This window comes from Mustelus asterias, chromosome 4 (assembly GCF_964213995.1).
Source record: "Mustelus asterias chromosome 4, sMusAst1.hap1.1, whole genome shotgun sequence".
Taxonomy (NCBI): Eukaryota; Metazoa; Chordata; class Chondrichthyes; order Carcharhiniformes; family Triakidae; genus Mustelus; species Mustelus asterias.
Window position 1 is genome coordinate 25,489,508 of NC_135804.1, and position 72,089 is coordinate 25,561,596.

A 72,089-nucleotide genomic window follows, 5' to 3' on the forward strand; every position below is an offset into this window, starting at 1 on the left:
TCTTTCCTGAATCCTGTCTTGTCATTGTTTGAAATCCGACCCACTTCGGTGGTGTCATCAGAAAACTTGAAAATGGAGTTGGAGCAGAATTTGCCCACACAGTCATAAGTGTATAAGGAATATCGTAAGGGGCTGAGGACACAGCCTTGTGGGGCATCGGTGTTGAGGATTGTTAGCGGGAGAGAGTCTCAATGAAATCACTCAATACTCAGGGTTGGTCCTTGCATCAAATGGTTTATTTCGCCGACGGGGAGATGGCATCTGGTAAAGCCCAGTGCCTCTCTCCGACTAACAAAGGAAAAACATGCATTCTTATACATTTTTCAGACATCCACACAGCTCATCACGGCTGGACTTTATCCAATAATATCGATTACAGATTACATACATTAGTCACATAACCAATGAAAAAGGCATTACGTAAGGTGGGCTTGTGCGTGATCAGCTTGTGGTCTCATGGACACAACTCATTAATATTATCTTCCTATCTCCCATCTGGAGTCCTTGAGTTTACAATACTCCTTGTCCAGTGGGCCTCCTTATCATTTTCTATGAATGCCCTCCCTAATCTTATGTGTCTGGCTTCCATAGGCTTGGACCAGCCATCAGTATCTGTGATAACTGTTTCTGCTGTTGAACACAAGCTTGTGATTAAGCCAGCTAATTGTGTTCAGGAATGTGGCTAACCCAGCTAGTATCCATTTTGTATCATTTTAATATTCTGAACTTCCGTTAACATGTTGGAGCTGATATGCATGCCTTTTCTGATCGTATAGCAATAAATTCATACACATTCATAATATAATATCTATTCCTACAAATATAGATTGTTATACAGCACTTAAGAATATTAATTATTGTACAGGCACCTAGCCCAACGATACTATTCCCTCTAAACCTATTCTTTAAATCTCCCTTCAACAAGGATAATTGTGGAGGAGATGTCATTACCTATCCTTACTGATTGCGGTCTGTGGGTTAGGAAGTCTTGGATCCAGTCACGGAGAGAGGAGCCGGATCCCAGGCCACGGAGTTTGGAGATGAGTTTTGTTGGGATAATGGTGTTAAAGGCTGAGCTGTAGTCAATAAATAGGAGTCTGACATAGGTGTCCTTGTTATCCAGGTGTCCCAGGGTTGAGCGTAGGGCCAGGGAGATGGCGTCTGCTGTGGACCTGTTGTGGCAATAGGCGAACTGTACTGGATCCAGGCAGTCTGGCAGGCAGGAATTGATTTGTGCCATGACTAACCTTTCGAAGCACTTCTTAATGATGGATGTCAGAGCCACCGGACGATAGTCATTACGGCACAGTAATGACTGGCTTTTCTTTGGTGCAGGGATGATGGTCGTCTTCTTGAAGCAGTTGGGGAACTCAGATCGGTGTAAGGAGAGGTTAAAGATGTCTGCAAATACCCCCGCCAGCTGTCCACGCAGGATATGAGTGCTCATCCGGGTACCCCATCCAGGCCAATCGCTTTCTGTGGGTTGACTTTCAAGAAGGACGATCTGACGTCTGTGATGGTGACCTTGGATACCGGTTTGACCGAGGCTTCCAGGGCAGGTGACGTCCTCTCGTAGACCTCCTGCTGAAAATGAGCATAAAATGTGTTGAGCTCATCGGGAGTGGTGCATTGTTATCAGTGATTCTACACGTCTGCACCTTGTAGCAAGTTATGTTGTGTAAACCTTGCCATAATCGGTGGGTGTTTGTGTGGCGAGCCCGGGACTCTAGCTTGGTCTGATACTGTCCCTTGGCATCTTTGATGGTTCTCCGTAGATCATATCTGGATTTCTTGTGTAGGTGAAGATTACCCGACTTGAATGCCTCAGACCTGGTCTTCAGTAACTGTGGATGTCCCTGTCATCCATGGTTTACACTGTACAATCACGAGATAATTTTTTCAGCTCCCTTTAGAATAAATGTCTTAAATGATATAATACAATGTGCCAGGAATAAATGCAGTGCTGATAATTACAGGAAGCATTGCCTTTTTGGCAGCTGTAATGGAATGTAATCAATACAGAAAGTGTCTGGTATAACACTACAATACACAGGTTAATGCAGAACGTGATTGCATGAAATCACTAAAGAGTGTTGCCACCTGGGGGAAGTCTGAGTTTCTTTAATCGTGTTAGCATTTACATAAGAAGCTGTTGTACCATTGTGCTATCCCAATGTCAATAGTTTAATCATAGCACAAATGGGGTTGCTCAACCTTACTGTTTGCCAAGTGAACAATGTGTGTAAGTCAGTGAGACCAATTTTAAGTCACTTTCTCAGGTGAGAAGTGTAGCAGACTCAAAAAACCATGATGCTGTACTTACTGTCCGAATCCTACATACTGCCATTTTCCGACCTGACCTTGGCCTCAGAACCTTAATGATTAAGATCTTTGCCACCTTCATCCCCTGTTTGAAGAGGGTCACAATGTCCTGGGGGGTGACGGGGGGAGTGGGGGTCATGCTGTTGGACAAGTTAGCCCTCCTCCATGAAGCGGGAGGTGATGCCCATGCTCACCCTCGTTCTCCACCTGGCCTTCATCTTCTGGATCCTCAGTGTGCTCTTCCTCAACTCCCTCCTGAATGTCCTCCTCATCCAAGGAGGAATGCCGCTCCTCAAGGTCATCCTTGGGAAGGTCATCATTCCACTGTAGAGCCAGGTTGGGTAGGGCACAGCAAACTACAAACATGCGGGAGACCCTCTTGGCCCCCACCAGACCTGTCGAAGCCGCAGAACCGCATCTTCAGGACACTGGTGCAGCACTCAGTTACAGATCAGGTGGCGCTGTAAGTATCATTGTGTCCGGCCTCCACTGTGGTCTTTGGCCCCCGCACTGGGATCATCAGCCAAGACCTGAGGGGATGTCTCTCGGTCCCAATGATCCATCCCTGTAGCCTGTGGTATCCCTCAAAAATGCCACATATCTGCCGGGGATGTAACTTTTTTTAAAAATCCATTCATGGTACATGGGCGTCACTGGCTGGCCAGCATTTATTGCCCCTCCCTAGTTGCCTGAGGGCAGTTGAGAATCAATCACATTGCTGTGGCTCTGGAGTCACATGTAGGCCAGACATGGGAAGGATGGCAAATTTCCTTCCCGAGAGGACATTAGTGAACCAGATGGGTTTTTCTGACAATTGACGATGGCTTCATGGTCATCAGTAGATTCTTAGTTCCAGATGTTTTTTATTGAATTCAAATTCCACCATCTGCCGTGGTGGGATTCGAACCCTGGTCCCCAGAACATTAGCTGAGTTTTTGGATTAATAGTCTAGCGATAATACCATTATGTCATCGCCTCCCCCATATCATGCCCCCTGGAAAATGAGCACACATGTGCATGACGTGCATCTGGTGGTCAAACAGCTGCACATTGAGGGAGTGGAATCCTTTCAGGTTTATGAAGGGGTGCTACGGAGCTTGGAGACAGAGCAACATGGGTGAAGTTGATTGCCCTCTGCACCAAGGCAGATCAACTCTGTTTCGAAACCCCATGCTCTCTCATCCTGCTGAGCTTGGTCAGAATGTATGAAGTCCAGAAATTAGCATAAGGTGCATCCGTGACCACACAGGTCACGCATGGAACCCAGGAAGGTCCTCATTGCTTAGATCTCCATGGCTACAGGGAGCGGGTGTCATCCGCTGCCACGTGGCACACAAGGATATGACACAGTCTCTTTTGTGAGGCAGAGTCTTCAACAGCACATATTGTCCGACAGCTCCATGAAGGACACACGAGTCCTGTAGACCCTTGGTCTTCTTCTGTACCTTTGTGCCCCTTGCACAGCTGGTGTGGCCTCGAGCCCCTGAACTGGTCTTGGTCTTCCCAATCGAATGGCCAGCTCCATAGCCTTCATGCCAATATCGAGCGGATTCCAGAGAGGAATGAGAGCGAAATAGAGAGAGTCAGCTTGGTGTCACAGCCGGATAACATCAGCACCACCCCTGACCCATTGGCCTTCAGAACCTGGAAGCAGCCAGTCCCAGCCTGTAGCTGCTTACTCACAGCTCAGGTGTCCTCTCATCTCCATAACAGACTGGCCCTAACCTATTCCCTCGCCCACTTAGACCCGCTTTTGGCCTCCTGTCTGGTTCTCCCCTCCCTTATGCTCCGTAACACTGGGGGCCTGATAGAAGAGTTTCATGCTCACTTATCCCTAATGGCCAGGGCCATCTGGATGGTGACATTTGCCTTGGGGGTTAACAGATCCTGAGTGGCAGGCGTCGGGGTCTGGTAGAAGGGTGAACCCTGTGCCTCTAGATCCTGTTCAGTCAAGCCTTGAGCCATGAACCCTGAGTAATCAGCCGATTGCTTGACTTTAAGACTGTGGGCAGCTGACATTGTTAAAGGTTTACTCTTGATGATCAATTAGCTTAATAACATGAGTCTCAGGGATGTTGGAGGGCACAATTGCTTTATGCTTCAGGGATAAGCAAAGTGATGTTGGAGGGCACAATTGCTTTATGCTTCAGGGATAAGCAAAGTGAATAGGCATCCTTCTCATTCATGCTGCACCATTCTGAGATCTCATTGCTGTCTTGCCAGAACACTTAAGCCTCCTGAACACCTACTCCAGCGGCTGTGCCCACTGCCAAAAACAGACAGCAGGACCAATACACCAACCTCGACCCCACCCCGCCAGTGCAGCCTTACGCCCCTGACAGCTGCCCTCCCCTTTCGCTCACACTCCTGATTCCCCCCGGCTCCCAGAACCCCAAAGCACACCCCCGCAAACCTCCTGACACTCACGGCCACCCTCCAACCCCTCTCCCGAACTGTGCAGTGGACTCTCTCCCCTTGGTGTCCCTGCTGCTTAGTGGAGACAGTGGTGTTCACCACCTTCCTCCCTCTCGGAAGTCATGGTGCCTGTTTCCCATTTTTAAAAAGCAGCGGTAATTCGGGAAGGTGTAACATCCCACCTGGTGGGCGGGAAGATTCAGTGAGGGCTTAAGATGCGATGTTAACCCCACTAATGATAATGATTTAAATTCATGCAAATCAGGTTCGCGCACTTCCTGGATATGAACCTGATCATGTAATTGGGAAGGGCCTGGGAAGGTCATGATTGGAAAACTCGCTGCTGCAAATTTGCTAAAGCAGCCGCTAAATCCTGCCCTAGGTGTCTAATGATAACAGGTCTCACTGTCTGATGCAATTTAACTGAAGCACTTCATTAATTGAAGTTCAAATAAGGTAAACACCCAGGCATGTGAATAAAAACTATTTATGATTTTCTTAGCATGATAAAATTTGCAACTGTTTTTGCAACAGCTCCATTGTGTTATGTGATCATTCAAATTTACTTATTTATTGGTTAGTCACTAGGCTTACATTAACTCTACAATGAAGCTACTGTGAAAATCCCCTAGTCACCACACTCTGGTGCCTGTTGGGTACACTGAGGGAGAATTATAGCATGGCCAATGCACCTAACCAGCATGTCCTTCGGACTGTGGGAGGAAACTGGGGCACCCGGAGGAAACCCACACAGAAAGGGGGAGAACGTGCAGACTCGGTACAGACAGTGACCCAAGCCGGGAATCGATCCTGGGCGCTGTGAGGCAGCAGTGCTAACCACTGTGCCGGCTGGTTTTAAAGTTAAAGGGAGAAGCCCTACTTTTAAGTTTATTACACATGGAGAATTGGTTGATAATGTTAATGTCCTGGACCTCTTTGTCATTATCTTCATGTGTTATGTATGACCTCGTCATTAATAATATTTCCTATAATACTCCGTTAGAGACATTAAATTACAGGACTGATTTCTCATTAATAATTCATTGCTTCTTTTTAGCCAGACCAGTTGTGAAAATTTCTAGGTGTTAGGAATCATATGATCCAGCCAAGAAAAGTTCAATCAATAATAGGAAGGAATTAATATCCATAAAGTGTTCAGATTTTCAATAGGCTGCATGTTGGTTGGCATACCACTCAGGGGAATATCTGCATTTGTTCAGTGATCACTATGTGTTTAATAGGAACAATTGAAAAAGGTTTTCTCTCTGACAGAGAGATCTTCCTCTTAAGCAGGTTTTCATTGTAAATGTAGAAGGTGTACAATAGAACAGATTCAAAACTCACTTTGTATTCATTGGGGTAGATATGGCCAGGCATAAAGTGGGATGCTAGTGTGTTCTTTTAACACTGAGATTTCCTACTTCCAATCTGCAAACCTTTTAATCTGGAAGCAAGAGTGTCACCAACTGAGCCGTGATTACAAAGTCTATTAAGGAATCTTTTCTGCATCACTTGTCCTAGTGACCAGAAGTTCTGCTTCAACCATCTTTGTCACATAACAAAAAACTTAAATAGCACAAAGTGAATTAGTGTTCAAAGGATTCCAGGACTCGCAGTTTACTATTAATACGTTCTTGATTAAGTACTATAGAATATACATTCAATTATGAAATCCTCTGCTGGGACAGGAAGATTATTGTAAACAGATCACACCTTTAACGCAATATTATTACGCAGTTCTGTGTGGAATTATGTCAAGTTCCTTCCTCAAACTTAACAGGCCAGACACAATTTGGTTACTCATCTAATCGAGCTGTGTTGGAAAGATTTGTGACAGTAAGCAATAATATTAAAATATAAAGGAAGTGAAACTCAACTTCAGTGGGGGCATAAAATAGGCAGTGGCAGATAGTTTGACCGTGCCACGCCCATTGACTGCAATACAAAAAGAAATCAAATAGAATGCTTAACGAGCATGGATATGGTACCATTCAGTCTGCACCCTGGCAAATTTGAATTTCACCTCCAAATGTTTGAATAGGAAGGAAAATCTTTGTACTATTTAGGATGACAAAAAAACACATTATGGGGAGTAAACCAAATCAATCCTCACTCAGAAGGAACAAAGTGTGGCACAGTGGTCAACACTGCTGCCTCACAGCACCAGGGACAAGGGTTCGATTCCTGGCTTGGGAAGCACTGCCTGTGCGGAGTCTGCACGTCCTCCCTGTGTCTGCGTGGGTTTCCTCCAGGTGCTCCGGTTTCCTCCCACAGTCCCAAAGACGTGCTGGTTGGGTGCATTGGCCGTGCTAAATTCTCCCTCAGTGTGCCCAAACAGGTGCCAGAGTGTGGCGACTAGAGGATTTTCACAGTAACTTCATTGCAGTGTTAATATAAGCCTATTTGTGACAGTAATATATAAATGAAATAAAGCACAGTTTTTCCCTTCTGATGTAATTTGATTGGTTCGATGTTAATCCAGTGAAATTTTCCAACTGTTTGACAGTTGGATAAATAGATATTTTAATGTTTCACTGCAACATTAATTTGTACTGAGCATAAAAATGTTTGGGAGACATTTCAACTTTTTCTGATGAATATTTCTTTAGAGATCAGAACTTCAGGGCAGCAAGGCTCCAATCTGAGCCTGTTCTTGTGCTCATTGACACCCGCCCTCAAAAAGGAACCGTACTTTTCTGTGAACATTAATTAGTGCCATTGCTGTTTGAGCTGTAGATGCTCTGCTGTGGTATCAACTGGAGCATATGAGGGGCTGCCAATGGTTGTTTATTGTGGTGGCAGGTTGGAGGCTTATTGGTGGAGAAAAAGAGCATTGGAAGGTAAGGGGAGCCCAGAAACAAATTACCCTGGCTGGAGGGATTGGGAGAATGAGGGACGTTGTGGGTGGGGCTTGATGGGTGATGGAGGTGGAGATTATGACATGGGAGGGGTATAATGGCATGCGGGCATGAACGGCGAGGGGTGAAATACATTGGAGGAGAATTGCAGGAGGTGTAGCATGGGAGGGAAAATGCACTGAGGGATGGAATGGGAGATGGAAATGGTAAACATAGGAAGATGGTTAGTATGGGATAGGAATATGAAAAGGTTGAAAGAAATAGGATGAGTCTGGCATGGAAGGGATGGTATGGGAAGGATAGAATGGCACAAGATGGTGATTTAAAAAAGTACTGCTGCAATATACTAATCTCACCACAAATGTTTTGCGGGTTAATAATAATACAAGTTTTTCTCCATATTTTCTGATTGGTAATTGGGTTGATTTAATGGATGAAGCATAGTTCATGGGCTGCTGGGTTCCTGCTTTCCCTGGCCTTGATTATTGGGCTCTTGATGTTTCCTTGCCTCAGACGCTCAGCATTGGGTCCCAACCTTCACTTCTCCTCAGTTGCGGTTATGGAACTCTGAGCCATGTCTCTTGATAATCCCCAGCTTTGGTTACTGGGCTCCAGCCTGTTCCTTTAAGGTCACAATATCTAATTGCGATATTCAGGCATGCCCGGAGATCACTTCGGAACTGAAAGAATATTATTTTTATGTGATTGACAACTGGTTGTAAATCCCTGTCTATTTTCTAAGGTTCAACCTGTTTTATTTATTATGTCTTCAGTTGCCATTTTGGTTTCTCCTTTACTATCTAGGCATCCTTTACTTCAACTTATTTGCGAAGTATTTGGGAATTTAAGTGTTATATTACTTTCTGTAATTCCTTTCACTTTTAGGACTCCAACACACTGAATAACACCATGGGAAATCTAAACAAATATAAATAGGACGATGGGACTCAAAACCTCAATCCATACACACAGTACAAATACTAATTTGCCCTGGTAGAGGACATGGCTCCAGTGCACGCTAATCATATATTCTAGTCAAGCCATACATCCCCACCCCTCATCTACCTCCAGTCCTGCTTTTGTGAGCTCCAGAAGTAATTAGAGCCAAGAATAACCTCTCCATTATTTAAACTCACTGCCATATATATGTGGTGTGCTGCCAACAGGACAAAGATCTGCTGACAGCAATAAATTGTAGTCTTAAACAGCACCACATTGCAACTTCTTACAATAAGCATTTGGTTGAAACTCTAGATTGTGTGGAACCCTTCCAGAAAGGGTAGACGGTATAGGAAGCATGCACTAAGCTGAGATGAATTAGTAATGCTGCAAGGTGACAATGTTGGACAAATGGATTTGCCAATCATATAACAAGCTGGATGGACAAGCAGCGGTTTAATGGACAATGTAGTGGACAGAGAGAATGGAACAAAACTGAAGATAGTGGGACATTTGGTTAGTGTGATAGGCAGCCAATGGACAAACAAGCAGAAGAGACTGAGGCAAATGTGAGCACAGCGGACAAACTATTGGTGAGACAGTTGACAAGAAGTTGATTAGGTGCAATAGGCTGGTTAGATGGGCAGCAGTACAAGAAAACAGCAATAGGTTGAACTTGTACCAATGTGGACAGATAGATGTCCATTGACTAATTAACAATTTACATGTTAATGAACTTGTATGAGGTCACATTATAAAGCATTCTAATGAAGGTGTTAACTGTAATGGTGTACTGGCAGAGGGGTAAACTGAGCAAATGGGAACTGCAGGCTATATCAGAAGGACCGAAGGAAGAATAGCTGAGCAGCAATGTCCTGAAACAGCCAATATGAATAGTTTCAGTTTAAATTTGACCAAAAAGTCCTGATTACAAAACACAAATGTACAGGAAACATCTGAAACATTCATTAAAAATCTTGAATTACAAAATTCAACTTTTGAAAATTACACATGCTGCAGGTGCAAATTCACTTACCAAAACCCCCAGATATGTTTGTAATGACTCTGCTTATGTTTTTTTTCCATATTGTAATCTGACCCAAACAATGGTGATTTTAAAAAATTCCTACCCAAAGTAAAACATCAGATTGAAGAAGGTATTCATATACAACAGAGTATTATAATGACTAATTATGTCATAGACTTTTCCTGAACATCTTGTCTATACCGTGACCTTTCCAACTTGAATATAATAATTAAACATTCACTATGACTACTATGACACAAAGATGAGGAATACTAGGGAATATATTTTTTTCCTTTTCAGTACTGCTAGGATTTAGAAATTGAAAATGTAATCAGTGCAAAATAGTTTGCTGAGCTGTATTTTACGGGTGGAATTTTGCGAGAATGATTCGAAGTGTCCAGCTAGCGTGAAAATGGGAGAGTTCCTGATCTGTTTTTTGGGTGAGTTTTCACACCTAATCTTCCATACTTAGACATTGAAACTATGGGCTAGACTGTTTCTAGCAGCTGCAGGCAGTGGGCTGGGCTTAATTTGCCAGCCAGCCTGCAGAGGGTGCTATTGCGCATGCACAAACCTTTGATTCTGCACATGCACAATTTCAACAGCAGTGAGAGAGAGAGCTGTCAGGCCCCTGCCGTTGCAGGCAGCCTCACAAACTCTTCCTCCCCACCTTAATCGCGGGGGCCCACATGGACATCTAGCCCCTGGTCCGATCGCGATGCAGAGTGTGCAGCGCCCCCCCCTCCCTGATTGGGCCGCCCCTTCAGGTCCCACCCCCTTTGGTCCTGCCCCCTTCAGGCCCTGCCCCCTAGCATTGCCAGGCTGGCACTGCCAAGGAGCATCCCCCTTGCCCTCAGCCTTCCTGGGGGGCCTCAGTGGCCTCCGGTTCCAGTGGCGAGGCCAACACACTGTTCCCTGTTCATGGGTAGCAGGTGTTTTCCTCGCCGGAGAGAAGCTCTCCAGACGAGGCCATAAAGGCAAGTGAGCCTGGACAGTTCAGTGCTGGGTTCACTAAACAGATGGACATTAATATTACCATGTATTTAAATAAATTATTCAACGCCTTGCCCATTTCTGGCGAGAGGCTGACCTTGCCGGAAATCCAGCTCTTGTAAGATAGCGAGAGCCATGAAATTGGGTTTGATCCTGATTTCTCGGCTGTCGCACGATTTTACCGGCCTGCCCAGCCCATCAGCCCGTGGCCGATCACAAACTCCACAACGAATGGACATTTAGTCCCCGTAGCCGGGGCGAGCCGGGAAAATTCTGGCCAATATCTCAATTCTTTCTTTTCATAACACTTTAAAGAAATAAAAATCTGTCTTTTCTCTTGGTTTTCATATTTTTTTGGAAATCCATCTTTGGATATGAGTAATTCTCCAAACTGTGTTAAACATGTTAAATTGTTTATTATCATTTTATTCTGAAAGTACCATGGTTTGCACATTTTGCTTTTGGCCAAATTAATTGCTTTTGAAACATAGTTATTGATGCCATGCAGGCAAATGCATCAAGGTCCCTCAAAGAGTAATGTAATAAATGACTGATAATTAGTTTTGATGGTGATAGTTGAATGATGAAATAGGTTCAGGATATCATAAGAACTGAATAATTCATAGTGAATCATTCCAAATGAACTGCCAGCATTACATTGGAAAGATGCTTCATCTCCAATGATGCAGCATTCCCTAAATACGACATTGGCAGCCTAGATTATGTGCCCTAAATCCTGAATGGGGGTTCGAATCTATGATCTTCTAGGATTGCTTTGGCAAAACTAAACTAAGCTAGTACTATCCACATCAAACTGCCAGCTTCTTATTGAATCTGAACTCCCTCAGTTCTAAGCCTAAGAACTAAACCAATTTGGAATGAACTAATGAAAATATGGTCCCCACATCTGAACCCTGAAGGTAGCTGTCTCTTCCATTCACCAGATTAACAACTCACACAACCATTTCCTCTACATTCTTTGCTTTTGCTGTGCACAGGTTAAGTAACTCTGAAAGAAAGAATCAAAAATACAGACTAAACATATAGAAGCAAGAAAATGCATTTCACAGATGCAATAATTTATTTTTGTTGTTTCAAATTTCTTCTGGTGTGATATGATTTGTGGGGAAATACACTGCTGGAAGGATGCTAGGAGGTTAATAATATTATTTACTCACCCTTTGATTTGTTGATCCATCCTTAATATACACCACACGCTTTATATTTATCCAGGAACATGATTTGCTATGTTCAATTATGAATTATCATTCATATGTATTATATGAAGCACAATACAGATAATGTAATGGGAATATTTATCTATGCTATTTCTGATCTGAATTCATTTGATGCTGGCACTAAATAATATGTACTCTTTGTGATATTAGCATGTGTTTCTATTTTGTTCCTCTTGAAGTAAAGTGAAAGCCTTCAACCACAAACAGTAATTTTTAGACAATGAGAAATCAAAAACCTAAATAAACAATTACCAATAGTATAAATTCAAAACATTGTGGATGATGGAACTCTGAAATAAAAACATGACATGCTAGAAAAACTCAGCAAGTCTGGCGTATGTGGAGAGAGAAACAGAATTAACATTTTGAGTCCGTATGACTTTTCAGAGCTGAAGAGAGTTCCAATTATGCATAATGTTTGGCTGGATACTGTCAAAAATCAATATAATGACAGTTGACTGTTCTGCTTAACTGGTTTCTAATTATTCATAATTATTAAAATTCCTAAAATCAAGTTTCAAAGTCACGAATTTTTAGAAGGAAAATTGTTATGGCAATACCCATTCTCCAAACACCAGGTAAGCTACAAATGCCATTGAATGATTTTAAGGTATTCAATTCCTGTAACCACTAGCACTCCCACATAAACACCCTAAAACTGAGGAATTTGCTTTTATTTACTTTATGAAAAGTAAGCTTCTAAACTATTTGGTGTCACTTATCTTGAGTGACGCATATTCAGGCTAATGCTTTAGAGTGTAGTACTATAAGGCTCCACAGTGTTTGTTATTTCTGCTGCCACAGCAAAAGCAGATGAAATGAAATCGCAATGAAAATTTGCAAATAACACCCAAAATTGTCAACTGAAATGGTAAACACCACGATGTTGCATAGTCATATTTCTGAATAATATTTGAACAGTTTTAAGAAACAGATGGTATCATTTTGAGAACAAAATGGTGTCCATGTCACATACACATTTCTGATTCTAGCTACAGTGGACGCTATTTTAAAAGGGTGTTAATGTGTACATAGGGAGAGTGGGCTGGGAGTGTGCAGAGTAGGCAGATCATGATGTCAGTCAGCATGTAATAGAGATTTAATGTCAATGGTGCAGTTTCTATCCTGAACCCTCTTTTTGTTTGGCACTGCTGAACATGTGTTCAGCAGCTGGAAGCCGCCCCCCCCGCCCGCCCCTGTCCCCCCGGCAGCGGCGTAGTGGCATTGTCTCTGGACGAACAATCCTCCATGGGTGTCTCTGGTAAACACAGTAAGAAGTCTCACAACACCAGGTTAAAGTCCAACAGGTTTATTTGGTAGCAAATTTGGTAGTGGCTTTTGCTACCAAATAAACCTGTTGGACTTTATCCTGGTATTGTGAGACTTCTTACTGTGTTTACCCCAGTCCAATGCCGACATCTCCACACCATGTCTCTGGTGACCCAGGTTCAAATCCCAGCCTATGGAATTTGAATTCAGGAAAAAATGTGGAATTAAGAAAGTCCAACAATGATCATGAAACTATTGTCCATTGTTGTAAAAACCCATCGAGTTCACTAATGTCCTTTAGGGAAGGAAATCTGCCATCCTTATCTGGTCTGGCCTACATGACTCCAGATCTTCAGTAATATGGTTGACTCTTCCCTGTCCTTTTAAATGTTCTAGCAAGCCACTCAGTTGAAGGGCAATTAGGGATAGGCAACAAATGCTAAACTTGCCAGCAACACCTGCACCCCATGAAAGAACTAAAAAAAACTAGCTCTATTTAAAGGGATCAATTATTACTGTCAGGTTAGTTGCTGATTAATTTCAAATGGCCGTTGTTGAGTTAACATGTGTTAGGTGGTTTCTATTGTAGTTTAAGTTTCTGATTTAATACAATCACGCAGAATCTCACAGAAAAAAAACAGCTGACTTTTGAGAAACAAGGCCTGGATTTTCATGAATCGTGGAGATTCCATGGCAGATCCAAAATGGCGGATAGATCCTGAATGCAGAAGTTCCATCCCCATATTTGCCAGAAACCATAATTAAGGACCCCACGCACCCCGAACATTCTCTCTTCCATCAGAAAAAATATACAAAAGTCTGAAGTCACGTACCAACCGACTCGTATGGCAGATTTCTTTCCCTAAAGGGCATTAGTGAACCAGAGGATTTTTTCGACAATGGTTTCATCAGTATATTCTTAATTACAGATTTTTTTTTATTGAACTCAAATTCCACCATCTGCTGTGGCTGGATTCGAACCGAGATCCCCAGAACTACAAAAGGGTGGTGGATGATGGGTGGGAAGAGACTCCCACGTGTGGGAAATCCAAATTCAGATGGATTTGTTGAACTTGTTACAATCCCAGTTGATGTTATAACTGGATGGGAAGATTCCAAAATGGAACTCTGGGTCAAAATACAGTAAATATTATTTATTTTTATAAAACGTGGAAGAACAGAGTCACAACTCCTCTAATTAGTCTTAGCAACAGGGAAAAAAAGTTTGTAAACATGAAAAGATCATGATGTCATTGGGGTGGGTGGGGGCAATGAGTTGACACTAAGTTGGCACAGGTGTTATAGAGGGCCACAGGAGTGGGTGGAGGGTATGTGGCCTTTGTGGGTGGGGGCATGGGTTGGCATAAGCTGGCATGTACAGGTTTGTATAGAGAGTGAGGGGATCAGGGCACGTAAGAGATGAGGGCTAGAGGACCTAATGTTTAACAAACAACTGGAATGAAGTCCCAGAGAACAGAGGTAGGCCTTTTAATCAGCCTGCTTCATATCTTGGTAGCCGCAGTGGCCACCTGCTATCCATCCCACGCCCAGCCCTCCTGTCCCTGGGAAATTTCCAGCATTTTCTGTTTCAGACTCCAATATCCACAGTAATTTGCTTTTAAGCTAATATGTATTGCCCATTATAGAGGAGACTGCATTCATAGAATCCCTACAGTGCAAAACAGGCCATTTATTTCATTGAGTCTGAACCGACTCTCTGACAGACTAACTTACCCAGGCCCTCTCCCTCACCACCCCGCACACTTTGCATGGCTAATTCATCTAACCTACGCATTGTGGGACACCAAGGGGCAATTTAGCGTGCCCAATCCACCCAACCTGCACATCTTTGGATCGAGCAGCAAATTAAGCATACCAATTATTGAAAGCAGTACATGTAAGTTGTTTTTTAACCTTCAAGGAATATTTAGGGCCCTTGACAGTGGGGTGGGAGGAAGTGGACTTGTATGAGAAGATGTTGTGGGAAGTGAGGGGGTTTTGGGGAGATGAGTTTTTTTATTTGTTCATGGGACATGGGCATCGCTGGCTGGCCAGCACTTATTGCCCATCCCTAGTTGCCCTTGCAGGACATTTGGGAGTCAACGACATTGCTGTGGCTCTGGAGTCACACATAGGCCAGACCTCGTATGGCAGATTTCTTTCCCTAAAGGTCATTAGTGAACCAGAGGATTTTTCGACAATGGTTTCATCAGTATATTCTTAATTACAGATTTTTTTTATTGAACTCAAATTCCACCATCTGCTGTGGCTGCATTCGAACCGAGGTCCCCAGAACTACAAAAGGTCGTGAATGTAGCCCAATCCATCGCGCACACCAGCTTCCCATCCATTGACTCTGTCTACACTTTCAGCTGCCTTGGCAAAAAGCCAGCATAATTAAGGACCCCACGCACCCCGAACATTCTCTCTTCCATCAGAAAAAAGATACATAAGTCTGAAGTCACGTACCAACCGACTTAAGAACAGCTTCTGCCCTGCTACTGTCAGACTTTTGAATGGACTTATCTTGCATTAAGTTGATCTTTCTCTACACCCTAGCTATGCCTGTGACACTACATTCTGCAATCCCTCATTTCCTTCTCAATGAACGGTATGTTTTGTCTGTTTGGGGGGCAAGAAACAGTACTTTTCACTGTATGTTAATACATGTGACAATAATAAATCTAATCAAATCAAATCAAAATCAAACATTAGCTGGATTAAAAGTCGAGCGATAATACCACTGGGGTTATCGCTTCGCACTGTGAATTGTCGCAGAGTAAGAAGTCTAACAACACCAGGTTAAAGTCCAACAGGTTTATTTGGCAGCAAAAGTAGCAAAAGTTGGCTTTTGCTACTAAATAAACCTGTTGGACTTTAACCTGGTGTTGTTAGACTTCTTACTGTGTTTACCCCAGTCCAACGCCGGCATCTCCACATCATAATTGTCACAGAGGCAATGGTCTGGAAGATGTGTTTGGTAGCATTATGCTGGAAATGGTGGGATGTATGTGGTGAATGTGGGAGGGGAAATGAGGGGAGAAGTGTGGCAAAGGACCCATTAAACTTTAGTTCGTTACAATTCTTTGCTCTATTTTCTTTTTTTTAAACGAGAACACGCCTTCAGCCAGCCAATGCCATCGGTGCAAATCCCGGGGACAGAACAACATCTCTGTTACCTAGCAACGCCGCGCCCCTGGCCTTCCCAGCCGAGCATGCGCACTGGCTGGAGAGCGCACGTCACTTCCGATGGGCTGACGGAGTCAGGTGGACGGTGACGTCACGGACGGGTGACGTCACGGGGCTCGGTCGGGCGGTGAGGGCGGCAGGTGAGTGAGGCGGCGGCGTCGTGAGTGAGGGGCAGCTCCACCGGACAGTGCGCCCGCTGGGACTCCTGGCCCCCAGCTCCAGCCCGCTGGGTCTCCCGTCCCCCCCCCCCCGGGGAACCGCGGCCTCAGGGAGCTCCCCCCCCCCAGTGCGGATTCCTGATTATCCTCAACTCACTTCCCTGTTCCCAGACTCCTCGGGCCTAAACTCAATGCTTTAGTGGAAGCCGCGCCTGGTAAACAAAGTGTGCGGGGGTTAACCCCCCCTCCCTCCAGCCGGACTGGTTTGACCCAGCACTGGGTGATCAACTTTCACTCTGGGAGCCTGACTCTGGCCATGACCCCCTCCCTCCTCCCCTTGCTGGTGCTGAAGAAACTTTGGCAGTCTTTTCTCAAGAGTTGTTGGTCAGACCTGTTTTCTTAATTGCGGTTCCTTCGCACAGTTAACTGTTGAGAACAATACTGTTTGGGTCAGTGCTGAAACTCTTGTCATTCAGACAGTGACAGGCCTTTGGCTGAATGATACCAACTCTCATCAGAATCTTGAAGCCCCACTCCACTGACAACAGCAATTTCACTTCCGCCACAGTGTTGGAGATGCTGCCTGTTATTCAAGTGAGGTTCTGTCTGCTCCATCAGGCAGAGATGAAAGATCCCACAATGCTGTTTGGAGAGGGAGCAAATGAGTTCTTGTGTCCTGACCAGCATTTATATCTCAAACACTACCTAAGACTAGGCACTTTATTTTATTGTTCTGTGGGAGCTTGCTGTGCATGAGTTAGCTGTCCCACTCCTACATTATAACAGCACACTTGAAAAGTACTGCATTAAGTCAAAGCCAAATACTTTTCTTTTATGTTAACTGTTGAGTGACTTGCCTTCTATTTAGCTGGATAGTGAGGTTACTTAAACATTGATTTGTTTAAATTCAAATTATAATTATGGAGTGATCAGGAATGGGGACTGATACAACCCCATTTATAAAAGGAGATCCTTTCTTTCATACATAATCACTAGGCTGATGCTAGGGATGGGAAAGTACATTCATGAGGGGACACTTGAGATACCAGGGCTATTTCCATTGAAACAGAAGGCTAAGAGGTGATTTTGTAGAGTTGTGATGGTGAGTAGAGAAAGACTTCCTTCTGGTTGGGAAGGCAATAATCAAGGATTATGTACTTGGTTATCATTGAGTAGCGTTGGTGATTGAAATAGAAACTGTTAGCATTTAAGGAAAGGTTAGATAGGCAATTGAAGGAAAAATGGATAAATTGATGGGCACATGAGACTAGGACTATTCCTGAAGGATAAATGCCAACTGGATGGCCTGTTTTCCTATTGTGCCTTTAGCATAAAGAACTTTCCAGGTTCTTTACAAATAGGCATAAGGAATCTGAGTGCCAAACTAAGAATGGAATGGCTAAGAGGGGCAATTGCAGACTTCGCTGAAGAAATTGGTTTCAAGAAGGTTGCTAAAGATGGAGAGATTTAGGGAAGGAGTCCCAGGAAAGTACAAATCAGAGGAAAGCGATATTCAGCATGGGGTATGGGATTGACAAGTTACAATGATAGGGTTGGATAAGATCATGGGAAAGTTTATAAAGAAGGATGAAAATGCAGGATTCAAATGGCATAATGTTTGATAAGTTGCATTAGCAAAGAGATGAAAGGCCAAAGCCAACACAAATGTGCTTGTATAAGTTACTAGCTGGTATGACTGGCTGTCATTTAGAACTGGGATGAATATTAAAATGTAGATGTAACCTTTTCTTAGCTGCTTGCTTATAGTTTATTCTTTATAAATTTCTGCCAGGTTGATTCAATTTTAAAGATCCAGTCATGCTGCGGTCAGGATTTAGACCTGAACGGTTGCGGGTCAACCTACGACTTGTCATCAACAGGCTTAAGCTACTGGAGAAAAAGAAAAGTGGGTATTTTTTCTTTAATGAAACTATTAAAGGCTTTCTGCTTGATATTGTTGCTGGGTCATTATCTATGTAATCTTAAAAATCCATTCATAAAACATCTCCTGTTCTTAGTGGAGTTGGACCACTAATGTCTACTGTAGATTGTGGGGTATAAGTTGGCCTGGCCTATAAGATGCCCCCATTTTTCAGTACCAAAATTTATATAGGCCGATATGCGACGTATAAGTTGACCTCCTTTTTCTGCAAATAAATACTATACTCTCATTCAAGTCAGCCTCAAGTTTCCACCTCAGAAATGTATGTTGTACTTTGCTATGTCAATGCATGGATCAAGCAGGTGATGTGGGCCATGTTGCCAAAAGAATGTACAAGAGTTTACGAGACACGTTTACAGCAGACTGCATGTGGCAAACAGAATTGGGTCCTCCAGCAAAAGGAATGAAGTTTGAAGTTGGTTTCAAGCTAAAAGTCAAAGCGTTTGCTAACTTGTCAAATAACTGTGCTGCAGTGAGGGAATTCAGTGTTCGTGAAAAACTGCTACCAGATTGGAAGAAAGAATCTGCTTTGAAGAGGATGCCCAGGACCACATGTACCATGAGAACAGGGACTAGTCACTGGCCTGATGTTGAGAAGCATGTATTGGAATGGGTCCTCAAAAACTGTCAGAATGGCCACATTGTCACCAGAAATGCAATGCATATATACATTGCAATGCATATATACGCACTTGAGTGACACAAGTCAAATTCTGAGTCCAGGATTTCAGAGTAACAGCTAGTTGGCATAGCCAGTTTGTTGAACAAAATGTTTAGTGTTTCAGCAGAAGACCTAAATTTGAATAGAATTGGTTGATGGGCAAAAATCTATTAGAGTGGAAATAGGTGTGCTGCCCTTTTGTGTGGCTTCGTCACCAATCATAGGATGCACAAACTCATCAGATCATTCAAAAAAATACAGAATATTGAGTTGAGTTGACGGAAAGGAAGATGATTTGTTTTGGAGGGATAATCCTGCAACAGCACCAAATTTGATCCAGGATGGGATGCTGATGATGCCATAGCCAAAGTGACTCGGGTGAATTTGATGAACTCTTTGCACTGGGCGCTGCAGACAATGAATTTGATGCTTTTAAAAATGTTTTGATTATGGTTAAAGATATCCATGTAGAACAGTTTCTTTCAATGATATATTTTTCTTTTCGCCTTTCAAACTGGTGATTACCCATCAACGCTGGCAGTTACTGTGTTGATGTGGAGATGCCGGCGTTGGACTGGGGTAAGCACAGTAAGAAGTCTCACAACACCAGGTTAAAGTCCAACAGGTTTATTTGGTAGCAAATACCATAAGCTTTCGGAGCAATGCTCCTTCGTCAGATGGAGTGGTCTCTGTTCTCAAACAGGGCACAGACACAGAAATCAAATTACAGAATACTGATTAGAATGCAAGATTTGCATTCTAATCAGTATTCTGTAATTTGATTTCTGTGTCTGTGCCCTGTTTGAGAACAGAGACCACTCCATCTGACGAAGGAGCATTGCTCCGAAAGCTTATGGTATTTGCTACCAAATAAACCTGTTGGACTTTAACCTGGTGTTGTGAGACTTCTTACTGTAGTTACTGTGTTCACATTTTATACAAGGCACATTTGTCAACCCCGGTTTTTGGAAGGATTTTTCAAGTCTTCAAAAGTTAACTTGTAAACCGCGATTCAGAGTATTTGTTGGTGTGTGCACCTTTTTGAGTTACAGATTTCAGTACCAGTTACGTAAATGTTAAATGTTTAATATGAATGATGTGCTTTGCGAAACTCTGCACTGTTATTGTTTAATTGCTCTTACAGCTGAGCTAGCGCAGAAAGCGAGGAAGGAAATTGCAGATTATCTTTCAGCTGGGAAGGATGAAAGGGCTCGAATCCGTGTTGAGCATATCATTCGAGAGGACTACTTGGTAGAAGCTATGGAAATTCTGGAGCTGTACTGTGATTTATTGCTTGCACGCTTTGGCATGATCCAGTCAATGAAGTATGTATATATGACACAAAGTTGCGTTATAGTCCCAAATTTGCAGACTTTTGCAGTTTTTCACTAGTCTTGAATGTCATGTGGCTAACCAGCAAAATATTAGTGCTTCATTTGACTGAAAGATGAAAGGTCACATGATGCTAACTTTAAATTTGTAACAACTATTTTGCTGGAGGGGACCAAGATAAAGGAGCAAAATCAATATGTGTTGCATTGTCGCTGCTGTCATGTTCTGCCAACACTGTACAACATTATTGCATACTGCTGCCTTCCTGAAATCCTATGTTCATGCCTTAGGAAATGTGAAGGAATTCTTAATGAAATTATAAACGGCCTTTGAACATTATAATAAAAAAGGTTGTTATTAGTGAAATGATTTACGGTATTGATTAACGCTATTTCCTGTCCCAGTGTATCTAAACATTATCCCAATGTTTCTGAATGCTGGAATTATCGGATTGGGAAGAACTGGTTAACAGAAATTGTGCGTATTGTTAAGTTAGTAAACTGTATTGCATTTAATTCTATGTTTTTATTTATCACCATCCCTTATTTGCCAGGACAAGGCAGCATTGTGCGAGGGTTCATAGTTTCTTGACAAAGGCATAATCTGTTTCTGTTCATAACCAACTGGAACAGAGTGATCTGTGCTTGTCAGGTTTCTGGCAGCGAGCTATTGACTATTCCGTTTTGGGTGAGAGCAATGGGTGGATGGTGGATTTGGTGGGAGAAAGGGAAGTTGAACTAGGTTAATTCTCTATAGGAAACTCAGTTATCTGATATCTTAATCAGTTCTGTCAGTATTCCAGGGTGTTAATGATTGACCAGCCAGTCTGGCTCAGTAACGGCACCTGAAAGGATAGAAATGTTAGTTAGTCTTAGGGCAGCACAGTGGTTAGCACTGCTGCCTCACAGCGCCAGGGACTCGGGTTTGATTCCTGGCTTGGGTCACTGTCTGTGTGGAGTCTGCATGTTCCTCCCCATGTCTGCGTGGGTTTCCTCCGGGTGCTCTGGTTTCCTGCCACAGTCCAAAGATGTGCGGGTTAGGTGCATTGGCCATGCTACAATTCTCCCTCCAATGTACCTGAATAGGTGCCAGAGTGTGGCGCCTAGGGGATTTTCACAGTAACTTCATCGCAGTGTTAATGTAAGTCTACATGTGACGCTAATAAATAAACTAGTCTGGAGTTCTTCCACTTGACTGGTAATTTTACAAGCTGTACCCCAGTGAGCAGCGTGGCCCTAGCTGGTCAAGCAGTTCTGGTAACTTGACTGGTATAATCTTCACACCCTTTTGAGAATAGACTTCAAGTAATGCCTTTGTCAATCTCCACTCACCCTCTTTGGATTTAGGGAAGGAAGAGAATGTGCATTTCAGATTGAGAAAACAAACCCTACCAGCGATTTCTCAGTTTAATTTGGATGGACTTGAGTGTGCTGACTGATTTTATTTTTTAAAAAAAAGGTTGTTGAAGCACAACAAAAGCTAAATAAGTTTGAATAACTTGTTGCAAAAGGATGTGTGTTTTACTTGTAATCTACTTTCTTTCATTCCATATACACTTAGGGAACTTGATACAGGCCTCAGTGAGTCTATTTCCACTCTGATTTGGGCTGCTCCGCGTCTACAGAATGAAGTAGCTGAACTGAGAGTTGTAAGTAATCTTTTAATTGATTTATGGTCTCCATCTGCCCCTTTTCATTCAGGGAACTGGACCCAGGTCTGGAAGAGGCAGTCTCTACACTAATCTGGGCTGCCCCAAGGTTACACTCTGAAGTAACAGAGTTAAAAATAGTAAGTAGCAGTGAATGGTGGTGGAGGTAGTGAGGCTACAATATCCTGCTGCTGTTTTGCATGTATTCTGCATGTCCAACTTTGCAGTGAGATGCTAATGCCAAGTTGTAAATTAGTAAGTAGAGCATTAGAAAATTTATGACTGGATTTTAATAGTTTATGAATGGTATCAAGTATTCTACACATTATTTATTTTGTTTTACTTTTTAGCTCAAAAGTGGTACTGCTTGATTGATGTTAGCTTGTCTAGATCAACGCTAGATCAGCAGCCGCAACCTGATTAATCTTGTATTTTAATCTGAATGCAATTCTAACCTTTGCCTCAATTCCACTGACCTTGTGGAAAGTAGTAAGTTCTGTACTTTTCATTATACTTGCCATTCTGACAAAATGAGGCAGACTCAAAGAAACCTCTCCAATTTTCGTCCTTGTTGTCTTTTGATATTTGATTTTATATCTTTAAGAATGAAGATTGATTTCAGCTTTGTGTGTGGGAAGTGTAAGGCTTACAAAGGCAGGTTCTGTAACCCTGCATTCCCCCAAGGCACTTTGCTCAGTTGAAGCATAGGGCTGAACTCGGGCTGATTCTCTCATCCATGCTCCGAATGAGCAAGGTTGTTTACTAGGAGCACATGATCAATCTGTATAATACACTGAGCAAATACCTGAGTTCTGGTGGAAAAATATTGATTCGCAGAAGAATGATTTAGTAAACTTCTAGATGGTTTAAGTTGTCCCAATGGCTTTAAATTGAAGATATTAATGATTATGTTGACAGTCATTATTGCAATTAATGTAAGACTGATATGTGTGTTGCAGGTTTATACTGCCATGCATTAACATGTCTCTTGAAAGTGGAGTGTGATATTTCTAAAATATTGCCAGAAATGATAATAGTCACATGAGACATCATGTTTGATCCTAGATGTGAGAAGTGGGGGCAGAATTTGTGGAATAGGATAGATTTACAGTGAGCATTTCTACTTGTATGGATTTGTTTATCTGTTGGTTTCAAACCCTGTATGTTTTTCATGCTCGAATGATTTTATCTTGTGCGCTATGGGAAGGGAAAATTTGACAGCATAGAAGCAACAGCTAAAAGCATAATTAATTGCTTGATTAAAAATGGTGTGATTTTAATCTAGAAACTGCGCTGTTGTGGGATTTACTTGTCTTTTTAACAGCTCAATTTCATTTTTGATTGTCTTCTAACCTTTAATTGGCATTTTTTGTTTTGTTTTTATGGATTTAGAACATTGCTGCCTTTGTGCATTTCAAATTCTGTAAAACAGTTGAATGAGTCTCACTCAAGATTTTCCTGACTTGGGAATTTGGTGTGATTTGTATACTGACCAATTGCCATTGTGCTTGTCTATTTAAGGGAAGGTAAAGGAATTTCCAGGAAGCGATTTGGTTGTCATAAGGTTCAGCAATAGATCCTAGAATCAAGAAACATTGTTAAAAGTTAATCAGGTCACCTTCTCTGCTGTTTTGATCAAATTGTGTTCCTTGTGTTGTTCTGCTTGTTGTTACTTGGTTGTGAGAATGAAGACCTGGTACAAATCTGTATATCCAAAATAACTGAAGTAACTGAGAAGTAGTTCTCTCAATTTCAGATTTTATATATATATAAAAAATATACATATATGTTTCTTTGCTTTCAAATTTTTATTTAGTCTGAGAACATAAATATCAGGAAATGAAATTGACATTGCATGAACCTATCTCAGAGTTGATATCGTTGGGTTTCTATTAAAAAAAAAATCTACAGTTGGAAGAGAGACTAATTTCGCTTTCCATTGTTGCTATAAATTATTCCTATGTAAATAATTCACTTCAGTAACTTGTCCTGTTTTGATGGATTAGTCTGTAGGCCTATTGCAAATGGTTTACTTCAGTTAGAGACTGAAATGGTGGATTTATGTTACTGAGCTGCTTCAAGGTATATTAGCTGTATGGCCTGAGTGGGAATTAAATTACCTACTTCTACAACCCAGTAGCATAAATGCAAAAGTTCCTTGACACTTCCACTCTGGCCTGCTGTAGCAGATCTTTCCCGTTCTGGCAAGATTTTCTATGCGGTTCATTCTTTACCTCACTGTTCAAAATATTCCGACGATGGAATAAATGAGTAGCAACAGCAGTGTACAGAATACAATTGGGTGGTGTCCAACTGTAAAGGCCAATGGATTTTAGGAATTGGAAATAGGTAAGGTTTTCTATTATTTAAAGGTCTGATTCAGGCTTTTTAAAGTTAACTCCATCCATAGAATAGAGAGAATTGCTCCACTGGCTCTGGAACTATCATCTTTATGAGAAAACAAATCTTAACTTGCCATTCTGCCTTTTGAGTTTCATTCTTTGCACTTTGTCGTTTATCACCACTGGTGCACTGACCCCAATTTTCAAAATGTGAATTGCTTAACATTTTTACCAGAGCTATGGTGTAAAATTGTCTCGAGTTTCACAACAATATTAGGGGTTCAAAGTGAAAACAACTTTTCTTTCTAAATGGTACTGCCATTTGCTCATTAATTTGAGTTCTTCAGGAGTTTTCATTTTGGTTCTTTTCTCTTCCAAGATTTCTGAGACTCAAATCTAATAATATTCGATAAAGATCTTGTTTTCTCTCTTTGCAGGTTTCAGATCAGCTGTGTGCCAAATACAGTAAGGAGTATGGAAAACTTTGCAGAACAAACCAGATAGGAACTGTGAATGAGAGGGTAAATGCAGTCTAATTTAAAAAAACTTTGCTCCGAGGAAGATGGTCTACCTCTTTATTGCAAAATGCAAATTCTGACAAATATGAATGCACAATGAAAGTTAGTCTGGATAGGTGTATTCCTCAAAGTTAAGTTGATGCTGCATTCAGCCATTATTTAACTGCAAAGAAAAGAATAGATGACGGAGTCAATTTGTCCCATTAAACTCATCCTTCCATAGAAGCATATATGGCCAGAACCTCTGAGGAGTGGCTCTCACAGTCAGAGTGTCACTCCGCTCCTCTTTGGTTACCCAGACGCTGCACATTTCTCGTCTATCCTTCCGACTCGGGCCTGGTGTGAAATGTGCAGTGCAGCTGGTTCAGGACTCCAAGTGCAGCGCAGGTTCATCTGGGGAAGTGAAACCACGTTTCTTTTTATGGCGCTATCTGGGTAAACCAGGTAAATTTAACGGTCTCAACCACTTTGAGAAACCAGGAAGAAAGGTAAGTGTATCTGAAAAGTTGAAACTTCTTGGGCAATTCCTGTGCAGACCTTGCATGTTCACCTCTGCAGTATCCTCTAGCACAGCGAACAGGGTATGACCTGCTTGGGAACAGAGGTTCTGGGCAATGATTTTGTAATAATTGTCATGAAAACAGTAATATTCCATGGAAAAATTAAATGAGTAGAATTTTAGATACCATTATAGTCAGTTCAAGATTTTTAAATTCTGAAGATTTTAATTTAGTTGAATTCTTTTACTGAAAATGACAGTTTTTGGCTTAAATTACTATAATTTGCTCACAGCAGCTTCTGAAACTGGGGAACACTTGTACCATTTGCAGTTGACGGTGTGCATGTGTCGATAACTATTGCTACCCTGTATAGATACCTAGCAAGTTTTAATCAGTCATCGTGAGCTATCACTATCTTCCCTTACAACGTAGTTACATTTAAAAAGGCTGTACAGGTAAAATTAGCCCAGTATGAATTTGTTTGTGGAAGGTCTGATTATTTGATGGACTTCCACAAACCCTGTGATAGTTAATTAACTTCTGTTTTGCATTATTTATTTATACCTACCAATGGTAACTACTCTTGAATTTTTATGCTTTCATCCTTTTTGCATGGTTTTCTCATTAGTTACATTCCTTTTCAGCTTATGCTCAAGTTAAGTGTTGAAGCACCACCCAAAATCCTTGTGGAGAGATACTTAATCGAGATAGCAAAGAACTACAATGTTCCATATGAGCCTGATTCTGTTGTCATGGTATGTATAATTGTAGTTTATTTGACTGCTGTTTCCTTTGGCAGCAGTTGTAAGATGAGTTGTAATCTGTCCTGAAACTTCAACCTGTACTTATCCAGTTCATTCATATCCTTAATAGTTGAAAGGATGGATAATCATATCCACTGTGTAGTTTAATTTTCAATGAAGTTCAGCTGCTTAAATTATCCAGTTGATTATAATAAAAACATTTCAAATGGCACATGTTTCCTGTCTACAAAACCTTGCTTTCAATGCCATGATAGTTATGTTTTTAATATCCCCTTTATATAAATATTTATAATGAGAAAACCCTTGCTAACCAGCCTTACCTATCTCATAGCAAGAGGTTCTCCTACTTCCTGCCCCCATACTGTTATCTCTAGTACTCGAAGATCTATTCCTGGCCCCTTCTTTCTCTATATACTGCCCCTCAACAACCAACTTGAAGTCAAAATGTCAGCTTCCACCTCTATGGAAATGAGAGACACTCTACCTCACCATCTCTTTCATTCCCTTCACTGTCTGTGTGTCAGATTGCTTATCCAGCATCCAATCCTGGATGAGCTAAAATGTATTCCAAATCAATAGTGGACATGCCATTAATTTCAATCCTTGCCTTGAACTCCATTCCCTCCCCCTTCCTGTCTGCAGTCAGAGGTTGTCAACAGTCCAATTCAGCCTCAAAGTCCTAGTTGACTCGCATCAGAGCTCTGTAACATCATCATCTGGTTGGCCTTGCATGTTCCACTCTCCATCAACTTTGAGATCATCAAAGATTCTGCTGCTGACATTGTAACTTGTACCAAGTCCTGTTCACCCATCATCCCTGTGCCCTTGGTTGACTGAGTCTGGTAGCGCCTCAGTTTTAAAATTCCTGACCATTTACCCAAAAACCTTTCTCCTTCTCATCTGTTTTCAATTCTGCAACCTTCTGAGGACTCTAGAAACCTCCAACTCTTGACTCTAGTGTACTCCGCTTCCTTTGTCACATCATTGGTGGCTGTATCTGCAACTAGGTCTCCTAAGCTCTGGAATTCTCTCTCTACATCTCTCCAGCTCTGTTTTCCCTCAAAACACCTAAGCCTTTGGCCAATCCTCTGGTTGTCTATTCTAATTGGGTGTTTGCTCATACTTTATCTTTATCACTTTAGACAGGTTCCTTTAAAAATGATGGAAGTTTCTTTCTTATTTTTAAGTGATTTTGTTTCTATGTTTTTGTTGATTCTAATATGCAGATTTCTAATTGTAGTTTAGCTTACAGCAGAAACAATGGCTCTCAAATTTAAAGCAATTTTCTTTTTTTACCAAATGCAAGTCAATTTAAAAAGTGCAAGGTTTTTACACATTTGGATGGTTAAGAGTCATAAATTAACATCAATAGGCTTCTGTATATAAAAAGGATATAGATAGGATGAGCAGCAGAGCATGCTGGGAGCCTTGTGTCTAACCCCCCCCCCCCTCTAATTCTATAACTCAAAAGGTTTTGAAATGGGTTTTATTCAGCTAAGACAATAAATGACTTTGATTACTATTTTATTCATCCTGTTACATTTACTAGAGTTCCACAATCAAAATTATATTGTGCTTGTGTTTTATTATTGCAGTATTATTTGAAAAGGAATATTTAAGGCATAATACTATAAGAACTGGAAGCAGGAGTAGGCCATGCGTCCCTTCAAGCCTGCTTTTCTGTCCATTAAGATCTTGGGTGACCTCCCTCGAATTCACCTCTCACACTATCCTTTATCCCTTAACTCCCAGAAATCTATCAATTCCTGTCCTGAATGTATGGAACAACTGAGCATCCATGTCAGAAAGGTAGTGAATTTCTTGAGTGTGCCTGGGATAATTTTCTGCAACAATATGCCCTAGAACCAACAAGGGGGACATGTCATATTAGGTTTAATAATGAACTGGATTTAGTTAACAACACAATGATGCATAAAATTTGCCTAACATGCTTGAACTCAATGTGATGTTTAAAAGGGAGAAGCATGGAAGGTTCTATATTTAGGTCCAATGGCTTCAGTGTCATGAGACAGAGACTGTCCATCGTAAACTGAGCAAGTCTGTAATAGATCAGTGGTATGATAGCACCAGTTTATACCCAGAAGCAACAAAAGCACCACTTGCCAAAAAGGCAGCCATGGACAACAACGGATTAGCCTTACATTAAAAGAAAAAGTGTACAAAAATGCAAAATATAGCACATCTCAGCAAATGGGAAAGATGAAAAACACAGCAAAGGGTGACAAAACAGATAGCAAGAGATACTTTGGGACTGTGAAAGGAAACTTGCAAGAGATGTCAAAATTAACACATTCCCCCCCCCCCCCCCTCCCCCCAGTGCTATTGTCAATGTAAATGGTTGACATATTGCATCATTACTTTGCATTAGTATTTACAATAGAGGAAGAGGTTTGCATACTGGAAATCCCCAGGAAACTAATATTGAGTCAGGCACAGGGACTTGTCAACATAAAAATACACAAAATAACAGGAAAGAAGAAAGAGTAACAAATCTCCAGCACCAGGTTGTTTCCATTCCAGGGTAGGCCATGCCTAATGAATCTAATTGAAATTCTTCAGGAGGTGACTGAAATATTAGGAGTTTCTAGATGCTATTTATATGGGATTCCAGAAGGCATTTGATAAAGTCCCTCATAAATCGAGAACCAGTTTACAGATTTAAGGTGATTAGTGAAAGAACCAAAGGCGACATGAGGAATAACTTTTTTACAAAGCGATTGGTTATAATCTGGAATGCACTGCCTGAAAGGGATTCAATCAAAACTTTCAGAAGAGAATTGGGTTAAGTGCATGAAGTGAAAAACAAATGTGGACTGTGGAGCAAGGCGAGATTGCTCTGGCTGAATTGTTCTTGCAGAGAGCAGGCATGGACTTGACAGGCTGAGCATTCTGTGGTCGTGTTCTTTTAAAAAAAAATCAACATTAAAGTTGAAGTTCTTGGAATTGAAGGCAAATTATTGACCTGGTTAGGAAATTGGTTGGGTGGCAGGTGACAGAGTAGGGATGATTAACAAGATGTGGTTGGTGGTGACCCACAAGGATTTGTGTTGTTACCTCAACTGTTCACCATATTAATGGCTTGGATGATGGGATAGAAAGCCACATTTCCAAGTTCGCCAGTGACGCAAAGATAAGTGGCATTGTAAGCAGGAAGCATCATAATGCAAAGAGAAATCACAGAATTGTCACAACACCGGCGAAGCTATTTGGTGTATCGTGTCTGCACAGGCTCTCCAAATGAGTCTCGTGGCTTAGTGCCATTTCCCCAAAACCCTGCATCTTGTTTCTATTCAAATAATCATCTAATGTCCCCTGAATGTCTCAATTGAACCTATTCCAGCATACTTCCAGGCAGTGCATTCCAGACCCCAATCACTCGTGAAACTTTTTTCTCACATCACAAACTGATAGATTAAGTGAATGGATAAAACTTGGCAAATGAATTTCAGTAATCCTCTTTGAACCTAAAAATAATAGAATGATTTTTTTTCCTAAGTGGTGCAAAGCCAGAAGCCATGGTGATCCAAAGAAATTTGGGAATTTAGATACATCAATAAAATGTCGAGTGGGTGCAAAAAATAATCAAAAAGGCTAGTGGAATGCTGGTGCTTGTATCCAGAGGACTTGGATACATACAGATAGAGATCATGTTTCATCTATACAAAGGGGGGGGGGTACTGTGGCAGTTTTGGGTGCTACACCTTGGGCGGGATATATTGGGCTTTGTGGAGGGAGTGCCGTATAGGTTTACCAGAATGATACCTGGATTCCAAGGGTTAAATTGCAAGGTGAGATTTCACAAACTAGGATTGTATTTCTTGGAATTTACAAGATTAGGGGGTGATTAGTTTGAAAATTTCAAGGCATTAAAAGGGACAGGGAGGGGGAGGTAATGAAAAACTTCACCTGGTTGGGGCTTCCAGAACGAGGGAACATTGCCTGAAAACTAGAAGCAGACCTTGCTGATTCTGGAATGCAATTAGGAAGCACTTCTACACGTAATATAAGATTGGAGTATTCTTCTGCAAATGACAATTGATGATCAGTTGTAATTATTAAATCTGAGATTGATAAACATTTACTAAAGACAATATGGAGTTAGGTCACAGATCAGCCATGATATAATTGAATGGCAGCATATGCATAATGAGCTAATTGGCCTACTCTTGTTCATAAGTTCTTTTCCATAGCAAATTCCAAAAATTCATAACACTTTGAAGAGATTTCACCACATCTCAGTCCTAAATAGACGATCCTTTATTCTGAAATTGAGGTTCCTAGTTCTAGACTCACTAGCATCTACCTTGTCAACCCCTTCAAGAATTTTATGTTTCACTGAGATTACGGTACCTCTCGATCTTAATTTTAGCAAAATATAGACCTAGTGTACTTGGTTTCTCCTGAAAGGACAGTCCCTTCATCCCAGGAACTAATCTGCAGAACCTTACTTGCCTTGAGGGAAGTATGTCCTTTTTTTTAAGAAAGGAAACCAAAACCGGTTATTGTACTGTAGAGGTTAGCATTACTGCCTCATGGCGCCAGGGACATGGGTCCAATTTCCGGCTTGGGTCACTGTCTGTGTGGAGTCTGCACGTTCTCCCCTTGTCCTCCCACAGTCCGAAAGACGTGCTGGTTAGGTGCATTGGCCATGCTAAATTCTCCCTCAGTGTATCTGAACAGGTGCCGAAGTGTGGCAACTTGGGGATTTTGGAAGTAACTTCATTGCAGTGTTAATGTAAGCCTACTTGTGACATTAAACTTTAAAATTGTACTAGGCAGTCTTTTAACTTTGTGAAGGATGCCTAGTGCTATTTCTTGAAAAGCCCCTCTCCGTTCACTTTTATTTTAAAATAACCTAATCCTCTGCATCTTAAACTTCTTCCATCTTAAAGCTAATAGGGTTGGGAAGCATTTTCCGATCAGGGCCAGTGTGATCTCCTGGACTCGTTTCGATCGCCTCAGGGGGTCGGAGAGGAATTTCCCAGATTTTTTTTTCCCCATATTGGCCCTGGGGTTTTCACTCTGGGTTTTCGCCCCTCCCTGGAGATCACATGGTCTGGAATGGGGGGGTGGGGGTGAGTTAATAGGTTGTAATGAACAAAGCATCGTAGCTGTGAGGGACAGCTCGGTGGATAGGATATTAGTATGTAGATAGGCTGGAAAATTGGGCGGGGATCCTGGATTCAGGATTCAATCCTGGATCGGCGAGCGGCGCGGGCTTGGAGGGCCGAAGGGCCTGTTCCTGTGCTGTATTGTTCTTTGTTCTTTGTTCTTTGTTCTAATCCATGTGAACAATATTTGTGTGCATGCAAATGTACCATGATTCACCTGTGGTTTAGAACAACTGGAGCAACCTTTCATAACTAAAATTCGTATTTTGATCTATGTGTTCTTGTGTTCTGAATTTGTTGATTTTTTTCAATAAATCATGGTACTTAAAGGACAAGTGGTTTTAATTCTAAAATTGTAAAATTAAGGTTATTTTTTCATTTGCTTTGGTAATGTATTGCATAATTTATTTTGGTAATCAGTGTACTTTATTGGTGTTAAGATCACAAGCACTCTGCAAGTTGTGATTCTGATTATTTTGAACCATTAGACTCATACAGCACAGAAGGGAGTCAGACAACCAACTATGCTTGTGCCAGCTCTTTTAAGTGCTATCCAATTAGTCTGACTCCCCTGCACTTTCCCCATAGCCGTGAGTTCTTTTAACTCCAAGTATTTACAAATTCCCTTTTGAAGCAGTTTCATGCAGTTAAATCCAGATCACAATTGGCGACACTTAAAAAAAAAAAATCTGTATCTCTCTATTTTGAGTTCTTAGAATTATCTTAAATATTGATGTCCCCTGGTTACCGACACTTCTGTCAATTTCTCCTTATCCACACTTATCTAAACCCTGAATAATTTTTGAATATTCCTGTTAAATCTCTCCTTAATAATTTCTTTTCTTTAAGGAGCACAATGTCAGCTTCTGTAGGCTCTCCATAACTGTCGCCCTTCATTACTGGTACCATTCCAGTAAATCTCTGCACCTCTGTTGTGGCCTTTGGTAACACTCAGCTAACTATACAAATGTAAAAAAACAATACTGTGTACAGTGTAATTTTTTGGGCTTATGAGTGGGTACTTTGAAAACACTGAAAATTGTATGATCTATGTGCTTTGTTGTGTCTTGTTAGTTATGTTACGTGCATGTTAGTTTTGTTGTTCTTTAATTGAAGGTCTTTTTATCTTTTTAGGGGGAAATCCCAGTCGGAGTGGAAGCAGATTTGATTGATGTAGATAATGATGACAAAAAGGGTGGACCTGGTGTGGGAGGTGGTGGAGGATTCACAGCGCCTGCTGCAGGCATTATGCCTATGTCAATGCCAACACCATCTGTACCTTTTTCATACCCTCCAAGAAAGGGGCCAGTAAGTATTTTTGAAACTGTTTGCACGTTAATTCCGTGTCAAGTTTTCCCCACTTCTTCCCAGAAAAGCACCTTGCAATTATTTGAAAAAAGAGGTCTCCGTGAACTTCACAGAAGTGTAATCAGACAAAAATAGTTAGCGTGACAAAGAGGAGATATTAGGGGTGACCAAAAACTCAATGAAAAAGGGGAGTTTTAAGGAAGGCCTTAAAAATAGGGTGGAAAAGGGTAGTTTAAATCGGAAACTGGATTGTAGGTCCTAGAAAGCTGATGGTATGGCCACCCACCAGCCTCCCATCCATTGACTCTGTCTGCACTTCCCACTGCCTTGGAAAAGCAGCCAGCATAATTAAGGACCCCACGCACCCCGGACATTCTCTCTTCCACCTTCTTCTGTCAGGAAAAAGATACAAAAATCTGAGGTCACGTATCAACCGACTCAAGAACAGCTTCTTCCCTGCTGCTGTCGGATTTTTGAATGGACTTGCCTCGCACTAAGTTGATCTTTCTCTATACCCTAGTTATGACTGTAACACTACATTCTGCACTCTCTCCTTTTCTTCTCTATGAATGGTATGCTTTCTGTATAGCGCAGAAGAAACAATACTTTTCACTGTATACTAATACATGTGACAATAAATCAAATCAAACCAATTGTGAACATTGGTGGGCGGTACGGTAGCACAGTGGTTAGCACAGCTCCAGGGACCTGGGTTCAATTCCCGGCTCGAGTCACTGTCTGTGTGGAGTTTGCACATTCTCCTCGTGTCTGCGTGGGTTTCCTCCGGGTGCTCCGGTTTCCTCCCACAGTCCAAAGATGTGCAGGTTAGGTTGAATAGCCATGCTAAAAAAATTGCCCTTCGTGTCCTGAGATGTGTAGGTTAGAGGGATAGCGGGTAAATATGTAGGGATGTGGGGGTAGGGCCTGGGTGGGATTGTGGTCGGTGCAGATTCGATGGGCCGAATGGCCTCTTTCTGTACTGTAGGGTTTCTATGATTTCTATGAAGTAGGTGCGGTGGCGGCGAGGTCAGGCAGTACACAAGAAGCCAGTGTCAAAGGAACAGAGTTCGGGCAACAGGGAAAGGTGGAGCCGTGAAGAACTTGAATCACAAAGAATAACATTTTCTATCACTGGGAGGATTGAATGTAATCATGTAAAGTATAACTTGAATCATACTCTCTCTTTGTGGTTCTAAACCAGTTCCAATTGCGTGGACTTAATTATGCCTTTAGTTTGGGTGTCCATGCTTGGCATGGGTCATTAACAAAACAATCTGAAGGGACCTGTTGAACGTTAGCTGGTTGTTAAGCAAATTCAGTGATATGTATCGTTAGGATTTCCTTCAAGTGCCTGTAATAGTCTGCATGCTTCTGAAACTTGTGTTTTCATGAAACGTAGGCCTCAATCCTCTGTCTAAACAAAATAAGCATTTGCTACATTATAGAACATAGACAAAACACAGCACAAACAGGCCCTTCGGCCGGTCATGTCCCTACCTACCTAGGCTTATATATAGGCTTACCTATAACCCTCAATCCTATTAAGTCCCATGTACTCATCCAGAAGTCTCTTAAAAGACCCTATCGAGTTTGCCTCCACCACCACTGACGGCAGCTGATTCCACTCACCCACCACCCTCGGAATGAAAAACTTACCCCTGACATCTCCTCTCTCCCCAGCACCTTAAACCTGTGTCCTCTCGTAGCAGCCATTTCAGCCCTGGGAAAAAGCCTCTGAGAATCCACCCGATCTATACCTCTCAACATCTTGTACACCTCTATCAGGTCACCTCTCATTCTTCGTCTCTCCAAGGAGAAAAGACCGAGCTCCCTCAACCTATCCTCATAAGGCATGCCAACCAATCCAGGCAACATCCTTGTAAATCTTCTCTGCACCCTTTCAATCATTTCCACATCCCTCCTGTAATGAGGCGACCAGAACTGAGCACAGTACTCCAAGTGGGGTCTGACGAGGGTCTTATAAAGCTGCATCATTATCTCTCGACTCCTAAACTCAATCCCTCGATTGATAAAGGCCAGCACACCATACGCCTTCTTAAGCACCTCCTCTACCTGCGAGGCCGATTTAAGAGTCCTATGGACCCGGATCCCAAGGTCCTTCTGATCCTCTACACTGCTAAGAGTCTTACCCTTGATATTATACTCCTTCATATATATGCGAAGTATAAATGCGAAGTGATGCATTTTGGAAGAAATAATGTAGGGAGGAGTTATACAATAAATGGCAGAGTCATCAAGAGTATAGAAACACAGAAGGACCTAGGTGTGCAAGTCCACAAATCCTTGAAGGTGGCAACACAGGTGAAGAAGGCATATGGTATGCTTGCCTTTATAGGACGGGGTATAGAGTATAAAAGCTGGAGTCTGATGATGCAGCTGTATAGAATGCTGGTTAGGCCACATTTGGAGTATTGCGTCCAGTTCTGGTCGCCGCACTACCAGAAGAACGTGCAGGCATTAGAGAGAGTGCAGAGAAGGTTTACCGGGATGTTGCCTGGTATGGAGGGTCTTAGCTATGAGGAGAGATTGGGTAAACTGGGGTTGTTCTCCCTGGAAAGACGGAGAATGAGGGGAGATCTAATAGAGGTGTACAAGATTATGAAGGGGATAGATAGGGTGAACGGTGGGAAGCTTTTTCCCAGATCAGAAGTGACGATCACAAGGGGTCACGTGCTCAAGGTGAGAGGGGCGAAGTATAACTCGGATATCAGAGGGATGTTTTTTACACAGAGAGTGGTGGGGGCCTGGAATGCGCTGCCAAGTAGGGTGGTGGAGGCAGACACGCTGACATTGTTTAAGACTTACCTGGATAGTCACATGAGTAGCCTGGGAGTGGAGGGATACAAATGATTGGTCTAGTTGGACCAAGGCGCGGTGCAGGCTTGGAGGGCTGAAGGGCCTGTTTCCTGTGCTGTACTGTTCTTTGTTCTTCATCCCATTTGACCTGCCAAAATGGACCACTACACATTTATCCGGGTTGAAGTCCATCTGCCACTTCTCCGCCCAGTCTTGCATCCTATCTCTGTCACGCTGCAGCTTCTGACATCTCTCCAACCTATCCACAACACCACCAACCTTCGTGTCGTCGGCAAACTTACCAACCCATCCCTCCACTTCCTCATCCAGGTCATTTATGAAAATGACAAACAGCAAGGGTCCCAGAACAGATCCCTGGGGCACTCCACTGGTGACCGACCTCCATTCAGAAAAAGACCCATCTACAACCACTCTCTGCCTTCTGCAGGCAAGCCAGTTCTGGATCCACAAGGCAACAGCCCCTTGGATCCCATGCTCTCTCACTTTCTCGAGAAGTCTTGCTTGGGGGACCTTATCTAATGCCTTGCTGAAGTCCATGTAAACCACATCTACCGCTTTTCCTTCGTCAATGTGTTTAGTCACATTTTCAAAGAACTCCACCAGGCTCGTAAGGCACAATTTGCCTTTGACAGAGCCGTGCTGACTACTTTTGAGCATACTAAACTTCTCTAAATGTTCATAAGTCCTGTCCTTCAGGATCTTCTCCATCAACTTACCAACCACTGAGGTTAGACTCACCGGTTGGTAATTTCCTGGGCTATCCCTATTCCCTTTCTTGAATATTGGAACCACGTCCACAATCCTCCGGAACCCCTCCCGTCTCAATCGACGACGCAAAGACCATCGCCAGAGGCTCTGCAATCTCTTCCCTCGCCTCCCACAGTAACCTGGGGTACATCCCATCTGGTCCCGGTGACTTATCTATCTTGATGCTATTCAAAATTTCCAACACATCCTCTTTCTTAATGTCCACATACTCAATCTTTTCAGTCCGCCGCAATCCTGTAGTACAACCACCCAGGTCTTTTTCCACCATGAATACCGAGGTAAAATATTCATTAAGCACCTCTGCTATTTCTGATGGTATGGCCACCCACCAGCCTCCCATCCATTGACTCTGTCTACACTTCCCACTGCCTTGGAAAAGCAGCCAGCATAATTAAGGACCCCACGCACCCCAGACATTCTCTCTTCCACCTTCTTCCGTCGGGAAAAAGATACAAAAGTCTGAGGTCACGTATCTAATGATGTCCCATCTAAAGGCCAGGATACTACGCAACTAACATAAATCTTTTAGTTGGATACATTGTGGCATGGTGATTGACTTTGCGTGATTTAAAAAAAAAATATCAAATATATTCTTTTAGTGATTGCTCACTACTACATCCACTAATGTTTCTCCTGCTGCAATAAGTTAAAAATTGGTCATTTCTGATAAAGTTGCTCTGTTAAGCTAACAACGTGAAACGAATCTGGTTGATTGTGTTCAAATTTTTGAATTCCTGATGAGCTTGCCCTGTTACTCAATGGATGTGGTACAGCGATGAATATAAGATTAACAAATCTCCTTCTATGTGACTTGGAGAGGCGGAGTGGGGGGGGGGTTGTTGCAGGGGGGAGGAGGGGTGCCTGTATGAGATAACCAAAATATACAACAATAATAAACAAGCGCAGTCCAATTTAAATCTGCTAGAAATCTCCATTGAAGTGTGGTTTGCAGAATTATTCTCAAGCATATGTGGTTGGCACTGCTGCCGCACAGCTTCAGGGACTTGGGTTCAGTTCCAGCTTTGGGTGACCGTGTGGAGTTTGCGCATTCCCCTCCTGTTTGCATGGATTTCCTCCGTGTGCTCCGGTTTCCTCCCATAATCCTAAGTTGTCCCTTAGTGTCCCAAGATGTGTAGGTTAGATGGATTAGCCGTGAGAAATGTGTGGGGAAGAGGCCCTAGCTAAGATGCTCTGCTAGAGAGTCGGTGCAGACTCAATGGACCAAATGGCCCTTTTGCACTGTAGAGATTCTATGATTCATATCTTCCAATTCAAATATATTCTGTATGACCTAAGTTAGTGGTTTAGGAGGATGCTGATAAGAATTAAGAATGCATATCACTAGTTTTCTTCTTTTGTGGGTGGTATAGATAAATAATGTTCTCTATTCAGCTAGCTTTAAGATGCAGTAAATAAAATAGTTAAAGCCATATAATGCAATCCTGTTTGATTTGATAATCCAGACATCAGATGATCTGATGCTATGGCAATCAACGTTGCATTGGGCGGCGTAATATGTCTGGTATTTGATTGAATCCTGCATTTTTTGTTTCTCGTAGGATTGCAATCTGTCAGTGGACACTTATCAGCCATTCAACAACTTCCAGCCACCCAACATGGGGGGTAACCCACCTCCGATACCAACGCATCCACCAACATATGAATCTGTAAGTTGCTGAAGTTATTCCGCAAGAACAGACCTGAACCTGGCCAATGGACAGAATGGATAATCAGGAAAGATGTTTTAATCATACTTCCAGTGCTTTCAGCCATTCATTAACATTACTAACGCCATTGCACCTCAATCATGCTGTTTTGATGCATTATCTTGCATGGAGTTACAAAGTCAGTATTCCTACTATTGTGCCTAAGGGATGTAAACCATTATAATGTTGGGCCACTTAAATCTCTAACATTTTACTGCCAAGCAACCTTTCCAGCACTGATGATAATCTGGAGTCTTTTCCTTCAGGGTTTAATTGTTGGAGTTTTTAAAACTGTAAAATCTATTTTTTGTGTTACCTTCCTATTTCTCCTCCAATCCAATCCTTGTTTCTTTTTCTATACCTGATTTGGAATTGAAATTAGCACTCTAATTTACAGTTCCTTCTCACTCTGGGAGTTGTTCATTGGCAATCATTCGGTCTGATTGATTAAGGAGCTACGTAGCTACTTGCCCTGTTTACTTGGCTCCACGTGCTCTGATGACTTTGCTGCATTTCCAGCACAAAAAAAAATCTAAACCTGCAAGGGCGAATCTAACTAACAGAAGGTGCGGTTAGATTCAATCTAACAGAATCTGCCCTGAAGTTCTGGGAGCTGTGGCCAATATACTGATCTGTTGCATCAGTTTCACTGATCACTACTACATAAATGCACAAAAGGAATATTGAAACTCATTTGACTAACCAGCTTGCCTCATTTTTCTGGAGCGTCTATTAAATATTAGCATTTTCAATAACTACATTACTCCCCTGTGTTTAAAAAAAAAACAAAAATATGTTACTTACAAATTTACTCTATGAAAGTAAGTAGCCCTTAATAAGTAATCTGTACATTTGAAGTGCATTCTGAATGCATAACATATTAAAAGTAAACTAGTGATTTATTAATACATTATTAAATATGTTTTTGATTTGCAGCTTATTCAGAAAAGCTACAACTATGCTTTACTTACTCTTGCCATGTTTGACATTAGATTTTGTGTAAACTTGCGTCTTTGCATCAGATCTTAAGTTGCAGAAATCCAGGACACTTCCTGCTATTAATCAATGAATCATGTTCTTTAGAATTTTTTAAAATCTTGAGTTTAAAAAAGCACAAAGGCTTAAATTTGTACTTTTATAGCTCTATAGCGCTATAGACACTCAAGTTGTACACTATTAGGCTAACACTTTCTCGCTAAGTAGATGGATGATGAATTAAGTGGTAAGAAGTTTGACAACACCAGGTTAAAGTCCAACAGGTTTATTTGGTAGCAAAAGCCACACAAGCTTTTGGAGCTGCAAGCCCCTTCTTCAGGTGAGTGGGAATTCTGTTCACAAACAGAGCATATAAAGACACAAACTCAATTTACATGAATAATGGTTGGAATGCGAATACTTACAACTAATCAAGTCTTTAAGAAACAAAACAATGTGAGTGGAGAGAGCATCAAGACAGGCTAAAAAGATGTGTATTGTCTCCAGACAAGACAGCCAGTGAAACTCTGTGGGGGTTACAAATAGTGTGCCATGAACCCAATATCCCGGTTGAGGCCGTCCTCGTGTGTGCGGAACTTGGCTATCAGTTTCTGCTCAGCGACTCTGCGCCGTCGTGTGTCGCGAAGGCCGCCTTGGAGAACGCTTACCCGAATATCAGAGGCCGAATGCCCGTGACCGCTGAAGTGCTCCCCAACAGGAAGAGAACAGTCCTGCCTGGTGATTGTCGAGCGGTGTTCATTCATCCGTTGTCGCAGCGTCTGCATAGTTTCCCCAATGTACCATGCCTCGGAACATCCTTTCTTGCAGCGTATCAGGTAGACAACGTTGGCCGAGTTGCAAGAGTATGTACCGTGTACCTGGTGGATGGTGTTCTCACGTGAGATGATGGCATCTGTGTCGATGTGCCGGATCATCGACACAGATGCCATCATCTCACGTGAGAACACCATCCACCAGGTACACGGTACATACTCTTGCAACTCGGCCAACGTTGTCTACCTGATACGCTGCAAGAAAGGATGTCCCAAGGCATGGTACATTGGGGAAACTATGCAGACGCTGTGACAACGGATGAATGAACACCGCTCGACAATCACCAGGCAAGACTGTTCTCTTCCTGTTGGGGAGCACTTCAGCGGTCACGGGCATTCGGCCTCTGATATTCGGGTAAGCGTTCTCCAAGGCGGCCTTCGCGACACACAACAGCGCAGAGTCGCTGAGCAGAAACTGATAGCCAAGTTCCGCACACACGAGGACGGCCTCAACCGGGATATTGGGTTCATGTCACACTATTTGTAACTCCCACAGTTGCGTGGACCTGCAGAGTTTCACTGGCTGTCTTGTCTGGAGACAATACACATCTTTTTAGCCTGTCTTGATGCTCTCTCCACTCCCATTGTTTTGTTTCTTAAAGACTTGATTAGTTGTAAGTATTCGCATTCCAACCATTATTCATGTAAATTGAGGTTGTGTCTTTATAAGCTCTGTTTGTGAACAGAATTCCCACTCACCTGAAGAAGGGGCTTGCAGCTCTGAAAGCTTGTGTGGCTTTTGCTACCAAATAAACCTGTTGGACTTTAACCTGGTGTTGTTAAACTTCTTACTGTGTTTACCCCAGTCCAACGCCGGCATCTCCACATCAGAATTAAGTGGTCACATGGGTGTTAGTTTTGTGCAGTGGAAGGATTTGGGAAAACACCTTCCTATAACCACTAACATTTCCCTCGCTGGTATTTTTCTGTCAGGGGATTTATTTGTATTTCTTGGTAGTGTGACACCACATTGGAAGTTTATGCAGATCCATTTGGATATAGAGAGGGGCTCATGTAGAGCATAACCACTTGGCAGAGTGGCCTGTTTCTGTGCTGTACATTCTACATAATGCTTTGCCAGTTGCATCGTGATTGCGTGTTTGAGTTAACATTGACTTTCTAACAATTTGCATTTGATATGGGACCTTTAACATAGGTACTTCATAGGAGGAAAAAACCCTAGCACTGAAACTTTCCAAATGATTAAAAAGTGGTGACTGGATTTTGAAATGAGTTATTAGAACATAGAACATAGAAAAGCTACAGCACAAACAGGCCCTTCGGCCCACAAGTTGCGCCGAACAATTTCCTTACCTTCTAGGCTCATCTATAACCCTCTATCTTACTAACCTCCATAAACCTATCCAAAAGTCTCTTAAAAGACTCAATCGAATCCGCTTCCACCACCGTTACCGGCAGCCGATTCCACGCACCCACCACCCTCTGAGTGAAAAACTTATCCCTAACATCTCCTCTATACCTACTCCTCAGCACCCTAAACCTGTGGCCTCTCGTGACAACCATTTCAGCCCTGGGTAAAAGTCTCTGAGAATCCACTCTATCAATACCTCTCAACATCTTATACACCTCTATCAGGTCACCTCTCATCCTTCGCCTCTCCAAGGAGAATAGACCTAGCTCTCTCAACCTATCCTCATAAGGCATACCACTTAATCCCGGCAACACCCTCGTAAATCTCCTCTGCACCCGTTCTATGGCTTCCACATCCTTTCTGTAATGAGGCGACCAGAACTGGGCACAGTACTCCAGGTGGGGTCTGACCAGGGTCCTTTACAGCTGCAGCATTATCTCCCGATTTCTAAACTCAATTCCTCTATTGATGAAGGCCAGCATTCCATACGCCCTCTTAACCACAGCCTCTACCTGCGAGGCTGCTTTGAGCGTCCTATGAACCCGGACCCCAAGATCCTTCTGATCTTCCACATTGCCAAGCTTCTTACCCTTAATATTATATTCTTTCATCCTATTCGACCTGCCAAAATGAACCACCACACACTTATCTGGGTTGAAGTCCATCTGCCACTTCTCTGCCCAGTCTTGCATCTTATCTATGTCTCATTGCAACTGCTGACATCCCTGTACACTATCCACAACACCTCCAACCTTTGTGTCATCAGCAAACTTGCCAACCCATCCTTCCACTTCCTCATCCAGGTCATTTATAAAAATCACAAAGAGCAAGGGTTCCAGAACAGAATCCTAGTGACCGACCGACCACTCTGAAAAAGACCCATCTACAACCACTCTTTGCCTTCTGTGGGCAAGTCAGTTCTGAATCCATTCTGAAGAGACTTTGAAAAGTTGGAAAATAATCTTTGGAGGAAAGTTGAAAAGGCTGAAAGCTCTGTTACTGAAGGTGGAACAGGGAAATTGGAAAGTATTGGACAGGTAGCGACTGAAGAAATTTCTAGAAATAGGGCAAATAGAACATTTGTGGGCTTTTAGAGGTGGAGAATGATAAATGTTTCAGGTAAATATGTCTGAACAGACAACTCATTTCATTTCAATGAAATTCAGAAGAATCAGACCTCGTGATTCTTCTGAATTCAAGAGAGTATAGGTCCATTCCACTCGATCTCTCTGGGTAGGAAAACCCCAGGATTCAATTTGGTGAACTTTTGTTGAACTTGCTGTAAGGCAAGTTTATCTTTCCTGCAGTAAGGGGAAAAACTGTACACTGTAATCAGGGAGTGGCCTAATCAAAACCCTGCAGACTTTTCTTTAAAACCCCCTTGCAACAAAGGCGAAGATATAAGTTGCCTTCCTAATTGTTTGGAGTTGACTTTGAGATGCAAGGACACGCACAATCTGTCTGCAAAACAATTAATCCCTTGCTCTTTGCCACATTCTGATGTAGAAGCATTCACAAATTTGCAGAAATTGGGATCAGTGAAGGTGTTTGAATTGCCAGCTGTTAGATGACTGGGTCTGGTGGCAGGAGCTGTGCTTGGAGAGCCATGGTTTGGGTCCCTATGTGTTCAGGATACTGCTGAGGCTTAATCATCTACAACTGTGAAGTTTACCAGCGCTGTGACCCGCTTATCTGAGTGTGAACAAGTTGAGGCATTAGTTTACAGGATTAGCTAGAGCTGGAAGAGTCCCCAGCTCTTGGTATGAGGTTTATCCTGCTAGGTTCCATTAATGAGTCGGATCGCGTGATTAATTTTTCAACCAACTGCCTGGTTTGGATATTAGATTATCAAGAATTCCCATAAAAGCTCTCATCAAAATCAATCCTCTAAGACCAAGTCCAGTGCAATAATCTAGACTTGCCATCATTAACTGTTTACTCCAGGTCCTAAAGTGAGAGACTTTAGTCCTGCTCTGAGATTGACTTCCCCTTTTCGGAATTTAGTTAATGTAGGCCAGAGCCTTCCGCTACTCATGAGCTTCTGCTTTACCATCTCAACAGCTTGCAGTTTGTAATGACATGGTTGTGGTTAATTTGCCTCGATTGTATTACTGATAATTGATGTTGTTTAACAGATTGATGATGTTAAAGATACTGACGTTCATTTGCCTTCTCCCAAGCTTCCAGGTAAGTCGACACAGTTTTCCGGTCTAATCTGTTTATGTGGTTCCCTGTATGAAAAGGATTTTTATCATTAATATTATCAGATGTGACACTGTACCGCATATAATAATTTTTATTTGTATTGTATAGGTCCTTCAGCCCCAATACCTGCACCTCGACAATTCCCAGGACCTGCAGCTGCTCCAAGCGACTTTGTTTACGACAACTTGACAATACCAGAGTTGCCCTCTGTGCCTGACACCCTACCAACAGCATCTGTTGGTGGCACCTCTACAGCTTCAGAAGATATTGATTTTGATGACCTGTCTCGTAGATTTGAGGATTTGAAGAAGAAAACTTAATTTAATGAAGACGAAAGCTTACATCTCCGTGGGGTAATTCTAAATTCACTGGCGTGTCTCTGCTAGAATCTGAAAGCTTTATAATTGAACCAGATGCTATGTATGCTGGGATATTAACACTCCTTTTTTGAAAAATTATTTGATTTTCTCTCAGTAGTTAATATACTGTATTTTAAAATATTCTTATTCTAACAGGCCCTGATTATATTTATGGGGGGGTCTTGCAAAATAAAATAGGACTTGAGATTGAGCATTGATTCAAATCCAGTTCTGACCATGACTTCAGATCTTCATTAGTCCACTCTCAGCAACATGCTAACCTGAGTCTACCTTTCGCTCTCTGTGCTCCAAATAGCCAGGACCGACAGGTGAAGTTGAAAGGATGGACAGTATGTTGTATTGGTAGTAGTGGGATTGTACGTGATCTGAGACTTGTATAAGAGAAAGCAAAACAGTTGCCCTGACAAGCTGCAATTGTCAGTAACACGGTAAAAGGGTTATATTATTTTCAGCTAGTTATTTATGAAGTATTTTGTGTATTCAAAAAAAACCTTGCATCGTCCAATTTACAGGTGGAGAGTCCTTGTACTATCTAAAGTCTAATTTAAACCTGGTCTGTAATGAAGCTTCTGTAACATTGTCATTTTGTTTCATTCATGTCAAAATCAAATTTGAACTTTCAGTCCAGGAAGTGATATGTTTGGAAGGATGTCTGCGTAATAAACTTTACTAGCATTCCAACTGCATTTTCTTAACATACATAATTTTATCACTCAAAAACAATTACAAAATACAAAGGTGTAAGGTTGCACTTTTGGCCACTTAAGGTAGTCAGATGAAATTATACTACAGATATATTTTAGGGCGAGGACTAGAATCTTAAACAGTAATTTACTCAAGTCACTTCAACAGTGTGGCAACTTGATGTTCTTTCTTTAACAATAGCATGACCTTTATACGGCTCAAATATCAACTGAAAATGAACATATCGAATCCTTGTTTTTATTTGCCATCGGATTCTATGCACTTTGTCTAATTATTAAACTGGATTGTTAATGCAAACTGGTTGTGTAAAAAATTGTTGCAGAACACATCATGCCCACACTATGCCAGGAGGATGGACTGGAGTGCTGTACTATTGCTAGTGTCCTCCAGCAGCAATGGACTACAAAACCTCAGCCCTTTCTCTTAACTAGGAGCACCCCAAGCTGGAACATTCAATAGGAATTGTACATTGAATGTCTTGGTCTTCTGGTGGGGTGATGTTCTTCGGAGTGGTTTAGGAAACATGGAGTTATTCATTGGGAGCTCATAGCTAAGGTATTAGTTGTTGGAGTCACTAGCCTGTGCTTTTTGGTGGAGAAGGTGTGTATTACAGTGGGATTACTAGAGACAAAACAGGAGAGAAAATAGATTACTTTCTACAAGAGCTCACAAATGCATTCTTTTTGAGTACCTTGTTGCTACTGTGTCTAAGTTCCAGTAATCACAAGAGTTAGAATCTGATGAATGTAGGTGAATACTGCAGCAAAAGTATCTTGCTCCTTGCGAGGTCTGAGGATGGCAAGTGCAAGTAAATGACCAAGGCTCGGCATGCAGACTAGTGTCCTAGGTTTCATGATTTCCTGCACTGTCTTGCACATTCTATTCATCCTTAAGTCATTAAAAGATCTTTAAATGCAACAACAATGTAATCCTTTATAACAGTTTGTAATGATTATTGTTTGACTTGTAAATTTTCTTCTCCAATTGGAATCATTCTCCTTAGCTGCCAACTGAACTCGACACAGCAGTGAATGTTAATGAACTCTGACTTTGCAGGGATGATTTTACGCAGGGCTGATTTTACGCATGCATGAATCTAGGATTGATGTCATAATGTGCATGAGGACTCGACACAGTCAAAGTAACATTCAAATAGCAAGTAATCAGCCAGTCGTCATGAGGTCGTCTAATTCATTAATGGATCAAGAGTAACTGCTCAATGGAAGTACTGGATTGTTCTTAATAAACCACAACTGTACTTTCAATAGGATTGCTCTAAGTTTTCCCTGTGTAATGATTCGATTTTCCATATTTTGCTCATAATTGAACAAAGTTTCAATGGCCTTATTAGTTATTTTGGGGTCTTTATCTTTACAAAATGTATGCAGACTTGGTAGCATTTTGTTTATATTGTATGTTTAAACATTGCTAAATAAAACACATTTTAAGGGTTTCTCGTGTTATTTCTGGGACATTGAGAATTTTCTTTTACAGAACACTTTTGTAACTGCAACTTTTTAAAATTGTATATTGGCATTACCTGCTGATAATAGCTATCCCCCACCTGATGGTTTCAGTTTAAAATAATGAAGTTCTGAAATTCCTTATGCCTACCAATCTGCCCTGGCACCAACTGCCCCATATCCTGTGGCTGGAGTCACCAACGTAGAGGGCAGGTGCCCAGTGTATTTTACTTTGGAATGACATCACTGAGCGATGTAAGGAGGGTGCTGCAGCCTTTTCACTGCAAACAAAATGTTTGTACTTGGTATCCTAACAGCAGTTGATGCTGCAAATCTCATCAGCAAATGGTGGATATAATGAGCATCTTTCATCCTCCTGTTGAAATGTTTCTGAAGGCAAGGGGAGACTTGACACCCCCCTTTACTTATGCTGCAGAAATGGAAATTTTGAGGCTTGGGTGATTGCGGGCAGTCCAGAATATGGTATCGCCATCCACATTTTCATTCACTTTTCTAAAACTACTGCCTCATGATGCAGCTTCCAATCATCCTTTCCTGTTCATAAAATCAACAATCTAATTCAAAAATCCAGTTACCTTTATTTTCCTCCTCTTTCCCCCTCCCTCCATTAAGTGCACAAGAAAATACAGAATTAAATAGAGCAGGAAATTGAACTTGCATTCTCCAATTCTAAACACCATCAGCACTGCAAATTTTTAGTAAATGATAAATGGTACAAAAGCAAAATATTGCAGTTGCTGTACCTTCTCAGCAGGAAACACAACCTGTGGGAGAGAAAACTTGTCAGGTTGCAGAATCGTAAAATGGTTACACCATAGAAGGAGACCATTCAACCTGTCATGTCTGCTGGTTCTTTACAGGAACTGCTCAGCCAGTCACACTTGCCCTTTCCCCATAGTCCTGTTTTTTCCTTCAGATGTTTATCCAATCCCTTTAAAAGCTCTGATTCTATTTGTTTCAACCAAACTCTCAATGCATTCCAGATCCTAACCACTATTTAAAAGCTTTTCTTCAAGTTACTGCTGGTTCTGCCAATCACTTTAAATCAATGTACTCTGGCTCTTCACTCTACCAATTGGAAGAGTTTCACTCTGGTCCATGTAGACTCCTCCTGATTTGAGCAAGTGTAAAATCTTCTCTCCAACTTCTAATGAGGTCAACCTGGCTTTTCCAACCAATCCATGTAACTGAAGGCCCTCACCTGTACAAATAATTTTTCGATATCTTTTCTGCATCCTTTCTAAAATCTTCACATTTTTCCTTTTGTGGTGCCCAGATTGGATACAAAAGTCCAGTTGAGGTCCAACCTGAGTTTTGTGAAGGTCCATCATAACAACTTTGCTTTGTATTCTTATGCCTTCATTTATAAAGCTCAGGATCCTGTATGCCTTTTTAACCACTGTCTTGAACTAGCCAGTCACCATCAACAGCTTGTGAACTTATGCCCCTAGATTTCTCTGTTCCTGCACTCAGAATTATACCCTTTATTTTGTATTGTCTCTTAATTCTCCCTACAAAAATGCACAGTTTTCACATTCCTCAGAATTAAATGTAATCTGCCAAATGTCTCCCTTGTGCTCTCAGCCTATGTCCTCTTAAAATAAGTGCAGAAAGAGGCCATTTGGCTCATCGGGCCTGTACCCGATAACAATCCCACCCAGGCCCTATTGATGTAACCCCATGTATCTACCCTTCCAGTCCCCCTCAAATTTGGGGGCAATTTAGCATGCCCCATCCACCTAACCCGCACATCTTTGGAGTGTGGGAGGAAACCGGAACACCCAGAGGAAACCCACGGAGAATGTGCAAACTCCACAAAGACAGTAACCCTAGACTGGAATCGAATGTGAGGCAGCAGTGCTAACCACTTTGCCACTGTGCTACCCTCTTGGAGTCTATCATCATTCTCTCAGTTCACAATACTTCCAGATTTGGTGCTAGCTGCAAAATATGAAAGTGTTCTGCACATTTAAGTCTAGGTTATTAATAAAGATCAAGAAAAACAGTGGTCCTATTACTCTATCGAACCTGCCGTATACCCATTTCTGAGTTAAAAAGAAAGTTCACCACTATTCTGTCATTCAGCCAACTTTGTATCCATATTGCTCTTCCCTTTTATTCCATGGGCTTCAACTTTGCTGGCAAGTCTGATGTTGATATTTCATCAAATGCCTTCCAGGGGTCTGTATACATTAATTACATTGTCCTCTTTAATCCATCTCCATTACCTCATCAAAAAAAGACACAGTTTACCTTTAACAATCCTGTGCTGGCTTGCCCTAATTAATCAATTTGCCACCAAATGACTTTAATAGAATCCCTACAGTACAGAAGGAAGCCATTCGGCCCATCAAGTCTGTACTGACCACAATCCCCCACAATCCCACCCAAGCCCTATTCCTGTAACCCCACACATTTACCCTGCTACTAGGGTCAATTTAGTATAGCCAATCAACCTAAATCATACATCTTTGGACTGTGGGAAGAAACCGGAGCACCCAGAGGGGATCCACGCCGACACGGGGGAAAAAGTGCAAACTCCACACAGACAGTGACCCGAGGCTGGAATTGAACCTGGGTCCCTGGCACTGTGAGGCAGCAGTGCTAACCACTGTGCTGCCCTTAATTTGCAACTTTGTTGCAAGTTATTTTCTGAAAGGTTTCCCACCACTGAAGTTAAACTATTTAGCCTCTAGTTACTGGATTTATGCTTGCGTCCTTTTTTGAACACAGGTGTACGTACCATTTGCAATCCACCAGTCCTCCCTTACTTCATTCAGTATCATCAGATGGATCTTATCTGATCCTGGTGACTTAACAACTTTAAGCAGGGTCAGCTTTTTTAATGCCCAGGTGAAGATGGTGACAATGTGGTAGTGACACTGAGGCATATGGTCTGTTGATATGGGTTCAATTCCTACCATAGTGAAATTTGAAGTCAATAAATCTGGAGTTTGTCGCAGTGATCGTCACCATGAGAACGATCATTGATTGTTGTACAAACACGTCAGATTCATTAATGTCCTTTAAGGATGCAAAGCTGGTATCTTCATCCAGTCTAGCCTACATGTGACTCCAGATCCACAGTCCAGCCTAGATGTGACTCCTAACTGCCCTCAATTGGAGAAGCGTTAGGGATGGGCAACAAATGGTGATCTTACCAGTGATGCCCACATCCTATGAAAGAATGAAGAAAAATATGCCTCTATCAATCTTTAGCTCGTCTAGTATCTCAACTATATCCTAATTCAAATATTGGCAGCATCCTTTTTGGTAAAGACAAATGCAGAATACTCTGTACCTCATCCATGCCCTCTACCTCTATGCATAGTTACCCTTTATGGCCCAACTTGACCCAGCCCTTCTCTTGCTACCTTTTCATTATTTATATGCTTATAGAAGACTTATGGAATCTCTTCTCATACTGTCTTTGCCTCTGATTTCCTTTTTCACTTGCAGGAAAGTTTAATTTTGATAATTATTTACAATTCGGTTGTAGTTTAGCTTTGGGCTTTAGTCAAATAATCAAAGTATGTCAACCCAGTATAATTTTATGATGAATTCTGGGACATTGGCATCATATGACTTTGGTCTTAACATCACATTCATACTTGATAAGGGGGAAAAACCGTATGACTCTTAAACGACTACTGCAAGACGTCAAAGTTGAACAGGACTAGCGTGGAGCCACCTCCACAGCAATTAAAATGATCAGCTGCATTCTCTAATTTCAAAGACCTACTGTGCAAAGAAAAACAAGTGTTAAAACATTCAGCTTTGTCCAATTTAACTTGTAACGTTTAAATAAAGTAATTTTCTTTCACAGTTTGGAACCATCTTTGGTTTTGTCAGTTTAGAATTCAGTTTTGTAATTAGCTTTTGTAACTCGATAGTTACGGCACGGTAGCACAGTGGTTAGCACTGCTGCTTCACAGCTCCAGGGTCCCGGGTTCGATGCTCGGGTCACTGTCTGTGTGGAGTTTGTACATTCTCCTTGTGTCTGCGTGGGTTTCCTCCGGGTGCTCCGGTTTCCTCCCACAGTCCAAAGATGTGCGGGTTAGGTTGATTGGCCTGGTTAAAAATTGCCCCTTAGAGTCCTGGGATGCGTAGGTTAGAGGGATTAGTGGGTAAATATGTGGGGGTAGGGCTTGGGTGGGATTGTGGTCGGTGCAGACTCGATGGGCCGAATGGCCTCCTTCTGCACTGTAGGGATTCTATGATTTCTATGATAGTTCTTTTAAATTTTAATATCTGTTAGTTGAATGTGTTGTGTTATATTTAGCACATTGAGCACTGATTTTATATGTATTTTGTATAGACTTTGTGTAATTTCTGTAACTTTGTAAGTTTTGTAAAGCTGTTCTGTATTTTTAATTGACTAATGCCAAGCACTGACATATATAATAAAAACATACTATGGCAAAGCAGGTCTCTCCACAAAAACACATGGATAAGCTCCTGTTTTAATGGGGTTTTACAGGACACACTAATATCTATAGTTCAATGAGACATCTGGACCGATAATCCACGTGCTCAGAAACTGCTTACTGTTTTATCACAGATAAAAGCAGACATTAAAACCATTCTCACTTACATTCTATATATACACTGTATAATCTCTAAGTACTACCCACTTTGTAGTCTTCTTTATTAGTTTTAATGTTATAAGCAACTATACCACTGTATCATTTGTTTAAAAAGTAAAGTAACTCATTGCAAGTAACCACAGAGGTAAATAACATCATCTAAAATGGCCTCTTAAAAACAGTCACTGATAGGGCTGTGATTTAATAGCAATCAAACAAAGTCTGAGACGATGAACTCAAAAGTATCAATCAAGGGGCATGATGACATTTTTCTCCAACCCTGAACAAATGGAAGGTACCAAAAAACATTATTTTATCTTAGAATGAACAGAAACAAATTTTAATGAGGAGGTTGATCCGATAAGTAGTTGACACCTTAGCGCAGTGATGGGCAACTTGGCTTAGTGAGTAGGCTGCATGAGTGACCTCCTGCATCTCAGCGGGCTGCAAGATTGAAATCAGGCTTGTTCACTAACCATGACCCCAGGAATAAGATTAAATATATTTAATTCGCCCTGAATATTTCATAACGAGTTTTAGAACATGCTTAACCATTTAAATATTAATAGAACTATCATCATTTCAAATGGTAAAAACAAAATAAATATTTACACGTTGGATGCAGACCGGGAGCGCACGGCTCTCACATTCAGTGTTGTGTGCAATCAGCATGCACCTCATTTCACTTGCCCTTGCTTCGCTCATACCGCCAGGAAAAAAAAAACCATGTAGGTGAAAATCAGTGGAATGTGGCAACCCTGTGCATGGGCAACAGTCAACAAAATGTCTCATGGGCCGTACTCAGAACCCAGCCACAGGCTGCCCACCACTGCTTTAGAGGGTCAGTCAGGGCACAAAGGGAAATCGCCCTTGAGAAACCAATCAGGAGCTGATCATGCACAACCTGGACTGATTGACTACACACCCCTTAAGCCAATGAGGCCTCAAAATGCAATGACACCATTGATCACACAGTGTCAATTTTTCTATCACCTCTGCCTCCAAAGGAGAGTTTCAGGTGCGGGTGGTCAGTGCAATTTATATACAGGGTACGCTATATGCTACACAATAAAAAAATCTGTAACTCTATATTGGTGTGATGCAGAATGACGCCAACGGCGAGGCTTCTGGTTATAGAAATTGATGGAGGACAGCTGCCTCCTGAATGCTTCCAGTATTTTTGCATTTGCTGATGTCCCGGTTATTAATCACTCTTTATGTGACAAAGTGTTTCCTGATATCATTCCTGACCTTGCTTTGACCAATGCCTTACAGTTGTAATTTAATTTGAATTGTGATCTGGATTATCTTGCCATGTTTCTTTTGTGCTCCCCTCGTTCATCAACTTTAAAGGTTACAAAGTCTTATGTTTTCGGTTTTTCCAGTGGTTCCTCATCATGATGCCACTTGACACCAGGATGAACAGCTGAATAAAATATGTAAAATACATCTTGGACTTTGATTGTCAGAAATTTGATCTATTATTGTAGCCTGACATGCATGAATTACTGCTTTATTATCAATAAAGGAGGCAGGGCCACACGGCTTATAAAATAAAGCTAGTGAGATCACTTCAGAGCTTTGCATTTTGCTGAGGTTTGAAGTATGGAGTTCCAAATGTTTTTCGTTGTTGCTATTTATGCTTGTTATCGGACTGATGCTGCACCTTGCCTGGAAAATCAGAGGGAGTTCCAAAGCTCATGCTACGAATTTGTGTCAGTTGAGCTCAACTTCTCCAGTGCCCAGGGATGGTGCAAAGGGCGTGGCGGGCACCTAGCCTTTATCAAGAACGTTGAGACAAGTACATTTCTGAAAAGCTACATTAATGACTACAAGGAAAGATGGATTGGCCTGGCTTATTCTGTCCATGCTTTAATTCCTAAATCAAGTGATCAAGGTAAGAGATGGAAATCAACAATGGAGTGTAAGTTTCAGGACTCTCAGCCGCACAGTCACAAATTTAAAGCCAGAAGAATAAAGTATTTAAATAAAAATGTCAAAATCTGTTTGTGTCAGACACATCTTGGTGTAGATTCTAACAACTCATTTGTCTGGGACTATGAATATGCTTGATGATTTACTTTTATCATTTGCTGATAGAATCATAGAATCCCTACAGTGCAGAAGGAGGCCATTCGGCCCATCAAGTCTGCATCGCCAATAATCCCACCCAGACCCTATTCCCGTAACCCCATGTATTTACCCTGACAGTAAGAGGCAATTTGACATGGCCAGCCAACCTAATCTGCGCATCTTTGGACTGTGGGACGAAATCGGGGCACCTGGAGGAAACCCACGCAGACATGGGGAAAACGTGCAAACTCCACACAGTCACCCAAGGCTGGAATTGAACCTGAGTCCCTGGCAGTGTGAGGCAGTAGCGCTAACCACCCACCGTGCTGCCCTATTAGACCAATGTGACATCATTGCTTATGTGGAACATAAACAGAGTGTAGATCTGTTAGGCTGAATGGTCCACTTCTGTCTTGTTATTCCATCTTAAACTGTGTGATGCTATATGCAAGTTTATGGAAAGTGAAATGAAATATTTTACAACAAACATTGATAGATTTTATTTCAATTCGCATGTATCCTATAAATAATAATCTGGTGGGACTGTAATTCCTACAAAGTAAACATACTGATTTTGCAATTTTTTATCACTGATTATAATGATCAGATAATTACTGTGGAGTATTTTATACATGAAAGGAGATTTTCTAAAATGCAGTTAACTACAGTTAATTTAGTTTCGTCTCACATTATATATAGTCATTCTTGTATGGTTAATGGAAATTTGGAGAAATTAATGGTTTTCTAATTCATAGAATGACAGCTGTAACTTGGTTTAATAATAGATTAGTTAGAATATAGCCTTCAGCATCAATTTATACAACAACATTGAATAATACAACACCAACTGTAGCAAATACATTGGATACAAGTATATTTGTTGTCGTGGATATTCAGAGAAATTTGCCAGGCAGGATAAGAGTTACCAGACAGATGACGTTTTTAGTCTTTTGCAGTCCTTGGTTAGATTGGACGCAGTAAGAACTGTTTTATCAGTTAAGAACAGGTGGATTTTCAATGGGTTGATCAGTCTGTAGTTCCTTTTTGCACAATAATTATTCAACTGACTTTTCAAACTGCGTGTATAAGCCATGGGTATCTCACTATGTGAAAACCTGTATTTACTAACTCATATGAATGATAAGAAAAGTACCATGTAAACATTTAAACTATTTTAACAGAAGCATTTGAAAATATTCTTTTTTGTGTTTGTCAAATGCTGCAATTTGATGTAGCTTTGTAAGTGCAGTTTGAGATCATTTTCACTCTCATCATCCGGATGGTAAATATTTGGAATAGATTGCTGCCTTTTTATACAACCCACCTGATTTTCATTTCTTTTTTAAATGGAAATTAAAATTTGGCTGGTTTTATAACCAGTGAGTGACGGCCAGTTTATTGTTTGTGTGTTGAAATTAAAAAATAGCTTCCTTGTGCGTCACTTGTATATGGGGTGGAATTGTATGGTCCTGTCATTGCAGAGGTGGGGCTGGAAAATGCAGCGAGCCATTAAAAAGCCCAATGACTTCGGCAGGACTGGAAAATCCCACTGGGGGGATCCATGATGTGATAGTCCAGGTGGAAATCATGACTAAAGCAGTGCATCTTAAGGAGTGATGATGAATTTGACAATCTCCTTATAGATAATTAAATGATAATCAACAACATATGATATTAGAAAGCATTATCTTAGGGAAAAATTCTTGGTAAACTCTTTCAGTCGGACAAGAATGCAATGTCATTTATGCCGTGGTCATAACTTGTGCTTTATTTGTGTTGATAACAAATATCTCCAACATCAATTGTATGCCAAATGCATCAATAAGAAGTCTCACAACATCAGGCTTGAGACAATTCACACCTCTTTAACCTGTGATTATCCCTCTCTCCACGCACACTGTTTGCACCTATAAAGGCTTAATTGTCTGTAAAGACTCGCATTCCAACCATCCTTCACATTCCAATCTATAATTATCTTGCAATTGTGTCTTTGCCTATATATGTCATATTTGTGGACCTACCTCCACTCACCTGATGAAGGAGCAGTGCTCCGACAGCTCGTGATTCCAAATAAACCTATTGGACTTTAACCTGGTGTTGTGAGACTCCTTACTCTGCCCATCCTAGTCCAACGCCGGCATCTCCACATCAAATGCATTAATGAAGAGAGTATTAATTTAATATACAGTGGTAGAGATAGGAAATTCCCTATTTCGATGCATTTATATTCTGGTTTTGCAAAACCTCTCCTTCATATGTTGGCTGGGATTTTCTGCACTCGTTCTTTTTGGGTGGGTTTAGTGACGGGACTGGAATATCTGGATATGGGGCGGCTCGGTGGCACAGTGATTAGCACTGCTGCCTCATAGCGTCAGGGACCCAGATTCAATTCCGGCCTCAGGTCACTGCCTGTATGGAGTTTGCACATTCTTCCCGTATTTGCGAGGGTTTCCTCCAGGTGCTCCGGTTTCCTCCCACACTCCAAAGATGTGCGGGTTGATGAGGATAAATCGCCCCTTAGTGTCCCGGGATACGTAGGTTAGAGGGACTAGTGGGGTAAATGTGTAGGGATGCAGGGATGGGGCCTGGCTGAGATTGTTGTTGGTGTGGGCTTGATGGGCCAAAATGCCTCCTTCTGCACTGTAGGATTTCTATGATCTCCTGAGAAGTCTTCCCGAATTTTACATTAGCGGGAAGTCTCACTGCAATTCTCCCCGCCTCTGCCAATGATGCAACAGGAATCCTGATGTTCAACATTGGGAACACCATTGTGGTAAATTAGAATGATCATCCCTCCTGTTAGATAATCCATTCATGTCGGTGTGAAGGCACGCGGGCATGAATTATGTCTGGTCTCCTATGGCAGACCCACTGGAGGAGCTCAAGTGAGTGCATCCCTCAGGGTCATGACTGAGCAGCACCCAGGCAGTGCCTGGGCAGTTCGAGGAAGAAGTAGCTTCAGAAATCTATTGCTGGGGTGCGGGGGAGGGCAGCGGGTAACTGATTCCATTGAAACTTCTGATCATTGGGGTAGCCTTTAAAAATGGCGCCTGATCTTTAAAGAACAGGTTTCTGGTGGGGTGGGCTCAAGCAAAGCCCGCCCTGCCAGCGTGACGTTGCACAATCTTTCTGAAAATACGATGGACAAAGCCACTGTTGGTGCTGATAGCTTTGGGTGGCACGGTGGCACAGCGGTTAGCACGGCTGCCTCCCAGTGCCAGGAACCTGGGTTCGATTCCCGGCTTAGGTCACTGTCTGTGTGGAGTTTGCAACACTGTCTGCGTGGGTTTCCTTCGGGTGCTCTGGTTTCCTCCTATAGTCTGAAAGATGTGCTGGTTAGGGTGCATTGACCCAAACAGGCGCCGAAGTGTGGCAACTAGGGGAATTTCTCAGTAACTTCGTTGCAGTGTTAATGTAAGCTAATAAATAAAACTTTAACTTTACTTTTCCCACCTGCTGTCACACTCAGCAAAAACGGTAATATTTGTCTTCCTCTCGGAGCCCTGAACACATATTAACTAAACCACCACTTGTGACACTCTGCAAAAAAAATGGGACCCAAGATAGGAACACATTTCATATTGCTGCCCTCTCACTAGGTTTGGCAACATGTTCACCACATTCGTATCAACTTTCACCTCAATTTATAGTTGACATGCAGGTTCTTAAGTAATAGGCATTAGCAAAATGACTCAGTTCAATACAAACTGTTCACTAATAAGTTGCTTTAAATGGTAGCTTCAGAAATCTATAAACTCAGGTCGGAACGTGGGAAATATCCAGCCACAATTTCTGACTGTTTTAGATGTACTCGGCCGGCGCCTAGAAACTCCTCCCAAGCTGACAGCTCTGTCAGAAGTTTTAAAAATTTGTTTGTAATTTAAAACAGAAACAGTAGCGCATTATGTTGAACAAAAATTCACTTACGTCTGTTCTCAGCTCTCAGGTGGCTGGATGGATCCACCTCATCCTACCAAAGTTGGCAATATGGAAACCCATCCTCTTCTTCGACAGATTGTACCTATGCTTACATGTACGGCACATACCTGATGTGGGCCATGACGAATTGTGACAGCATGTTTGCCTTCATCTGCGAATTTGGTATGAATACTTTATGATTCCAAATATGTTGGGAGACCTGATCGAAAATGAATAGGACCCTTTAGAGTAGAATTTTACAGGCCCTCTCTGGTGGGTTTGCAAATGTCCTTCCAGCAGCCCAAGCACCCACCCATGACTTGTCTGAAATGTTAATGCGTTGGAGGAGGGGTTGGGGTGACAGGCCTAGAACAGTCCACCTGCCTTTGCTCCATATGAGCCACTGCAGAGCTGCTTTTCACATGGTCACAATTTTGAGGCTGGTACAAGGATTTCAGGGATAGGGGAGTGTCTGGCAAGTTAGCCTGGTCAGGCCTCGGTCAGGGGAGATGGGGGGGGGGGGGGGGGGTTGGGGGTTGCCACCCTCCCTCCCTCCCTCTCCCCCTCCCTCACGATCCCCTTTTCCCAATCACGGACACCCTCCCCTGAAGTCTGGGTCAGCCGGATGCTCCCCATCCAGTGAGAGGCAGAAGTCCTCCTTCCAGCGTTAAGGCGTTAAGTGGTTGTGGGGCCGCTGAGCAGGGTAATCAGCTCTGAGCAAATAAATGAAGGGGCGCATTGATGCTGCTGGTGACACTGAGGTTGGTGGGGGGGGTGGTGGGGCACTTGGTGATTGCAGTTGAGGGTGGGGGAAGAATGGGAGTGGATCATCCTTCTTCTGAATCCCACACTCTCACGCAGCAACCCCTCTCTCCTCCCCTCCCTGGGCCTGTATGGACCCCATTCAAGACTTGGGCTCTGGTCTTTGACCCCCCCTCTCCAGGTCCTGTCTGAACTCCATCTCCACCTGTGACTCAGACTGTGTTCCTCTATTACCCCCTCCTTCCTGGGCTTGCCAAACTCAGTAAGAATTTTAGCAACACCAGGTTAAAGTCCAACAGGTTTATTTGGTAGCAAATACCATTAGCTTTCGGAGTGCTGCTCCTTCGTTAGATGGAGATATCCATCGGCAGATATCCACTCCATCTGACGAAGGAGCAGCGCTCCGAAAGCTAATGGCATTTGCTACCAAATAAACCTGTTGGACTTTAACCTGGTGTTGTTAAAACTCTTACTGTGTTTACTCCAGTCCAACGCCGGCATCTCCACATCATGACTTGCCAAACTCCGCAGAGACTCAGTCTCCACAGCTCTCTTCCCCCTCATTCCCCACACCCACCACCACCATTCCCCCCCCAGCCCCCCTCCCCTGCCACTCCCTATCACCAAGAGCAAAGTGCAGATGTCCCACCACCAAAAATACAAAGGCAGTGGCAAGAGGAGACACCCCAGCAGTCTCCCAGTCACTGCCCGAGAAATGCCGATAAAATGGTGTCCCAGAGAGCCAACATTGTGACATGGTACAAAATGTAAAATTACAGGATGATCCCTTAAAATACGGGACGGTTTGTTACCCTGCTGCTCTGACCCTTCCGCCTTTTCAGTTGTCATCTGAGAAAAGCAACTAAATATCATTCGTCAACAAAAATGTTATGCAGAAGAAGAGACTGTCTCAGGGGTCAAGAACAGACCAGGCTCAGCTGAACTGAAATGATGATGGTCTCCCTTATCCACTGGCTGCACGATTCCTACATGATCAGAATTTGAGCAGCGCCCACCCATTTTGTGGAAAGAATTTACACAGTACCTTCCATGAGAGGTGCCGGAGTGTGGCGACTAGGGGACTTTCACAGTAACTTCATTGTAGTGTTAATGTAAGCTTGCTTGTGACACGAATAGTAAAATAAATAAAATGACCTCAGCACATCCCTAAAAAACAATTCACAGCCAAATAGCTACTTTTATAACATCATTACAAGTGTAATGTAGGAAGGCAGCCAATTTGCACAGCAAGATTCCACTGGGAGCAATGTGAGGAGGACTCAATATTCAGATGTGCATATAGAATACTTGATGAATTTTCAGTCTACAGGATGTCTGGGGTGGAAAATAGTTTGAGGTTAAGGTTAATGGACATAATTGGGAAGGGAAAAGCAGTCTTCCCCATGCAACTTGCTTTGGTTATTTATGATAGGACTATGCTTGATACTGACAGTGAGGTTTGCAGTGAGAAAGTGCTCCACACCTCAGTTCTAATTATCTTGTTTTGATGAGCACAGAATTCAACAAAATATAAAATATGAAAATCAACTGGGTACAAAGTTTATTCTTTTAATTCGTGGGACATGGGCGTCATTGACTGGCCAGAATTCATTGCCCATCCTTCGTAGCCCAAGGGCAATTGAGAGTCAACCACATTGTTATGGCTCTGGAGTCACATGTAGGCCAGACCAAGCAAGGACGGCAGATTTCCTTCCCTAAAGGACATTAGTGAACCAGATGGGCTTTTCCAAAAATCGACAATGGTTTCATGGTCATCAGTGGATTCATTATTCCAGATTTTTTTTAAAATTGAGTTCAAATTCCACCCAGAACATGAGCTGAGTTTCTCTATTAATAGTCTAGTGATAATACCACTAGGCCGCCCCCTAAGAATGATCATCTTATTCTAATTATTTCAGTTAATCTTTTATTGAAATAACCATCAGCGCCACATTTGAGTGGGAAAAAGAACAAAGGGAAAGAGTACAAAGAGAAAATTACAGCACAGGAACAGGCCCTTCAGCCCTCCAATCCTGCACCGACCATGCTGCCCGACTGAACTAAAACCCTCTACCCTTCCGGGGACCATATCCCTCTATTCCCATCCTATTCATGTAGAAACAAAGAACAAACAGAAAATAAAAAGTAGGTAAATATTTGAAACAAAGGAAGATACAAGGTTAGAAGGAGAGGGTGAAGGACAGGGGTATTGCTGTGGCAAACAGCTGGCATATACACAGTCATCCAGATGGCATCTTCTGTATTGTAAACCTTTGCTGACCTGACGCCATTCCAGGTACTCATCTAACATCTAGGCTATGCAAACTTAACATAAACCACTTCTGATAACAACACATTGTCATGCATTTATCTTTGGAAATGCCATGCTTGAAGTAAAGCAAGCTAACTTTATGCCCATTGGATCCTCACGCTGTTAGCAACTAGTAAATATCACAAATTGTCGTCTGTGTCAATAAAGCACTTTGTGTGAATTTTAAAAACCCTTTTGCGAATTTAGTGTGTAATATGAAGTCATGCTTGGTATAGACTCCCAGGTACCATCTATCTATTCAATGTTCCACATCATCATCCCATTGGAATGGCAACTCAATCCAAACACTGGAAAATTTTCATGTACAGTTTCTACAGGAGATGGCAAGATATATTCCTTTGACAATCAAGAACAGTGAGTAACTTTCTATACTTAAAAATGCTTTTGTTTATTTATAATAGTATTTCAATCTTGTATGGAGCATTGCGGAAATAAATATAACCTTGTTTGTAAGAATGATGTAGCTCGCTTATGTTATAGACTGACTGCAAGGAGACAATCTTGTTTGTTCATTTTTTCTTCATTTTATTTCCCATGTGGCAGTTCCAGTGCTGTTGAATGTAGAGAAACTATTGATGCAAGAAGAAAAAGAGAAACTGAAAAGTGGGAGAGAAGAAAGGAAGGGTGAGAGTTGAAAGTGAGGTTCGGATGGACAACAGTGAGGGAGGAGAGTTGAAAGGACAGAGAGAGAGAGATAACAATGAGGTGTGAAAAAAGAGGAAAGTAAGAAACATGAAAATTTGGCAGTAAGACAGAAATAGAAGCTGATAAATAAGAGAATGAGAAATACAGAAATGAAAGAGGAGAATGAGTGAAAGATATTTCGTATTTGGATAAGATCACCTTTACAAGATGAATAGGAACAAACAAATATAATATTGCACTGACCTCCACATACATGCAACCCTTAGTTAAAGGAAATTGGATTGTTCTTTGTTCTTTAGAGGGATACAAAAGAATGGTTTAGTGGGCACATGAGTGGTGCAGGCTTGGAGGGCCGAAGGGCCTGTTCCTGTGCTGTATTGTTCTTTGTTCTTTGATATATTAAATTAATATATTCTTACTAAGATATTTGCACAACTGCCCTTATAAATATTTAGCCTTTGGATGAACTGAAAGACTAAGTAAATATAGTGATTTGTTCTTGGTATCATTTGTCTCTGCATGTTCCTATGTTCCTTTTGTTCTTGTTTGTACTTTTAATTAGATCATTCACAGTGGCACACCTGTACAACACTTTGGGCGTTTATACCACCTCCACTGAATGTAAGACCAGCAAAGGCTACTGGGCATTTCACAAGAGTAAAGTTACATTTGAGCCAGTTAATGAACCCAAAGATTTGCAGTGTCACAGCCCTAGTCTACTGGACACCATACTCAACTGCGTAGTTCGATATGGAGACACATTGTGGATTCAGACAGAAAATAACAAAGGTACAACTTGCTCCCGGTACCAAACTGCAAACCAAAATGATTAGATATGTTTGATCTGTTGACACTTTCTGTGTTTTATTTTTTTCATTTTAATTTTAATTAGCAGAAAAAATACTTTGGTGACCAGAATTTTTTAAAGGATGTTTTTATTTTACACCCAGCTCTAACTCACAACCATCTCTGGATTCCTCCACTATTGCTAAATTATCAGACTGTTTATCCGACATCCAGTTATGGATAAGCAGACATTTCCTGAAGAGTGAAGCCATTATTTTTGGTCCCAGCTCCTAACTCAGATCTCTAGCTACCGAATCCATTCTCTCCCGAGCAATTACCTTGATGTCGCATTTGACCACAAGATGGGCACCTAACCACATATTTGCACCATCACTAAGACTTGACTTCATCCCATCTCTGGTAATCAAACCCTCTTCCATGCCTTTGTTATCTCTGACTCCCCTGGCTGGTCTTCCACTTCTACCCTTTCTAAATCTGAGGTCACCAAAACTTCACTGCCAGTCTGTTAACTCATGGGAAATCCCTATTGCCCCTGTGCTCGCTGACTTTTTTTATTCATTCAAGGGATGTGGGCTTTACATTCAGCATTCATTGCCCATCCTTAATTGCTCTTGAGAAGGTGGTGGTGTGCTGTCTTCTTGAACTGCAACCATCCATGTGGTGTAGGTACACCCACAGTGCTGTTATGAAGGGAGTTCCCGGATTTTGACTCAGTGACGGTGAAGGAACAACGATACAGTTCCAGGTCAGGATGGTGAGTAACTTGGAGGGAAAATTGTAGGTGGAGAATTTGTATATACAGTCTGCAAAATCAGCTTTATCGCTACTGACTGATTTCCCCTACGTCGTGCCAGCATTTATATGAATGTTATCTAAACTTTATAGAGTACATACAAAATAATGTAAAATGATGCGCCCAGATATATAATCAGTCCTATGTTAGTTTCAAACGAAATATGTACAAAAACTGCAGGTGCGTATATAGACAAGAACTACTCATCCATTGAAAATCCATTGGTCTAGTACCAAACATTCAATCAACTTCCCAGAACCTTTTCTAATGGAGCATAACCTGATGGGAAGGCTATGCTGTAGAGGTACTGTCATTGAACTAGTAATTCAGAGACCAAAGATAATGCTCTGGGGATCGGGGTTTCGAATCCCACAATGGCACGTTACGAAATTTGAATTCAATAAAAATCTGGAATTCAAAGACTAATGATGAGCACTGTTGATCGCTGTAAAAATCCATCTGATACGTGAATGTCCTTTCAGGAAGGAAATCTGCCATCCTTACCTGGTCTGGCCTACATGTAACCCTAGAATGTGGTTGAATTTTAAATATCCTCTGAAATAGCCTGGTAAGCCACTCAGTTCAAGGGCAATTAGGGATGGACAATAAATGCTGACCCAGCCGGCGACACTCAAAACCATGAAAGAGTAATAAACACACATCACAATTCCACAAGTTAAATTAACATCTGATCTAGGCCATTTCTGATAATGTATAGCCATGAAGGCACATTATATTAAAGCATAAATAATGCTGATATCAAACAAATAAATAAAATTGAAAATGTTGGAAGATATTTTGATCTGTCCTGTCCCTTTTCATATAAAAGTTCTTTACTCTCTTTGGATTAAATATTAAATGTCATTCAAAACTGGAACACTTGAGACATAAATTAAGTTTATTTATTAGTCACATGTAGGCTTACATTCACACTGCAATGAAGTTACTGTGAAAATCCCCTAGTTGCCACACTCTGGTGCCTGTTCGGGTACACTGAGGGAGAATTTAGCATGGCCAATTCACCTACCGTGCACATCTTTGGACTGTGGGAGGAAATCAGAGCACCCGGAGGAAACTCACACAGACACGGGGAGAATGTGCAGACTCCGCACAGACAGTAACCCAAGCCAGGAATCGAACTCGGGTCCCTGGCGCTGTGAGGCAGCAGTGCTAACCACTGTGCCGCCCCTAATAACACAATAGATGATGTAAGAGATTTTACTGAATAAAGTTAAGTTACTGAATGAATCACAATGCTTGTTTTGGGTGCAGAAGGCTGAAGGCCGAATGTGAATTATTTTTGATTTTAAATTGTATAGATTGAGCTATATTACACACTTAATTGCTGCAAATGATAAATGTTAAAGTGCATTAAAGAAATTTCAGTAGTGTAACTTGTTTATATATGTGTTATATAATACTTACAGTTAAATTAAAATCTGTTTTACTCCCTAGGTTTTAATCTGACCTACACTGCATCAATTGGAAATGTCACTCTTAGCGAATCCATTCAACTACCAGGAGTTATTCCTATAGGCCAATCTACACAGTCCCATATTGGACCAGGTCAACATAATGTGACTGTCTATGCAACAAATGGCACCGTTGAGACATCTCAGAATTTGACCATTCATCTCCTTCTTGAGATCAGCGGTTTGGAGGCTGTGATAGAGTCAACTGCTCTGCAACTGGGCAGTAATGTCAGCATAATCGTCTCCGTATCTCAGGGCTCACCAATAAGTTTGCAATTTGATTTTATCGGTGCTTACAACATTTTGTTGTATACAGCGGAGAGCTCCAATGGAAAGCTCCCAGTTTATAAGTTTCCAATGCGCAAGGAAGGTATAAGTTTCATTGTTGTTGGATTTTGTTTTCCCGGAGGTAGATTAATTGTAACATTATATTGATTGAAGCACCTGATAGAATATCACAGAACTCCAGTTTTTTGCACTTGAGTTATTTATCCATCCAATTATTCTGGTTTTTGAATCGGTTTATGTCCAATAAATGGAATACTTCATTTGTTACACGCCCTTTTAGAACAAGATATACAAGTGGAATAGGCCATTTGACCCCTCAGGCCTGCTCCATCCATTCAATAAGATCATGATGGATCTGAATATTGCCTAACTCCACTTTCCTGCCTGTCGCCCATAATCCTTGACCCCTTGTGGATCAAACATCAATCTAACTCTGCCTTGAATATATTTAATGGACCAACCTCCTCTCTGAGTTAGAGAATTCCAAAGATTAACAACCCTCTCAGGGAAGAAATTCCTCCGCTTTGCCACCTTAAATGGGAGAACCCTCATTTTGAAACTGTGCCCCCAGTTCTAGATTCCCCCATGATTGGCAACATGCTGTCAGCATCTACTCCATCACAAATCTCATTTGCCGCAATAAGATCACCATCCATTCTAAATGCCAATGAATACAGGGTGCGCTGCTTAACTTTCCTTCATAAGGCAACCCCTTCATCTCAGGAATCAACCTCGTGACCCTTCTCTGAACTGCTTCCAATGCAAGCATATCCCTCTTTAAGGAGACCAAGACTGTATGCAGTACTCTGGGTGAAGTCTCACCAATGCCCTGTACAGTTGTAGCAAGGTTTCTCCACCTTTATATTCCATTTAGCTTGCAAGAAAGACTGGTATATCCCATTTGTCTACCTGCACACTAACTTTGTGATTTATATACAAGGCCATCCAGATCCTTCTGTACATCAGCATTCTGCAGTCTCTTTCTATTTAAACAAGATTCTGCTTTTTCATTCTTTCCACCAAAATGGACAACCTCATGTTTTCCCAAATTACACTTCATTTGCTGTTCTTCCCCCCACTCACCTACCCAATCTAGATTATTGGGCGGCACGGTAGCGCAGTGGTTAGCACTGCTGCTTCACAGCTCCAGGGTCCCGTGTTCGATTCCCGGCTCGGGTCACTGTCTGTGTGGAGTTTGCACATTCTCCTCGTGTCTGCGTGGGTTTCCTCCCGGTGCTCCGGTTTCCTCCCACAGTCCAAAGATGTGCGGGTTAGGTTGATTGGCCAGGTTAAAAATTGCCCCTTAGAATCCTAAGATGTGTAGGTTAGAGGGATTAGCGGGTAAATATGTGGGGGTAGGTCCTGGGTGGGATTCTGGTCGGTGCAGACTCAATGGGCCGAATGGCCTCCTTCTGCACTGTAGGGTTTCTATGATTTCTAGATCCCTCTGCAGACTCTTTGGGGGGCATTTTCCGCTTCTGTTTTCAAGGGGGGGGAGGGGGCAGGATTGGCGGTGGGAGCAAAAAATCCCATGGGAATCCCAAAACACCATTTACGCTGGTGGGCTTTCCCATTCCGATTGCCCCCACCCCCTGCCAATAGCATAATGGGAATCCTGATATTGATTGTTGGGATACCCATTTGAAAGGATTTAAATATGATTATCAGGTCTCTATGTCTGGCAGTTCTCACTGTCAGATTGTCCATTCCCTGGTGCGAAGTGAATCATGACAGGTTCCCCATGATGTGCATCTGGTGGGCAGGACCCCACCGGAGGCACACAGGTGAGTACATCCTCCATGGGAGGGGAGAGAGTCCTGCCTGATCAGTACCCTGGCACTGACTCCTGGTACTGTCTGGCACTGTCAGGTGGAAGTGTTGGGTGGGGGAAGGGGATGTCGTTCCATGGGCTGATGGGGTGTTCCATTGGGTGGGTGTTCTGTGGAGGTCACGCTGTTTTTCCCACCCGCTGTGCAACTTTGCCTAGAAATCAGAAAATTCTGCCCTTTGTATCCCCCTCAAAACCCGATTCCCCAGTCAGTCCCTTCATCCAAGTCATTAATATAGATTGTAAAACGTTGAGGCGTCGGCATTGTACTAGATACAGTTTGCCAACTTGAAAGTGACCCATTTATTCCAACTCTGGTTTCTGTTAGCTAATCCTCCCCCCACGCTAATGTATCACCCCCAACATCATGAGCATTTATTGTGTGGTGTAACCTTTTATATAGCACCTTTTCAAATGCTTTTTGGATATCCAAATACACTGGTTCCTCTTTATTCCCCCTGCTTATTGTTTCCACAAAGAACTCTCATACATTTGTCAAACATGATATCCGTTTCACAAAACCATGTTGACTTTGCCTATTTGTATGATGATTTTCTAAATGTTCTGCTAATACTTCCTTAATAATGAGTCTGGCATTTTTCCTCTGACAGATGTCAGGCTGACTGGCCTATAGCTTCCTACTTTCTGGAATAGTGGTGTTATATTTGTGGTTTTTCAACTCGTTGGCACCTTTCCAGTAGTTAGGGAATTTTGGAAGATCACAACCAATACATCCACTATTTCTGCAGCTGCTTCTTTTCAGACCCGAGGATGCAGACTATCCGATCCAGGGGATTTGTCAGCATTTAGTCCTTTTTTTTAGTACTTTTTAATCTAGTGATTTATCTAGAGGTTTTAAATATCTCCTTCACTTTTGCCCCTTGATTTGCGATCATTATTGGGATGCCTTTTCTATCTTTTACCATGAAAACATTAAAAAAATTGTTCAAAGTGTCGTCATTTGTTTTTTTAAAAATAAGTTACATAAACCTTCTATGATGCCTATTTCCATCGCTGTAACTTTGCCTGACTCCAATTGTCTCAACTGGTCTGTCATTGGAAGCCTTATTCATGACTTAGTTGTCTCCTGATTTGATTATTCCAATGCATTCCTGGTTGGTCTCCAACCTTCTGCTCCCATGTTCCACTGCTCATGCCTCAAATTGCACCAAGCTCCATTCACCTATCACTGTGGTGCTTGCTGAATTGCATTTTCTCCCTATTTAGCAATGCCTTGATTTTAGAATTCCTACCCTTGTTTCAAATCCCTACATAGCATTGACCTTCCCTATCTCTGTAACCTCCTGCAGCCCTACAATCCTACGAGATACCTGTGCCCTTCCCAATTTTGGCCTTTCGAGCATCCCCAATTTTAATCGCACAGCCGTGCCTACACAGCCCCTAAACTCCGCGATTCTCTCCCTAAACCTCTCTGCCTCAAGCTCACTTTCCTCCTTTAAGACATGCCTTAAAACTGACCTCTTTGGATGTCTGCTCTGATATTTCATTTTGGAACTTGGTGTCAAATTTTGTTTGATGAAGCAAAATTCTTAAAATGCCCTGGCACATTTTGCTACACTAAAGATACTCTATAAAGGCAGGTTTAACCTTTGGGTTACATTTGAATCACATTGAAAGTGGATATTTGATTTGATTTGATTTGATTTATTATTGTCACATGTATTGGGACACATGAAAAGTATTGTTTCTTGTGCACTTTACAGACAAAGCATACCGTTCATAGAGAAGGAAACTAGGGAGTGCAAAATGTAATGTTACAGTCATAGCTAGGGTGTAGAGAAAGATCAACTTAATGCGAGGTAGGTCCATTCTGAATTGTGGGCGGCACGGTAGCACAGTGGTTAGCACTGCTGCTTCACAGCTCCAGGGTTCCGGGTTCGATTCCTGGCTCGGGTCACTGTCTGTGTGGAGTTTGCACATTCTCCTCGTGTCTGCGTGGGTTTCCTCCGGGTGCTCCGGTTTCCTCCCACAGTCCAAAGATGTGTGGGTTAGGTTGATTGGCCAGGTTAAAAAAAATTGCCCCTTAGAGTCCTGGGATGTGTAGGTTAGAGGGATTAGCAGGTAAAATATGTGGGGGTAGGGCCTGGGTGGGATTGTGGTCGGTGCAGACTCGATGGGCCGAATGGCCTCCTTCTGCACTGTAGGGTTTCTATGATTTCTTCTATGATTCAAAAGTCTGATGGCAGCAGGGAAGAAGCTGTTCTTGAGTCGGTTGGTACATGACCTCAGACTTTTGTATCTTTTTCCCAACGGAAGAAGGTGGAAGAGAGAATGTCCGGGATGCGTGGGGTCCTTAGTTATACTGGCTGTTTTGCCGAGGCAGCGGGAAGTGTAGACAGAGTCAATGGATGGGAGGCTGGTTTGCGTGATGTTACCTATTTTGCAAGTACTCGTTCATCAATGGTCCATCAATGGAATCTGTGCCTGTGCTCTGGCACTGGTCACTTCATCAAATGGGATAGGTGTAAGAACACAATGAGAAGGCCCTTTCTCCCAATGCTTCCAGTCAAACTCAATCTTGAATACTACTTGTTATCAGAGGCATGTTTCAGAATCAGTAAGCTGGGGAGGAAACGGAAAGGAATAATAAAATAAGGGTTTAATTTTGAAGATGTTATTGAAAATCCTGATTTTCAGCTTGCCGTTTTTCTGTTTTTTTCCATTGCTGATGATAGGCACATTCCTAGTGACAGTCACTGCTTCAAATACCTTATCCACGGTACAGCTTGTTGTTGGACATGTCATTGTTACAAATGGTTTAGCGCAAGGTAAGCAGTTAGATGAGGAATGTGGTTAATTGACTGAAGATTTTACAGGCAAAATGCAAAATCTTTCTCCAGGTCTAAACACTTGACAGGCAGAAAAGCAATCAGGGCTGCCTGTCCTCTGTACAAATACTCATGGCTTGCGGAAGGTCAACAGGCAGTCTTCAAGAAAAAATCATTGAGAGAGTCTTCTGTTTCCTCTGTGGAGAGAGTGAGCAGAACCTTCTGTTCTGGACTCTAACTCCGGTGACTGGTGGAAAAGTCAGTTTGATTCCCATTGGATGGTGGGACGGCTGAACACGTCTGATCTTCCGCTGGTCAGCTCATTAATTGTACAGCCGTGAGGAGCTTGGTGAATCTCATGGCAGGGTGGACAGCAAGTTGCCCGCTCCGCCATTACCTCATTGAGATCCTGGCGCCATATTTATAGAGCCCCCAAGCAGCCATTACTTTCCCAGAGCCTTTCCAACCACAGCTCATCCTGGAAAAGCTGACTGATGTGAGCAACTGCATCCTGGGACATGCAAGGGTGCCTCAGCCATTGCGTTTCACTCATCTCTCGACAAGGCACCCAAGTTTGGGCCAATGTTCTCTGTTGCAGCGGTCCATGTTCACTTGGTCTTCTAGAGGCTTGGAGGGAATCCCATCCTTGCAATTTTACACTCCCGCCACCCCCTCGGAAGCCGCTTAAAGGCGAGTTTAAAATTCTGGCTGTAAGAATGCGCCACATGTCTGTCCACTTGTGTATATCAGGAAGTAAGACATGTTAACATCTTGGGGAATGGGCCCTTGATTTAAATATTTAAGACATTAGCTTGTCTTTTCTCCTCAGTGACAGTGTGCATTCCAGCATTTGCCACTTCATTTATAAAGTCACCGTCCTCAAGAAAGTACTTTGATTAATATATATTTGTACTCTCGCACTAGAATTATGTTGGACATTCAGGTATTAGTAATGAGAATTCTAATATTTTTCAACATTCAGAATATTTTCAGGTGTTATGTTATTGTACCTGTGTAAATCTTGTAAAGTTGGATCTTAAGCATCACACCCGGCCGGTGTTGGTAAAGTTTGAAAACAAAAACAGAGGTCAAAGGCTTTCTGAAAAAATAATGAATTTCACTTAATAAGCAGATCGCAACAAAGATGGTGCTGCTTATTGTCTGCTTAGTCAGATCGGGAAGAATGGGATTTCCCTTTCAGCTTTACCCTTGGAATATTGTGCAGTGGCATTAAAACATTAACCCTTTTTAAATGGTTAATTCATTAAAAGGAATTGTTCCTTTCACAGATTCACAAAATGTAAGGACTAGTGCCAAAAGAAAAAGAGCTTTACCTGACGTAAGTAATTAAAGCTGATCATATTTTCAGCTGAAAACAATTATATTCATTTGGGTAGCGAAGGTGATTGTGCCAGATGTAATTCTGTGGTTAGTTGGTTCCTAATTGATGGTAGATATTCTATGGCTGGTTCAATGGGGGGTGATCCCACAGTGTCAGAGAACTGTGCAGAGCATGGATCATTATTGTAGGGTGAATTATCAGTTTATGGCATCTCCCAGGCCATCCACAATGGGGAGTTTCATAACCGCCTGTGCATTTTCCTTTGCCTGCTCAAATTGTTGCCATTGCAGCCTTGGTGTCAGACCAAGGTAGGTTTCATTTGGAGTTGCAAAGGATTGGAGCTGGATTGCATATGAGCATTGCCTGGAGCTTTGCTGACCCCATTGCATTGATTAGATCTCCCTTTCTCCAGGTTGATAGCCAGTCTGAGCCAATGTCCAGTATTCTCTCTGTGGCAGGGATGAGCACCGTGTGGTTTTCAGGTTGACAGCACATGTGCGCCAACTTGCCATAGCACATAACACTCAACACATAAGGTAGTTCTTAGGATCTGGCTATTGTGAGACAAGGGTCAGCTCACTCCTATCTTTAAATTCCCTTTTGTTTTAATCAGTGATCCACAGCCCCATTCTTGTGTATTTTTTAATCAGCTTGCATCTGGGCTTTTGTGAGTTGTCCTTAATTCTTTTTCGTTGCTTTGAGCTTGTTTTATTGGCACCATAGTGCTGGTCAAAGGATATTTGATAAAGGAGAAATTGACAAGGAATGTCTCGTAGACCCAGATCTGAGCCCTTTGCTGGCACTCAGCTCAAACATTTGGAGAGGAATGTAACATATTTCACTTTAGTAGGCATAGGCTTCTCTTTCTGAAGGAGGCCCTGTCTGTAAACCCCTACCCCAGAGAGGAGCAGCGGAGGGAAGGAACATGAGAGATGGAAAGACCATCAGTTTTAAAAATTCATACCGTTTTTTGTTCAAGCAGTGTCCGGAAATTTTATTGGCTTATGTAGATAGGGTGGCACTGTTGTCTCACGATACCAGAGACCCAGGTTCAATTCTGACTTCAAGTGACTGTCTGTGTGGAGTTTGCACATTTTCCCCATGTCTGCGTGGGTTTCCTCCGGGTGCTCCAGTTTCCGCCCACAGTCCAAAGATGTGGAGGTTAGGTTGATTGGCCATGCTAAATTGCTCCTTACTGTCAGGGGAACTAGCAGGATAAACACATAGGGTTATGGGGATAGGGCCTGGGTGGGATTGCTGTTGGTGCAGGCTCGATGGGCCGAATGGCTTCCTTCTGCACTGTATGGATTCCATTCCATGAAACAGATTCTATTCTATAAAGGTGTAATTCATAAACCTGAAGGAACTGTATATGGGATGTGGGGATGCCCTGATGGCTATTAATGACCCAATTGCCCCCTTAGCTCTACAAATCTGATAAGTTCATGAATTGTTTAAAGACTTCATAATGTGGCTAAAACCTAAAATGTATTGCTTTGACCTCAAAATTACTGAAATCCATGATTTTAACACTCATTTTTTCTAAGATCACAGCAAATGAAAGCTGCAGTCGCAAGTCTATTAAAGTTAACTATTTTGTTTTTACAGGATGTAAACATTTGTACAGCGAGATGTCCAAGGCCAGGAACGGACCCAACAGAAAGCTTACTGGGAGAACTTCCAAATTTGGAGGAGCTTTTGTACACCAAATCAAAGGATAGTCTTGAGAAAGTAAAGAATGTAGAATTTTTTGTTTGTGTGTTTGGGAACAAATTTCCACATTGACAGGGAAAACAACGATTGACAAAAGAATTGGGAGACGTATTAAATTATCCTCGACAAGTGAAAATAACAACCAGAATTAAATCACAAAACTTCCAAAACACATCAACCACAAGATGCTTATCAAACGAATGGATCTTGGAAATAATATCAAGATGTTCTCACTTAAACATTGGGAATTGCATAGAGAGATTTCAGTACGATCTAAAAAACGCTAAAAATCCTAAATGTTTCAAAATATATGCTAGCATTTAAAGATATTCAAAAATATTTTAAATATACTTGATGTTTATTTTGAAACGAAGATTTGGTTCTTTGTACATGAAGATAGTCTATTTTTACATGGAAAACTTCTATCAGACCACATTGCAAAGTCAAGCACAAACCATCCTGAAGTTTTGAATTAAATGCAATTGTTTTTAGCACAATGACTATCGATCAAAGTAAAAGGCGCCCGATAAATTCAGAAGCATGAGAATCTTTGATTTGATTTGATTTATTATTGTCACATGTATTAACATACAGCGAAAAGTGTTGTTTATTGCACGCTATGCAGACAAAGCATATCGTTCATAGAGAAAGAAACGAGAGAGTGCAGAATGTAGAGTTACAGTCATAGCTAAGGTGTAGAGAAAGATCAACTTAATGCAAGGTAAGTCCATTCAAAAGTCTGACAGCAGCAGGGAAGAAGCTGTTCTTGAGTTGGTTGGTACGTGACCTCAGACTTTTGTATTTTTTTCCTGATGGAAGAAGGTGGAAGAGAGAATGTCTGGAGTGCGTGGGGTCCTTAATTGTGCTGGCTGCTTTGTCGAGGCAACAGGAAGTGTAGACAAAGTCAATGGATGGGAGGC

At 42.0% G+C, this 72,089-nt stretch overlaps 2 protein-coding genes across 9 annotated transcripts in view; both read left to right on the top strand.

Moving 5' to 3' along the window:
- Positions 1–16,221: 16,221 nt before the first annotated feature.
- Positions 16,222–45,790, top strand: ist1 (IST1 factor associated with ESCRT-III). 8 transcript variants are annotated; one of them, XM_078210682.1, is made up of 11 exons: positions 16,299–16,390; positions 18,201–18,314; positions 20,156–20,336; positions 21,904–21,991; positions 24,771–24,854; positions 25,996–26,106; positions 32,382–32,555; positions 37,721–37,828; positions 43,183–43,234; positions 43,361–43,605; positions 45,341–45,790. In XM_078210682.1, the coding sequence occupies exons 2-10, from the start codon at positions 18,227–18,229 to the stop codon at positions 43,570–43,572; spliced, it is 1,098 nt and encodes a 365-aa protein (XP_078066808.1). In that variant the 5' UTR covers positions 16,299–16,390; positions 18,201–18,226; the 3' UTR covers positions 43,573–43,605; positions 45,341–45,790. The 8 variants fall into 8 exon arrangements, 6 of the variants coding, with proteins under 6 accessions (XP_078066806.1, XP_078066808.1, XP_078066809.1 ...); XM_078210683.1 differs by lacking the exon at positions 21,904–21,991 and adding an exon at positions 22,044–22,131; XM_078210680.1 differs by having other exon boundaries at positions 16,222–16,390; positions 43,361–45,790.
- A 9,528-nt stretch (positions 45,791–55,318) lies between these two features.
- LOC144493078 (polycystin-1-like protein 2) overlaps positions 55,319–72,089 on the top strand; it is a 91,223-nt gene continuing 74,452 nt past the window's right edge. The window contains exons 1-6 of the mRNA XM_078211951.1: positions 55,319–55,365; positions 60,700–60,926; positions 63,193–63,579; positions 68,022–68,114; positions 69,404–69,453; positions 71,065–71,187. Coding sequence (XP_078068077.1) covers positions 55,319–55,365; positions 60,700–60,926; positions 63,193–63,579; positions 68,022–68,114; positions 69,404–69,453; positions 71,065–71,187 — 927 coding nt within the window. The remainder of the gene's footprint in view (positions 55,366–60,699; positions 60,927–63,192; positions 63,580–68,021; positions 68,115–69,403; positions 69,454–71,064; positions 71,188–72,089) is intronic.

Bases quoted from the DNA above. Each gene is read 5' to 3' on its own strand.
- ist1 (XM_078210680.1), top strand. From the start codon at position 18,227: ATGCTGCGGTCAGGATTTAGACCTGAACGGTTGCGGGTCAACCTACGA. The intron at 24,855-25,995 runs GTAAATGCAGTC...ATTCCTTTTCAG, and splicing joins TAGGAACTGTGAATGAGAGG to CTTATGCTCAAGTTAAGTGT. The intron at 32,556-37,720 runs GTAAGTATTTTT...TGTTTCTCGTAG, and splicing joins ACCCTCCAAGAAAGGGGCCA to GATTGCAATCTGTCAGTGGA.